We start from the raw sequence: 70,542 nt of genomic DNA on the forward strand, positions 1-70,542 counted from the left end.
TCCCCCCCTCGTACCTCTTGTTTCCCCCCCCCTCGTTCCTCTTGTTTCCCCCCCCTCGGTTCTCTTGTTTCCCCCCCCATACCTCTTGTTCCCCCCCCTCGTACCTCTTGTTTCTCCCCCCTCATACCTCTTCCCCCCCCTCGTACCTCTTGTTTCCCCCCCCCCCTCGTACCTCTTGTTTCCCCCCCCCCCTCATACCTCTGTTACTGTAGGATACCACCTGTGTCTCGGTCAGACATCTTGTATTTCTTAACCCTTTAATAGTATGGGCATTTTTGCACACCCGGATACCTATAATGTGTTTATTTATTTATTTTAGTTTTGGGGGGAGGGGGTGATTTGAATTTTTATGTATTTTTTTTAATTTATAAAACCTTTTTATTTTTACACCTTTTTTTTATAGTTCTCATAGGAAATATTGGCCTGCTTTTCTTCTAACGTCAGTGCATCAGCATTGGAGTCGGAGGAGTTTGCAGTATTTCTGTGGAGCCACAGTCAGGGGGCCGCCCTGAGGACCGGCACTGCTGCTAAACTCCGGCTCCTCCGATCCCTGTCGGGGGAGCCGGAGCACACCCGGAAGCGCAGGCTTCTAGGTTTTTAGCATTCAGATGCCCATGGTCAGGATTGATCACGGCATCTGAAGTGTAAAATGTTTGCGATCGGCGTTGGCCACGGGTGCCTGCTGTATGAAACAGCAGGCACCCCGCAGCTATGGTGCCCACTTCGCTCAGGAGCGGGCGGCATCTTTAAAGTCCCAACCACTGACCTATGGTGGTTGGGAAGGGGTTAAAGTTCAGAAAAGAGTTAAGTGAAGAAGTAGCTCGGTTACTGGTGAATAATTCTGACAGAGGTCCCCGTTTTCTGATTAGGACTTGTCATGACGGGTGGTCCTTCCTTATGACAATGTCACGGCCTCGGTGTTGTGCGCTGTGACACGTTTATATACCGGTTGCCAGGGGCAACGCGTGGTTGTCTGCATGTGTGTGCTTTGCTCCCCTTCTCCTGGTTCCTCCTCTGGTGCTGGAGGGGTTAACTACCTTGCTGGGTGTGGTCACTTATACCCGTGGCTTAGGCCAGGAGTCAGTGGTACTCCAGCCGTGGTGTGTGCTGGAGTTCTGCTCCTTGTCTGGTTGTTCCATCTTCCAGTGTGAGGGCCACCTAGTGGGACATCGATGTCTTCTTCAGGTCTCCGCCATTTTCCCTGCCTTACCTGTTGTTATGTTTGGTGTGGGTCTATGTTCTCGGGTTGTTGGACGTCTCGTTGTTGTTCCGTGTCTGGTCAGTGTTTGGTGTATTCTGTCCGGCATGGATGCTAGATGTTCCCCTGTTTGTCTGTTGTTGCCCCCAGAAGGGGGTCCCATGGTTTCCCAGAGGGGCAAACAAAAGGTCAAGTTTGAGAGCTGGTTCCTTGGTGTGTCAGTACGTACTGAGTCCCCTATGTTGTTTGATTGCAGTACCTTTGCTTGGGTTCGAGTTCTCCTTGGTGTGTCTTCTGTTGTGCCGTCCAGCAGCTGCGGCAGGTAAGTTACCTTGCATTTTGGGTTTCTTGGTTCAGTGGTTTTTCCCGCCACTGGAGACTTAGCTGCTGTTCCACTTGGCTTTTCTCTGCTACTAGGCCGGTTGAGACTCCTGTCCTTTCGTGTCTTGGAAGAACAGGTCGTCTCTCCCCTGCTCCTATGTGAGGGATTATCAGGGCGACTTGGGGTCCTCGGTATCCTGGGTATGAGCCGTCTCACCATCCAGGTCCGCTCATACGGTGAGGGATTAGGGACTCTTTAGGAGGTGACCTGATCCCCGCATCCTGGCCTAGATGCTTCCCCACATAACCATTATCGTACAGAGGGGAGTTTCCTCCACTCACCACCCTGACAGACAAACAATGAGATCAGAGGACGATGGATGAACGGTCAGAATTAACCATCATGAAGTATAACGAGGCAGACGTCTTCCTTTTACATATTGATGGTTGGAGGTCGTCACATAACAAGAACTTTAAACCAATCAGGAAAAGGAGGCGGGATCTCTGTTACGTATGGTAATGTTCTGAGGCGTCATAGAAATTAATATTAAAGGCCATGTGCACCTTTGGGGCAGTCTTATTTATTAGTGCACTGTCCTCACTTTGAGCTAAAAAAATATTTTTTCAATTGGTGTTTATTGAAAAGTTGGAGCCCTTTTCTCTGTACAGGGCTGAGATAGCAGGATCTGTATTTTCACTCTGTTCCATCAGGCAGCTCAGCTGACGGCTCCTCATCTCTGACTTCTAAACCCTTGATATAGCTCAATCCTTACCTTACTGATGAGACTGTGGCTTATATTTAGAGATAAGATTTATTAGATGACACAAAGTGAAAGTACCAGTCACACAGCTAGACAGTTAACCCTTTGTGAAAGAAGTGCTCAATATTTTTAATAGATACCAAATGAAAAAAAAAGTTTTTTAGCCCAAAATAAGTAAAATGCATTCATTTAAAAAAAAATGCCACTGAAGGTGTACATGGCCTTTAAGGTAAGAGTGATGTAAAGGTATGGGACACCTTGGTGTCTATGGGCTGCGGTACACGGCGGCAAACTAGAATTATCCTAGTGATCCTTCCTTTGCTCTCTGTGGTATAAGTTCCATTACCTTACTATACTCCACCTCATTGCCACGTCCTGCCTTCCGCCCAGATCATCTCTGTATCCTGCCCTGCTGCTCTGTCTCGTTTCGTATTGCTGCAAACGGTTTCCAACACTTACCTGTTACACCTTTCTTTATGTCAGTTACCAGCGAGTGTGAACCCACTGTGCCACGTGTCCTACCTCCTCTAAGGGCGTTGTCTAAGTGAACCCCTCGATCTTCACAGTACCCCTGATGGTGGGGATAGACTTTCCTGAGGGGAACACCAGGTCGCTAACTCTTCAGGAGGGTAGGCACACGAGGCAGCTGGTCCAGGAGGTACCTGAGAAAGGTACCAGAGGTGCAGATGTAGTCAGCAGAGTCGTAACCAGGTGCAACAGTGCAGGACCGAAGGATGAGGTGGAGGCGAAGTCAAACAAGCAATAGGTCAGGGCAGACGGCACAGGTACAGGTCAGGCAATCCAGGTCGGCAACAGGAGAGTCAAGGCAAGCAGGCAGGGATCAAACAGGTAGCAGAGTCCAGGAATGCAAGCAGAGATAACAGCAACCTAGCAGGACACAAGGACCTTGATGCTGAGGCATCTGGGAAGGGGGCTGAGCCACTTATATACATGCAGCAGGGCTAGGATTGGTCAGCGAGGTCACGTGATCTAACCCATAAAGCCCAGAAAGTGATGTGCGCCGGGCCTTAAGAAAATGCTGCAATGAACAATCGGCAAGCATGCTGTGGCCAGGGCTGAGAGGAAACTATGGAGCAGATCCCAGAAGAAACAGTACCTGCAAGGACAGAGCCCAGGACTGCAGCGGTGGATGGGGAAGCACTGGCAGCAGATCACCGCTGAACACGGCGCCGGGACCGCAGCGGTAAGCAGAGGAACAGCGGCGGAGAAAGAGACCCTTTTTGATGTTCTCATCTGGTTCCCAAGACTTCTTCGTAGGCCCAGATCCTTTCCAGTCCACAAGATAGTCGGTCTTCTTGCCACCCTTTTTTATTTACATTGTCAGAATCTCCAGCCACAGGAGTCGGAGTAGATGGAACGGTAGAGAAGCAATTTAGAATAGTGGCGTAGCTATAGCAGTTGCTCTGGGCCCCTAAGCCAGGGGGGCCCACGGCCAAGATGCAGTTCGTCTTATAAAGCTAATACTAGTGAGCGCTTCCATGGAGGCAAGGTCCGGGCTTCGTGCTGGTTGCATCACTATTTCCTCTTGGAGGGGCACCAGAGCCAATAAATGCGGGCTGGAGGACTGGATGCCCTGTAAAGGAAGATCAGCTGCAGAAGACATTAGCTACCAAAGAGGATGACTGCGTCCAGTCCTGCTCGCTGCAGTCTTTTCTTCTTCAGCTTGCCCCCTCTGGCCATGAGGCCTGCTTCTCGGCTCCTTCTGCCGCCCACTGAACTAACAGAAGATTCGGCAGTTGCGTCCATCCCCCACTTCCAGGATTACGTTTCAGAGCAGGAGCCCTCAACAGAGGATGGCTGGTGGCTGACTGTCCAGCCGGAGGCTGGTGGCTGACTGTCCAGCCGGAGGCTGTTAGCTGGCGCTGGGCAGGGAGTCTCCATCTGCCTCCTGATAGAAGGGATCAGAACTGCAAGAGAAGTCTGAGGAGCAAGGTGACCCAGGAGAAGGGGAGGCACGTGCGGGTTCTGATATGAGGAGACCTCAGTAGCACTGAACAGTGTTGATGCCCTTACTGCCTCCCTCCCGTATCGCTGGCATATATATGTATTGTGCCCTGGCTGACAGCAGTACACCGCCTGTATCGCTGACCAATTAGCTGTCCAGGAAATGCAGATCCGTGATCTCCCCCTCCTGGGGCTTATTCGGGTGCATTCACACGGCCGTATGTATTTTGCAAAAAATATATGGTAGTGTGATTAGTGAGCAGTGCAGATCACACACTGCCAGCGTGTAAAGCAAAGTGTGTGGTGAAAATAATCACAACCGCCCGACTATTTATTGGGGTTCCTCTTGCTGGTCCGAGGAATCAAACGACAGAAGTGTAACTCAAAATTAAAACAAGAAAAGAAGATAGCCCATCTGGCTTGGTGAGGATTTAGACACTATGCTGTTTAAAGACGTGTAAGATTCTTGTGGTCGGTGAAGATGACCACTGGATGTTTGGTACCTTCTAATAACGCCACTCCTCCAGGGCCAGTTTGACGGCCAGAAGTTCTGTCTCCAATACAGTAGTTCTTTTCAGCTTGGAGAAAAACCCGCAGGAGACCAACTTGCCTTTGGAAGTTTTCTGTAATAAGACTGCACCAGAAATCGTTGATGTGAAGGATGAAAAGTTTGGAAAAAACTGCTTTATGGCACGAAGACGCTGAAGGCAGAGCCAGTTCAACACTGTATTCAACTTCTCTGTATCCATCTGCAAACCAGTATCAGAGATGATGTATCCTATGAATGGTAGAGAAGATTACTAAAGATGCACTTCTCAACCTTGGCATATAAACAATTCCCTCAGGGTATCGGCCTCTTTCTTGCTGAAGACATAAAACTGGCATACTCCGAGGGAACCCTAGGCAGGTCTTCAGGGACTGGAGGCAGGGAAGCAGGTTAGACTTCCGATAAGCAGGTGGACCGACAGGAGGATCCCAAACATAGGATCTGACAAGAGTGCCAGTCCAGGACTGGAGTGTGCTGACGCAGCTAGGGAAGACCAAGGATAGCAGGATTCACGGAAGCTGGCATCACATTGAAGGAGATCATCTCTGAATGCAGAATCCCTATTTGCAACTTAAGGGGTATGGTGACAAGTTGCTCAGGTTCTGGGAAGTGGCAGCCTATTTACTGAAGCCACTGACAGAGGCCTTTCTAGACGAATGGTAGAGAGCTGGTACTGATGGACCAGAGCTTGCTGAATGAAGTTACTGGCTGACCCAGAGTCCAAGAATGCAGGCACACACAGAGTAAGAGAGAGCCACTGGAACTGACATTTTTGGAGAGGACTTCTAGAACCACCTCTCCTACTGGTCCTAAACATTGGCGTTTTGTGGCTTCTGTGGACAGTTACACGAAGTGGGCCTTGCCTCTACAACACAGACACTGGTTCTTGGCTTTGCTGCGTAGACGCTCCTGGTCAGAAAATCGGAGGCACTCTACTTAAATGACCTCTTCAGATGGAGTGGTCACCACGCGGTCTCCACCATTGTCCTGTGAGCTGAACATAGGAAGAAACATGGCAAGTGCTGAAGTGCTAGGGACAGTGTTGCTGAAAATGAATAATAGAATATTGGAGAAGGGAGACCTATGCGGTATCAGTTTTAGTTATTCCAACATCCGCCATAAACTGAGATATGTAATTCAATACCAATAAGATGGAAGCCTCTATTATTCCGGAGCCAGCGTGCCACCAATACCATCCAGTCAGCACCCTTTAGGGGGCCAGGTCTCAATGCTCACCATCCTAAGCTTTTGCTGGCTTTACTTCTTCCAAATCATTCTTCTTGGTCTCCATGTCCTAGAAAAGTCAGCACGATGCAGAGAGGAGGATCTGGATGTTCCTGATGACAAATTCTCATCAATATTAGATGATGAGGAAAAGCAGATGGCAGAAGAAGGGCTCCACCTGTAGGACAGGAGAGTGATGGGGTTGGAGCAGTGGATATGCCAGAGCTGATTAATATTCTGTGTTCAGGAGATTGCAGGCCGGAACCGCCATTATCTACACATTGTGCCCCAACCTGACGAGCCAAACCGCCATTATCTACACATTGTGCCCCAACCTGACGAGCCAAACCGCCAATATCTACATATTGTGCCCCAACCTGACCAGTCGAACCGCCATTATCTACACATTGTGCCCCAACCTGACGAGCCAAACCGCCATTATCTACACATTGTGCCCCGACCTGACCAGCCAAACCGCCATTATCTACACATTGTGCCCCAACCTGACCAGCCAAGCCGCCATTATCTACACATTGTGCCCCAACCTGACGAGCCAAACCGCCAATATCTACATATTGTGCCCCAACCTGACGAGCCAAACCGCCATTATCTACATATTGTGCCCCAACCTGACGAGCCAAACCGCCATTATCTACACATTGTGCCCCAACCTGACGAGCCAAGCCGCCATTATCTACACATTGTGCCCCAACCTGACGAGCCAAACCGCCATTATCTACACATTGTGCCCCAACCTGACGAGCCAAACCGCCATTATCTACACATTGTGCCCCAACCTGACCAGTCGAACTGCCATTATCTACACATTGTGCCCCAACCTGACCAGTCGAACTGCCATTATCTACACATTGTGCCCCGACCTGACGAGCCAAACCGCCATTATCTACATATTGTGCCCCAACCTGACCAGTCGAACTGCCATTATCTACACATTGTGCCCCAACCTGACGAGCCAAACCGCCATTATCTACATATTGTGCCCCAACCTGACCAGTCGAACTGCCATTATCTACACATTGTGCCCCGACCTGACGAGCCAAACCGCCATTATCTACATATTGTGCCCCAACCTGACCAGTCGAACTGCCATTATCTACACATTGTGCCCCGACCTGACGAGCCAAACCGCCATTATCTACATATTGTGCCCCAACCTGACCAGTCGAACTGCCATTATCTACACATTGTGCCCCAACCTGACGAGCCGAACCGCCATTATCTACACATTGTGCCCCAACCTGACCAGCCGAACCGCCATTATCTACACATTGTGCCCCAACCTGACAAGCCAAACCGCCATTATCTACACACAGTGCCCCAACCTGACGAGCCAAACCGCCATTATCTACACACAGTGCCCCAACCTGACGAGCCAAACCGCCATTATCTACACATTGTGCCCCAACCTGACGAGCCAAACCGCCATTATCTACACATTGTGCCCCAACCTGACGAGCCGAACCTCATACCAGCAACAGCCCCTGTAGGTGCCACACAGCCATGAACAATGAAACATCGGCATCATTACATGTAAGCCAGCATGCGGGCTACTTGGCCACACGGTTCTTCACTGCAGCGCGGCCGCTCCTTGTGCCCGTACCCGAAGGCAGAGTGGCCTGGGTATACCTCATTTATAGCATTCGTGGCAAATTAATTCAGAATGAATCTAATTTTTCAAAACTTCACTAACGTCTATTTATTACCTGGTTACTCCACGAGCGAGCTGATAGACGTGCACTGCATGAGCCACATAACGGCCTTCACTGGGTGTGGGGCGCCTATCCCCCAGTGTGCGCTGAGGACCATGGTCACCATCGGACCGCAGACAATTTGTTTCCTCTGATGGTTTTGAGTATAAAGTAGTAATAATCACTTCATTAGTTTTCATCAACTCAAAATGTACACAATTCAACAGAAATCAGCTCGTTACATCCATTAACCCCTTAGGGACACAGCATTATTTCACCTTAAGGTCCCTTTCACACGAGCGTGATTTCCGCGCGGGTGCAATGCGTGACGTGAACGCATAGCACCTGCACTGAATCCGGCACCATTCATTTAAATGGGTCTGTGTACATGAGCGTTGTTTTTCACGCATCAGTTCTGCGTTGCGTGAAAATCGCAGCATGTTCTATATTCTGCGTTTTTCACGCAGCCCTGGCCCCGCAGAAGTGAATGGGGCTGCGTGAAATACGCATTGCATCCGCAAGCAAGTGCGGATGCAATGCGTTTTTCACTGATGGTTGCTAAGAGATGTTGTTTGTAAACATTCAGTTTTTTATCACGCGTGTGAAAAACGCATCAAAACGCATTGCACCCGCGCGGAAAAAACTGAACCACTAAACACAATTGCAGACAAAACTGACTGAACTTGCTTGCAAAATAGTGAGAGTTTCACTGAACGCATCCGGCCCCAATCCGCAACGCCCGTGTGAAACCAGCCTAAGGACCAGGCCATTTTTTGCAAATCTGACCAGTGATAACTTAAACGCTTTGACTTCTCCAGGCCGTTCTGAGATAGTTTTTTCGTCAGATATTGTACTTCATGACACTGGTAAAATGAAGTTAAAAAAACAAATTTTTATTTATAAAAAAATACCAAAATTGGTAAAATATTGCAAATTTCCAAGTTTCAATTTCTCTACTTCTATAATACATAGTAATACCTCCAAAAATATTTATTACTTTACATTCCCCGTATGTCTACTTCATGTTTGGATCATTTTGGGAATGACATTTTATTTTGTGGGGACGTTACAAGGCTTAGAAGTTTAGAAGCAAATCTTGAAATTTTTTATAAATTTTCAAAACCCACATTTTAAGGACCAGTTCAGGTCTAAAGTCACTTTGCGAGGCTTACATAATAGAAACCGCCCAAAAATGACCCCATTCTAGAAACTACACCCTCAAGGTATTCAAAACTGATTTTACAAACGTTGTTAACCCTTTAGGTGTTCCACAAGAATTAATGGAAAATAGAGATACAATTTCAAAATTTCACTTTTTGGGCAGATTTTCCATTTTAATAAAAAAATATTCCAGTAACAAAGCAAGGGTTAACAGCCAAACAAAACTCTATATTTATGGCCCTGATTCTGTAGTTTACAGAAACACCCCATATGTGGTTGTAGACCGCTGTACGGGCACACGGCAGGGCGCAGAAGGAAAGGAGCGCCATACGGTTTTTGGAAGGCAGATTTTGCTGGACTGTTTTTTTTACACCATGTCCCATTTGAAGCCCCCCTGATGCACCCCTAGAGTAGAAACTCCAAAAAAGTGACCCCATTTTAGAAACTACGGGATAGGGTGGCAGTTTTGTTGGTACTAGTTTAGGGTACATATGATTTTTTTTTAGTGTCTCCATAGTCTGAGAGCCATAGTTTTTTTCAGTTTTTGGGCGATTACCTTGGGTAGGGTATGATTTTTGCAGGATGAGATGACGGTTAGATTGGCACTATTTTGGGGTGTGTGTGACGTTTTGATCGCTTGCTATTACACTTTTTGTGATGTAAGGTGACAAAAATGGTTTATTTAGCACAGTTTTTATTTTAATTTTTTTACGGTGTTCATCTGAGGGGTTAGGTCATGTGATATTTTTATATAGCCGGTAACAGCTTTTTTAAAACAAAAAAAATCATGTTTTAGTGTCTCCATATTCTGAGCCATAGGTTTTTCAGTTTTTGGGCGATTGCTTCAGGTAGGGGCTCATTTTTTGCGGGATGAGGTGACGGTTAGATTGGTACTATTTTGGTGGGCAAACGTCTTTTTGATCGCTTGCTGTTGTACTTTTTGTGATGTAAGGTGACAAAAAAAATGTTTATTTAGCACCGTTTTTATTGTTTGCAGTGTTTATCTGAGGAGTTAGGTCATGTGATATGTTTATAGAGCCGGTCGATACGGACGCGGCGATACCTAATATGTATACTTTCCCCCCCCCCCCCCCTATTTTTTACCAATTTTTTTTTGTTTTACTTTATTTGGAGAAAATTACGTTTTTGTTTATTTTTACTTGAAACTTGTAATTTTTAGGGGGGAAAACCTTTTTTTTTAACTTTACTTTTTGTCCCACTTTGGGACTTGAACTTTTGGGGGTCTAATCCTTTACAATGCATTGCAATACTTCTGTATTGGAATGCATTGGCTGTATGAGTAATACTGTCTATGAGTAATACAGCTTCCGGCCTGTGAGATCCAGGGCGCTGCCTTCCATGCCATCGGGTCCCCACCCCCCCCCCCCCCACAGCCCCATGGGGACCTGATGGCACCGTCGCCAGCTGCCGCAAACCGCAGGTCTGAATTGACCTGCGGTTTGCGGCGATCGCCGACACAGGGTTTCACGGGACCCCCCCGCGCATTTAGCCAAGGTGCCTGCTGAATGATTTGAGCAGGCACCGGGTTCCGATCACCGCCCGCCGGGCAGCGGTGATCGGAAATACACTGGGCGTATCGGTACGTCATGAGTCCTTAAAGGACTTCTGTCCCTCCACTAAACTTTTTTTTTGGTCTCCCTACAATCCTTATGCTGCGATTTCTCAATATATATATATGGCTATTACACTGTTTGGTTCAGTAGTTCTATCAAAAAACGGACTTTTATATTATGCAAATTACCTCTCTAGCAGCAGGTAGGGCGGCCGCATCCTCCATTCATAATGACGCCCCCTCCTCATGTTGATTGACAGGGCCAGTGGACGCGCTCGTCCTCTGACTGGCCCTGTCTGCGTTTTAAATCTCGCGCCGGTCTTCAGTTGGCGCAGGCACACTCAGAGGAGGACGCTCGCTCGGCCGTTCCATCCTCAGTGCACCTGCGCCGGGTGTACATGTGACGTCATCGGCGCAGGCGCACTGAGGATGGAACGGCCGAGCGAGCGTCCTCCTCTGAGTAAGTAATTTGCATAATATAAAAGTCTGTTTTTTTATAGAACTACTGAACCAAACAGTGTAATAGCCATATATATATATTGAGAAATCACAGCATAAGGATTGTAGGGAGACCAAAAAAAGAGTTTAGTGGAGGGACAGAAGCCCTTTAAGGGGTTAAGAAAATGAACAAAGAGCTTCTAACACACATTGCTTCTCAGACGCAGACATGTTTGTGTAACTGGGGACCGCAGCCTCCGATACTAATCACTTCCAAACCGGAAGCCAAAATCGCAGGGCAATGTGACATCCTGATAGAACTCTTCTCCGACCGATCTCAATCCCTCTACATGATACTCTTACGTTCTCTCGACATCTAGTAAGAGAGATGTCTGCTCCTTCCATACACGTCAGGAAATCTTCGTATCCTTCAAACATGGAAGATTTTGGACGGTTTTGTTTTGCAATAATTAATACACACCAAAAAGGGGGTTTGGACCAAATCAGCCCCCGAGATGACTGGTTCGTATTCACCGAGAAGGCCGGTATAAGCCAGCGCTCTAGGGTGGCATCCGTGAGTGCTCTCTTCACATCACCATCGATGATCCAAGAAAGAACAGATTTCCTTAATTGTAGATTGCAGCTGAAGCGCCTGTAGTTTTCTATACTTTCTCATCGGACGCAAGAACTACACTGAACAGGAGGAAGGGATCATACAGCCGCAGCTCACTCATGGCGTATAGATACCGTACGTCTCCTACTACATCATGGGAAATGAGTAATGTTAATAAGGCACAACGGGTAACAATGGTATAATGGGTAACAGAGGTATATTAGATACGTTTGTAATATATTCTTAGAATGATAATGGATCTTCAGACCCCACTCTGGATTTTCTCCAGCTCCCTCAGTACCTTTGGTGATGGATCTTCAGACCCCGCTCTAGATTATTTCCAGCTCCCTCAGTATCTGTGGTGATGGATCTTCAGACCCCGCTCTGGATTGTCTCCAGCTCCCTCAGTACCTTTGGTGATGGCTCTTCAGACCCCGCTCTGGATTTTCTCCAGCTCCCTCAGTACCTTTGGTGATGGCTCTTCAGACCTAGGGTTGGACGATATCAAAAATATTCAGACGATAACGATATTAAAAAAGTTATCGCGATAACGATATATATCGCGATAAATGCCCATTTAAAAGAAAAAAAAACACAAGGCGTTATACTGTATGGGGGCAGCCACAGGGAGACGTTACACTGTATGGGGGCAGCCACAGGGAGACGTTACACTGTATGGGGGCAGCCACAGGGAGACGTTACACTGTATGGGGGCAGCCACAGGGAGACGTTACACTGTATGGGGGCAGCCACAGGGAGACGTTACACTGTATGGGGGCAGCCACAGGGAGACGTTACACTGTATGGGGCAGCCACAGGGAGACGTTACACTGTATGGGGGCAGCCACAAGGAGACGTTACACTGTATGGGGGCAGCCACAAGGAGACGTTACACTGTATGGGGGCAGCCACAGGGAGACGTTACACTGTATGGGGGCAGCCACAGGGAGACGTTACACTGTATGGGGGCAGCCACAGGGAGACGTTACACTGTATGGGGCAGCCACAGGGAGACGTTACACTGTATGGGGGCAGCCACAGGGAGACGTTACACTGTATGGGGGCAGCCACAGGGAGACGTCGTTACACTGTATGGGGCAGCCACAGGGAGACGTCGTTACACTGTATGGGGGCAGCCACAGGGAGACGTCGTTACACTGTATGGGGGCAGCCACAGGGAGACGTCGTTACACTGTATGGGGGCAGCCACAGGGAGGCGTCGTTACACTGTATGGGGGCAGCCACAGGGAGGCGTCGTTACACTGTATGGGGGCAGCCACAGGGAGGCGTTACACTGTATGGGGGCAGCCACAGGGAGGCGTTACACTGTATGGGGGGCCACAAGGAGGCGTTACACTGTATGGGGGGCCACAAGGAGGCGTTACACTGTATGGGGGGCCACAAGGAGGCGTTACACTGTATGGGGGGCCACAAGGAGGCGTTACACTGTATGGGGGGCCACAAGGAGGCGTTACACTGTATGGGGGGCCACAAGGAGGCGTTACACTGTATGGGGGGCCACAAGGAGGCGTTACACTGTATGGGGGGCCACAAGGAGGCGTTACACTGTATGGGGGGCCACAAGGAGGCGTTACACTGTATGGGGGGCCACAAGGAGGCGTTACACTGTATGGGGGGCCACAAGGAGGCGTTACACTGTATGGGGGGCCACAAGGAGGCGTTACACTGTATGGGGGGCCACAAGGAGGCGTTACACTGTATGGGGGGCCACAAGGAGGCGTTACACTGTATGGGGGGCCACAAGGAGCGTTATAATAAGGTCTTATGGGAGCGAGGAGGAGGGAGAGTCAGGGCGGCCGCTGCAGGAAGTAGTAGGTTTATAATTTCGTCATCAGACAGAGCACACACTAGTGAGACAGCCGCAGAAAAAGTCTCTCCAGAGACACCAGTACTCACACAGGGGATCGCCAGTTCGCCACACACAGAGCCGGCACTGGTGGATGACGACGTCAGATGGTGGGTGGAGACTTGACTAAGGGAGGCGGAGCAAGAAGGAGGCAGGCCAGGAGCGAGAGGAAGTAATTACCCAGCGCTATGCAAGGTGCAGGGGCGGGCGGACGCACGTTTAGAAGAGGTCAGCGCACAATGTGCGCTGACCGCTTTGATGTCAGAAAATACCGCGGTATTTAGGAAACGGCGATATCGCCATATCGCCGTTTTTTTAATACCGCGGTATATCGTGATACCGGTATATCGCCCAACCCTATTCAGACCCCGCTCTGGATTTTCTCCAGCTCCCTCAGTACCTTTGGTGATGGATCTTCAGACCCCGCTCTAGATTATTTCCAGCTCCCTCAGTATCTTTGGTGATGGATCTTCAGACCCCGCTCTGGATTGTTTCCAGCTCCCTCAGTATCTTTGGTGATGGATCTTCAGACCCCGCTCTGGATTGTCTCCAGCTCCCTCAGTACCTGTGGTGATGGCTCTTCAGACCCCGCTCTGGATTTTCTCCAGCTCCCTCAGTATCTTTGGTGATGGATCTTCAGACCCCGCTCTAGATTATTTCCAGCTCCCTCAGTACCTTTGGTGATGGATCTTCAGACCCCGCTCTAGATTATTTCCAGCTCCCTCAGTATCTTTGGTGATGGATCTTCAGACCCCGCTCTGGATTGTCTCCAGCTCCCTCAGTACCTGTGGTGATGGCTCTTCAGACCCCGCTCTGGATTTTCTCCAGCTCCCTCAGTATCTTTGGTGATGGATCTTCAGACCCCGCTCTCCTGGATTACGTTTTCAGGTGTTCCCTCAGCACTGGAGATGATGTCATACTGAAGGTTCTTTGCCGAGAAGATCTGATTTGTCGGGTTTGGAAGAAGACTGGGTTGTGTTCTTCCCTGATATCTGATTATTGTGAATGTGGTGATGTCATCTGAGTGAACCTGCACAGGATGATGGTTTCAAAATGGCTATCCCCTCTTATAATTACATATTGAGAGGCTGTAACCAGCGGGTGCCTTCATTAAGATGCTACAACTACTAAGCATGTGACATCAGTGACAGACAGTAACCAAGAGGCCAAAGTACCAAGAGAGCCAAGAAAATCCCTCCATGGCTCTCAGTGCAACCAAATCTTACCCAATATTCTTCCAATAGTCATCGGCTTGGGGGGCTTAACCTCCTCTGCCCCTTCCTGCCTACAGAAGGATGCACACCCTGAGAATATGCCATGTCAGTTGTGGGCATACCCCTATGCCACCGTGCACAGGGGCGAAGCGAATGCAATCGATCAATATGTTATCAAGTAAACCTCCTAAACAAAATTACATCACTATCCTGAGCATGAGTGATGTCATCAAAATGTTTCCCGATGGGTAAAAAGCCGCAGTTCATCAGATGACATAGAAATGCCAGTGTCTTTATGGCATACCACATGTCCCGTCCCCTGTGCCATGGGAGTACACCCCCTATACACTATGGCATGGGAGTACGCCCCGGGGCGTCCCCTGTACACTGTGCCATGGGAGTACGCCCCGGGGCGTCTCCTGTACACTGTGCCATGGGAGTACGCCCCGGGCACCATCTTAACCAATGACGATTGCGGTGTTCAGGTGAACGTTAGGGTTGAATACAAACTGTACATTACTCTTCAGTGCTCGTCTCACTGCGATTGCTCCTCCCCAACCCCACGTCCATCTTCCTCCCACTCACAAGACTGGTTGGAGTAGAAATTCTATACCCCTTTGGGGGTCACTTGTCCCCCCTCTTTTTCCCATTAGTCTTTCTCAGTAGACGGATATTTTGCTTTCTCTGCTGCCTGATGGTATACAGGGCTGTAAGCATTTGGGGGGCACACACATATCAGACGCAGACCTCCAATCACCCAAGTTCTGTTTATTTACAGAGACGTACAACGAATAAATAGATAATTGTCTTCTCTGCGGAGACTGCCTAAAAACATCAGCTAAAAACGTACAGATGACACCACGAATACGTCCTGGGCAGGACTCGTCAGCCTCACAATGCTCGATGCCAAGGACTGAATATGGTCTCCAATGCATGGTATCAATCACTGCATCCACCTGTGACTGAGAGGACAGGGTTAACCTTAGTCCTGGCCCTTTTCTGAGGACATGATGCCTCCTTCTGACATCACCAACCCCTTACAATTTATAGCAGCACAGGACTGGTTTGAGAATGGGGCACAGTCCCACAGCAAGAAACCAACGACCATGACATCAAGAATCCAGAACATCTGAAGAGTAGCAGAACTACATGGAGAGATGACAAGACTGGAGAGGATGCCACTGGTGTCACCAGAAGACCATTGGGAAGGACTAGAGGGTTCTGGGTCATCTAGAGGACACATCTGAATGATGGTTCCTCTCCCACCAGATGACGAGGAGACATTGGAGGTCCGTCGTCTTCTCCTAGGACACCATGAAGGATTATGGTTCCATCACATTCTCGCCATTTCCACTATACTTCCTAAGTCAGATCTCTGAACCCTCACGTCAGTCTCTTGATAAAGAGTTTGCTCTGTTGACTGACGATGAGCGACTCCCCGCACCAGGCCTGCAATAACATCTCTCTGTCCTTTTTGGAAAGGCTGCGGGAGCAAAGTCTGAGCTCATGGAGGAGGGAGGACAGTGCATCCAGGGAGCAGCTATTAAAGGGCCCTTGGATACTGCAACCTGAAAAACATAAGAAATGGTGAAGTCAGTAACCAACCACCCCCACCTGCAGAAAGAGGCTCTGCCGGTACCTACATGAACGGCAGATACCTCCTCTCCAGGATGGAAGCTCCTAAATGCCTCCCTCTTTTCATCATAGCCACAAGTCCGTTCCCGGCCCTCCATGAGCCCCTAGAATTGAGAGAAGCTCTACCCAACCCTTGAGCAGTGTAGGCAGATGTTTTGTCTGTGGACGTTGTGTCATGGACATTGGGGGATGGAAACCTTGAAGAAGCACCTAAAAGGCATGGATTCTCTATTTCTGGTAATCATCAGAGATAATCATGACTCATCCGTATAATCATCTACTAGAAAAGCCCCACAATATGACAGTCTGGAGCATGACCTCAGGTCCTAGGAAGATCAAGATCTCAAGGACTGGTGATCACACTCCTAAACCTCCCCACCCGACATAAGTCACACCATGGCTATAGCTCCAGCACATGGGTCTCCTGATTACAAGAGAATGAGGTCCCAATGATCAATGCAGGGACACAAGTCCAAGGCTCTAGGTCTGTCTTTTTAGGACCAAGGCTGAGGGTCCAGGAGGACACTCATAGTCGTGCCTCAGGGACAGGTGTTGGTGTCTGTGTAGATTAGATTATCCCTGTGTGGCTGACCTTCATGTGATCACAAGATCCAGAGATCGATCCCCCCCCCCCCCCCCCCAGTACTTTATCAGAACCTGACGAAATAATGACTTTGAATTGTGACCGGACATTTCACCTGTGAGGTTAAGTTCCTGCATTTCAATATTTCGCTCCTGAATTGCATTCAGCAGGTGCTGGAATCCATTTCCTCCAATTTTGGGATTTCCAGACAGGTCGAGAGAGGTCAGAGAGGAGCAGACAGGAAGACATCTGAAGAGAGAGCGCTACTGTCACTACCACAGGTCCGCCATCACTCAGCAGCATAGGACACAAGTGACTGACAACTTACCTGGCCAGTTCTCGCACAGACTCGTCGCTCAGGTGATTAGAGGAGAGCGTCAGGTGGGATAATATGCAGCCATCCTGCCGATATAGAAGACAGCAGGGTGAGGGGCACGGGGATAGGTCAGAAGAAGAGCACGGGGGGGGGCAGATAACGACATAGCCATAAACTCGAGGGTGAGAGGGAGCAACAGTATTGGGGAGGGGAAGGGGGTGTCAGAGGAAAAGGACCCGGTAGAAGGGGTGTCAGAGGAAAAGGACCCGGTAGAAGGGGTGTCAGAGGAAAAGGACCCGGTAGAAGGGTGTCAGAGGAAAAGGACCCGGCAGAAGGGGTGTCAGAGGAAAAGGACCCGGTAGAAGGGGTGTCAGAGGAAAAGGACCCGGTAGAAGGGGTGTCAGAGGAAAAGGACCCGGTAGAAGGGGTGTCAGAGGAAAAGGACCCGGTAGAAGGGGTGTCAGAGGAAAAGGACCCGGTAGAAGGGTGTCAGAGGAAAAAGGACCCGGTAGAAGGGGTGTCAGAGGAAAAGGACCCGGTAGAAGGGGTGTCAGAGGAAAAGGACCCGGTAGAAGGGGTGTCAGAGGAAAAGGACCCGGTAGAAGGGGTGTCAGAGGAAAAGGACCCGTAGAAGGGGTGTCAGAGGAAAAGGACCCGGTAGAAGGGGTGTCAGAGGAAAAGGACCTGGTAGAAGGGGTGTCAGAGGAAAAGGACCTGGTAGAAGGGGTGTCAGAAGACCTGATCACAGCCGAGTAAGTGCTCACCTGAGTAAGGTATCTTATTAGGGGCTCTGTGATCAGAGCGTCACCTGCCGTCACAGCTCGAAGCTCCAGACAGGAGATCGTCTCATGGGGTATGGTCTTCAGCACAAGCTCCACTCCAGTAGAACCCAGAGGATTGTGAGAAAGAGAGAGATTCTTCAAGTGAACAGCACCTGACAAAAGGACAACACAATGTATAATCTGACAACCAGAAGGCACAGGAAAAGTGACCTCTCATTATAACCAGCAGCACACGGCCGACACTAGTCTCCTTCCAGCAGCCGGCTCCTCTGTTAGTAAGAGAAAACACAGAGGAGGGGGATGAGGCTGCAGTCTGTGTGTGTGAGGACAGAGGAGAGGAGGGGGATGAGGCTGCAGTCTGTGTGGGAGGACAGAGGAGAGGAGGGGGATGGAGGCTGCAGTCTGTGTGTGTGAGGACAGAGGAGAGGAGGGGGATGAGGCTGCAGTCTGTGTGTGTGAGGACAGAGGAGAGGAGGGGGATGAGGCTGCAGTCTGTGTGTGTGAGGACAGAGGAGAGGAGGGGGATGAGGCTGCAGTCTGTGTGTGTGAGGACAGAGGAGAGGAGGGGGATGAGGCTGCAGTCTGTGTGTGTGAGGACAGAGGAGAGGAGGGGGATGAGGCTGCAGTCTGTGTGTGAGGACAGAGGAGAGGAGGGGGATGAGGCTGCAGTCGTGTGTGAGGACAGAGGAGAGGAGGGGGATGAGGCTGCAGTACGTGTGTGAGGACAGAGGAGAGGAGGGGGATGAGGCTGCAGTACGTGTGTGGGACAGGGAGAGGAGGGGGATGAGGCTGCAGTCTGTGTGGTGAGGACAGAGGAGAGGAGGGGATGAGGCTGCAGTCTGTGTGTGTGAGGACAGAGGAGAGGAGGGGATGAGGCTGCAGTCTGTGTGTGTGAGGACAGAGGAGAGGAGGGGGATGAGGCTGCAGTCTGTGTGTGTGAGGACAGAGGAGAGGAGGGGGATGAGGCTGCAGTCTGTGTGTGAGGACAGAGGAGAGGAGGGGGATGAGGCTGCAGTCTGTGTGTGTGTGTGTGGGTTGTGGGGTGTGTGTGTGTGTGGTGTGTGTGTGTGGACAGAGAGGAGGGGGGATGAGGCTGCAGTCTGTGTGGTGAGGACAGAGGAGAGGAGGGGGATGAGGCTGCAGTCTGTGTGTGTGAGGACAGAGGAGAGGAGGGGGATGAGGCTGCAGTCTGTGTGTGTGAGGACAGAGGAGAGGAGGGGGATGAGGCTGCAGTTGTGTGTGTGTGTGTGTGTGTGTGTGTGTGTGTGTGTGTGTGTGTGTGTGTGTGTGTGTGTGAGGACAGAGGAGAGGAGGGGGATGAGGCTGCAGTCTGTGTGTGTGAGGACAGAGGAGAGGAGGGGGATGAGGCTGCAGTCTGTGTGTGTGAGGACAGAGGAGAGGAGGGGGATGAGGCTGCAGTCTGTGTGTGTGAGGACAGAGGAGAGGAGGGGATGAGGCTGCAGTCTGTGTGTGAGGACAGAGGAGAGGAGGGGATGAGGCTGCAGTCTGTGTGTGTGAGGACAGAGGAGAGGAGGGGGATGAGGCTGCAGTGTGTGTGTGAGGACAGAGGAGAGGAGGGGGGTGAGGCTGCAGTCTGTGTGTGAGGACAGAGGAGGGGGGTGAGGCTGCAGTCTGTGTGGTGAGGACAGAGGAGAGGCGGGGGATGAGGCTGCAGTCTGTGTGTGAGGACAGAGGAGAGGAGGGGGATGAGGCTGCAGTCTGTGTGTGTGAGGACAGGAGGGGGATGAGGCTGCAGTCCCTGTGTTGTGAGGACAGAGGAGAGGAGGGGATGAGGCTGCAGTCTGTGTGTGAGGACAGAGGAGAGGAGGGGTGAGGCTGCAGTCTGTGTGTGAGGACAGAGGAGAGGAGGGTGATGAGGCTGCAGTCTGTGTGTGTGAGGACAGAGGAGAGGCGGGGGATGAGGCTGCAGTCTGTGTGTGTGAGGACAGAGGAGAGGAGGGGGATGAGGCCTGCAGTCTGTGTGGAGGACAGAGGAGAGGAGGGGGATGAGGCTGCAGTGGTGTGTGTGTGTGGTGTGTGTGTGGTGTGTGTGTGGTGTGTGTGAGGAACAGAGGAGAGGGAGGTGGGATGAGATGCAGTCTGTGTGTGAGGACAGGAGAGGACGGGGATGAGGCTGCAGGTCTGTGTGTGGAGGACAGAGGAGAGGGGGATGAGGCTGCAGTCTGTGTGTGTGAGGACAGAGGAGAGGAGGGGGATGAGGCTGCAGTCTGTGTGTGTGAGGACAGAGGAGAGGAGGGGGTGAGGCTGCAGTCTGTGTGTGTGAGGACAGAGGAGAGGAGGGGGGGGAGGCTGCAGTCTGTGTGTTGAGGACAGAGGAGAGGAGGGGGATGAGGCTGCAGTCCTGTGTGTGTGAGGACAGAGGAGAGGAGGGGGATGAGGCTGCAGTCTGTGTGTGAGGACAGAGGAGAGGAGGGGGATGAGGCTGCAGTCTGTGTGTGAGGACAGAGGAGAGGAGGGGGATGAGGCTGCAGTCTGTGGTGTGAGGACAGAGGAGAGGAGGGGGATGAGGCTGCAGTCTGTTGTGTGAGGACAGAGGAGAGGAGGGGGATGAGGCTGCAGTCTGTGTGTGAGGACAGAGGAGAGGAGGGGGATGAGGCTGCAGTCTGTGTGTGAGGACAGAGGAGGGAGGGGGATGAGGCTGCAGTCTGTGTGTGTGAGGATCAGAGGAGAGGAGGGGGATGAGGCTGCAGTCTGTGTGTGAGGACAGAGAGAGGGAGGGGATGAGGCTGAAGTATGTGTGTGAGGACAGAGGAGAGGAGGGGGATGAGGCTGCAGTACGTGTGTGAGGACAGAGGAGAGGAGGGGGATGAGGCTGCAGTAGTGTGTGAGGACAGAGGAGAGGAGGGGGATGAGGCTCAGTCTGTGTGTGTGAGGACAGAGGAGAGGAGGGGGATGAGGCTGCAGTCTGTGTGTGTGAGGACAGAGGAGAGGAGGGGGATGAGGCTGCAGTCTGTGTGTGTGAGGACAGAGGAGAGGAGGGGGATGAGGCTGCAGTCTGTGTGTGTGAGGACAGAGGAGAGGAGGGGATGAGGCTGCAGTCTGTGTGTGTGAGGACAGAGGAGAGGAGGGGGATGAGGCTGCAGTCTGGTGTGTGAGGACAGAGGAGAGGAGGGGGATGAGGCTGCACGTCTTGTGTGAGGACAGAGGAGAGGAGGGGATGAGGCTGCAGTCTGTGTGTGTGAGGACAGAGGGAGAGGAGGGGGATGAGGCTGTGTGTGAGGACAGAGGAGAGGAGGGGGATGAGGCTGCAGTCTGTGTGTGAGGACAGAGGAGAGGAGGGGGATGAGGCTGCAGTCTGTGTGTGAGGACAGAGGAGAGGAGGGGGATGAGGCTGCAGTCTGTGTGTGAGGACAGAGGAGAGGAGGGGGATGAGGCTGCAGTCTGTGTGTGTGAGGACAGAGGAGAGGAGGGGGATGAGGGCTGCAGTCTGTGTGTGAGGACAGAGGAGAGGAGGGGGATGAGGCTGCAGTGTGTGTGTGTGTGTGTGTGTGGTGTGTGTGTGTGTGTGTGTGGTGTGTGTGTGTGTGAGGACAGAGGAGAGGAGGGGGATGAGGCTGCAGTCTGTGTGTGAGGACAGGGAGGAGGGGGATGAGGCTGCAGTCTGTGTGTGAGGACAGAGGAGAGGAGGGGGATGAGCTGCAGTCTGTGTGGAGGACAGAGGAGAGAGGAGGGGGATTGAGGCTGCAGTGTGGTGTGTGAGGACAGAGAGAGAGGGGGATGAGCTGCAGTCTGTGTGTGTGAGGACAGGGAGAGGAGGGGATGAGGCTGCAGTCTGTGTGTGAGGACAGAGAGAGGAGGGGGATGAGGCTGCAGTCTGTGTGTGAGGACAGAGGAGAGGAGGGGATGAGCTGCAGTCTGTGTGGAGGACAGAGGAGAGGGGGGATGAGGCTGTGTGTGAGGACAGAGGAGAGGAGGGGGATGAGCTGTGTGTGAGGACAGAGGAGAGGGAGGGGGATGAGGCTGCAGTCTGTGTGTGAGGACAGAGGGAGGAGGGGATGAGGCGCAGTCTGTGTGTGAAGACAGAGGAGAGGAGGGGGATGAGGCTGCAGTCCTGTGTGTGAAGACAGAGGAGAGAGGGGGATGATGCTGCAGTGTGTGTGTGAGGACACGAGAGAGGAGGGGATGGGCTGAGTCGTGTGTGAGGACAGAGGAGAGGAGGGGGATGAGGCTGCAGTATGTGTGTGAGGACAGAGGAGAGGAGGGGATGAGGCTGCAGTCTGTGTGTGTCTGGTGTCTGTGTGTGTGTGTGTGTGGACAGAGGAGAGGAGGGGATGGCTGCAGTCTGTGTGTGTGAGGACAGAGGAGAGGAGGGGTTGAGGCTGGCAGTCTGTGTGTGAGGACAGAGGAGAGGAGGGGATGAGGCTGCAGTCTGTGTGTGTGAGGACAGGAAGGGGATGAGCTGCAGTCTGTGTGTGTGAGGACAGAGGAGGGAGGGGGGGTGAGCTGCAGTCTGTGTGTGAGGACAGAGGAGAGGAGGGGATAGGCTGCAGTCTGTGTGTGAGGACAGAGGAGAGGAGGGGGATGAGGCTGCAGTCTGTGTGTGTGAGACAGAGGAGAGGAGGGGATGAGGCTGCAGTCTGTGTGTGAAGACAGAGGAGAGAGGGGGATGAGGCTGCAGTCTGTTGGTGAGGACAGAGGAGAGGAGGGGGATGAGGCTGCAGTCTGTGTGGAGGACAGAGGAGAGGAGGGGGATGAGGCTGCAGTCTGTGTGTGAGGACAGAGGAGAGGGGGGATGAGGCTGCAGTCTGTGTGTGGAGGATAGAGGAGGGGGATGAGGCTGCAGTCTGTGTGTGTGAGGACAGGAGGGGATGAGGCTGCAGTCTGTGTTGTGAGGACAGAGGAGAGGAGGGGGATGAGGCTGCAGTCTGTGTGTGAGGATAGAGGAGGGGGATGAGGCTGCAGTCTGTGTGTGTGAGGACAGAGGAGAGGAGGGGATGAGGCTGCAGTCTGTGTGTGAGGATAGAGGAGGGGGATGAGGCTGCATCTGTGTGTGTGAGGACAGAGGAGAGGAGGGGGATGAGGCTGCAGTCTGTGTGTGTGAGGACAGAGGAGAGGAGGGGGATGAGGCTGCAGTCTGTGTGTGAAGACAGAGGGAGGAGGGGATGAGGCTGCAGTCTGTGTGAGACAGAGAGAGGAGGGGGATGAGGCTGCAGTCTGTGTGTGAGAACAGAGGAGAGGAGGGGGATGAGGCTGCAGTCTGTGTGTGAAGACAGAGGAGGGAGGGGGGATGAGCTGCAGTCCTGTGTGAGGAAGAGGATAGGAGGGGTAGTGAGGCTGACAAGTCTGTGTGTGTGAGGACAGAGGAGAGGAGGGGGATGAGGCTGCAGTCTGTGTGAGGACAGAGGAGAGGAGGGGGATGAGGCTGCAGTCTGTGTGTGTGAGGACAGAGGAGAGGAGGGGGGGTGAGGCTGCAGTCTGTGTGTGAGGACAGAGGAAAGGAGGGGGATGAGGCTGCAGTCTGTGTGTGAGGACAGAGGAGAGGAGGGGGATGAGGCTGCAGTCTGTGTGACTCTGGCTGTGAGGCATGCGATTGGCTGAGCACAGACAGCACTGCTCTGACATCACTCCGGTGGGCACTGCTACACAGGACAGTGTACATGTAGAGCACAGTGTGGACTCTGCTACGTGTACAGATGCAGAGGAGTAGATCGTCACCAGTGTCCCCCATGACCACCTGCTCCCTCTGTGATCCTGAACGGGACGCAGGCGTCACTAGACCCCAATATACAACCTCAACATCGGGGGGGGGAGATCATCCTGTAAGTGAAGAGCGGGCTATGATCGAACCTCTGAAGGCATCGGCCAGTACAAGGCGGTATTGCTGCAAGAACTTGGCGGAGAGTTGGCAGGCCCGCAGGTGCAGGGTGCTCAGAAGTGGGCAGTGGAGCAGAAGTGCTGCCAGCGGCTGTGACAGCCCATCCCCCAGCGGGTTCATGCTCAGGTCCAGCTCCTCGAGGTTCTAGAATAGAAAAGCAGCCATTAACGAAGGATCACATCACAGTGGCTCAGTGGTCAGCAGTGGTTCAGGGGCCATTAGTGGCTCGGCCCTTATCAGTGGCTCAGTGGTTATTAGTGGCTCGGTCCTTATCAGTGGCTCAGTGGTCAGCAGTGGTTCAGGGGTTATCAGTGGCTCGGCCCTTATCAGTGGCTCAGTGGTTAGCACTGGTTCAGGGGTTATTAGTGGCTCAGTCCTTAGCAGTGGCTCAGTCCTTAGCAGTGGCTCAGTCCTTAGCAGTGGCTCAGTCCTTAGCAGTGGCTCAGTCCTTAGCAGTGGCTCAGTCCTTAGCAGTGGCTCAGTCCTTAGCAGTGGCTCAGTCCTTAGCAGTGGCTCAGTCCTTAGCAGTGGCTCAGGGGCTATTAGTGGCTCGGTCCTTAGCAGTGGCTCAGTGGTAAGCAGTGGTTCAGGGGCTATTAGTGGCTCGGTCCATAGCAGTGGCTCAGTGGTAAGCAGTGGTTCAGGGGCTATTAGTGGCTCGGTCCATAGCAGTGGCTCAGGGGTTATTAGTGGCTTGGTCCTTAGCAGTGGCTCAGTGGTAAGCAGTGGCTCAGTGGTTAGCAGTGGCTCAGTGGTTAGCAGTGGCTCAGTGGTTAGCAGTGGCTCAGTGGTTCAGGGGCTATTAGTGGCTCGGTCCATAGCAGTGGCTCAGGGGTTATTAGTGGCTCGGTCCTTAGCAGGGGCTCAGGGGTTATTAGTGGCTCGTCCATAGCATTGGCTCAGGGGTTATTAGTGGCTCGTCCTTAGCAGTGGCTCAGTCCTTAGCAGTGGCTCAGTCCTTAGCAGTGGCTCAGGGGCTATTAGTGGCTCGGTCCTTAGCAGTGGCTCAGTGGTAAGCAGTGGTTCAGGGGCTATTAGTGGCTCGGTCCATAGCAGTGGCTCAGTGGTAAGCAGTGGTTCAGGGGCTATTAGTGGCTCGGTCCATAGCAGTGGCTCAGGGGTTATTAGTGGCTTGGTCCTTAGCAGTGGCTCAGTGGTAAGCAGTGGCTCAGTGGTTAGCAGTGGCTCAGGGGTTATTAGTGGCTCAGTCCTTAGCAGTGGCTCAGGGGCTATTAGTGGCTCGGTCCATAGCAGTGGCTCAGGGGTTATTAGTGGCTCGGTCCTTAGCAGGGGCTCAGGGGTTATTAGTGGCTCGTCCATAGCATTGGCTCAGGGGTTATTAGTGGCTCGTCCTTAGCAGTGGCTCAGGGGCTATTAGTGGATCGGTCCTTAGCAGTGGCTCAGGGGTTATTAGTAGCTCGGTCCTTAGCAGGGGCTCAGTGGTTAGCAGTGGGGCTTTGCAGCGCTAGAGTCCTAGATTTGAATCCGACCAAGGATGACCTCTTCATGGAGTTTGTATGTATTTTGTGGATTTCCTCTCAAACTCCAGAGACATACTGATGGAGACCTTAGATGGTGAGCTCCTGGGGACAGCGTGACACTCCTGTCCGTAAAGCACTGCGGAATATGGCAGTGCACACAGTGGTAGTCTCACCTCCAGGGCTTTGTAGTCGGAGGTGGCCGCGGCTGGAACCAGCTTCCTGAGGCCCTCGTGGGTCAGACGGTTACAGGACAGGTTGAGATGGGTTAGGTTGGGCAGCGTTCCCAGCATGGACAGCAGCTCCTCCACTTCCGCATCCCCCAGGAGGTTTCCACTGAGGTGCAGTTGGCGTAGAGAGCTCTGAAGCTTCAAGGCACGGATTACAGGACAGAGGTGGCGTCCGCTCAGGGACAGGCCGCACAGCGACACCGACGAGGTCTCCTGCTGTTCCAGAGCTTTCCGCACCAGACGATTCTCCTCTAGAAGAAAGACGGAAAGCTAGGGGCGGCGGCGCCAGGGGCGGCGGCGCCAGGGGGCGGCAGGCCAGGGGCGGAGGCAGGCCAGGGGAGGAGGCAGGCCAGGGGAGGAGGCAGGCCAGGGGAGGAGGCAGGCCAGGGGAGGAGGCAGGCCAGGGGAGGAGGCAGGCCAGGGGAGGAGGCAGGCCAGGGGAGGAGGCAGGCCAGGGGAGGAGGCAGGCCAGGGGGAGGAGGCAGGCCAGGGGAGGAGGCAGGCCAGGGGAGGAGGCAGGCCAGGGGAGGAGGCAGGCCAGGGGAGGAGGCGCCAGCGCACGGAGTCTTACCCACTGCCAGGCTCTGACAGGCCTTCTTGTAGCGGTCAGTGAGGGGCGGCAGGTCCCACGAGTGCACCTCAGCCACAACCTGCAGGAAACGACACCAGAATGAGAATCCCCCCCATAGGAAAGAGCCGCAGCGCACGGTGCACAACCCACCTCCTCATTGCTCTGCAGGACATGAAGGATCGGGTCCTCGGGGGCCAGCAGGGCCCCTTCCTTCTTGAGAGTCAGACGAGGAAGGAGTCCACAGCTCTGGTAGTAGCGCTGGGAGGCCTGCTCAGCCAACCAGGAGACCTTATGCGTCTCTCCACCACTGAGGGGACAACAGAGACCCATGAGCAGGACCAAGACAAGCTGCCTAGATATAGTCACCATATACAAGAGCTCTGCTTGCTGTCCAGACCTAGGTTTTCTGATGGATGTTTCCATTCACTGACAGCAGAGATCTTGTATGACGTACCTGTGAGGGATCGGGATGAGGAAGACATTATCCTGAACTCTGACCCGCACTCTGATTGGTGGAGGCAAAGAGACGTTCACCGTCACAGCCGGGGGCTGGAGAAAGAAAACCAGAAGTATGATCCGGGCTCGGGGGCCACAGCCCTCAGTAACTCCTCTGGTCAATCATTCTGGGTGTAAAAGATGCATCTGAGGAGTCACCGCATACGCCCTAAAACCAAGGCCCGAACCTATGTGGGCGACTTCCCCATCAGCTTCAGGGGCCACTCAGAAGAGGCGGAATATACCGGTATAAAGTACAGGGGTATTAGATTCACTATAATCTACAGGATTGCCAGGAGAGCCGCGTCTGTCTATGGAGACCCCTGCAGAGTGACCATGGGTAGGAACCTCATACACTGACCCCATTGACCCACCTGAGCTGCGGCTGGAGGAGCTGAGCTGCACTATAAAGTACAGGGGTGTTGGCTGCACTGTAATCTATGGAGACCCCTGCAGAGTGACCATGGGTAGGAACCTCATACACTGACCCCATTGACCCACCTGAGCTGCGGCTGGAGGAGCTGAGCTGCACTATAAAGTACAGGGGTGTTGGCTGCACTATAATCTGAGACCCCTGCAGAGTGACCATGGGTAGGAACCTCATACACTGACCCCATTGACCCACCTGAGCCTCGGCTGGAGGAGCTGTGATGCACTATAAAGTACAGGGGTATTAGATTCACTATAATCTATAGAATTCCCAGGAGAGCTGCGTCTGTCTGTGGAGCCCCCTGCAGAGTGGCCATGGGTAGGAACCTCATACACTGACCCCATTGACCCACCTGAGCCTCGGCTGGAGGAGCCGAGCTGCACTATAAAGTACAGGGGTGTTGGCTGCACTGTAATCTATGGAGACCCCTGCAGAGTGGCCATGGGTAGGAACCTCATACATTGACCCACCTGAGCCGCGGCTGGAGGAGCGCTGCCCCCACGGTCCGTGTTGTGTGCTCCAGTGCCGTCCACTATGCGGGGGATGGAGATGCTCTGCCCGCTGCTCTTCGTCCGCCCTACTACAGCCCTGTCTACAATCTGCGTCAGCTTCGTCTGGCGGGAGCGCTTCCGGGACACGTTTCGAGGGGCCGGCTTCTCCCTCTGGCGTGGCGCTTCCTCCTCCTCTTCACTATACTCTATCTCTTCCATCTCCAGGCGGCCAGGAGACCAGCGGCTTCTCTTTCTGGAGCGAGCTTCCACCATGAAGTCATCCTCCAGCCAATCATCTCCGATGTAATGGTCTGAGGGCACCAGAGCATCTGTAGGTGCAGGCTCCTCGGGGGCGGGCTCAGTCTGGGCCATGCTCTGGCTCAGCAGGCGTGATTTGGCGCTGCCCAGGCCCTGCATGGCTTTCTGGTAAGCTTCTTTCCCACCCTCAGAAAGCCTGGGAGGATCGGATCCCGAGGTCCTCTCCACGGCGATATCCGAATCTGAGGACGGCCTTGGAGCTCCAAGTCGTGGCCGTTTCTTGACCGGCTTCAGAGGGGTCAGCAGCTGCTCAGGCTCCTCCTCCATCAGGGGATCCTCCTCGCTCACTTGGGTGCTGCACTGCAGCGGGAAATCCTCATCCTCCTGGGTGGACAGCCGCAGGTTCCTGGGCGTTCCATGCTCCGTACCTGTCCGACTTATTCGAGGAACAGAGTTCTCCCGCTGCTTCCTGGAGGGGAATGAGGGGCTGGCAAGGAGCGGCTCGGAGCCTTCAGCATCGAACAGCTCACTGTCCTGGAGCTCCGGAGCCGGCTGCGGGGTGGAGGAGACCGCTGCAAAGAGCAGAAGGGCAGAGGTCACATGGGGCGGAGCTCCCAATAATCTACCTGCCCCTCCCCCCGTATCGTGTCTATAGACAAGTGAAACGCCAGCGGCGTCCTTTGTGCACGATGGACAGCCCCCGAGGACTGCGCGGTCAGACCATATCACTTTACAGCCTGCCACACTGACAGCAGGGAGGGGCAAGTTACCAGGTCTACATACCCCCCCGCGCTTACCACTCCCCTCCAGAGCGTCGCGCAGCATCTTCTCCGTCTCCTTACAGTCCCTCCGCGTCACTGCATCCAGGTGCTTCCCGTACATGTGAATCCACTCCTGCAGACTGCCGAGCGGGGGCTTCCCCTGCAGGTGCACAATGGAGGCCGGTGACCACATGGACGGCAGGGCACGCCCACTAGGGATGCAGGAGGGGGACACTCACCTTGGTGGTCTTCTGAGTCACAGACGCCCCTCTCCTGATCAGCAGCTGAGCAACATGAAAGTTACCACTGGACAGAGCGTCATGGAGGGGGGTGATCCCCTCACATAATGGGCCCCCAGGATCATTGATGTGCGCCCCGCGGTCTAACAGCAGCTGTACAATATCTGGAGACAAAACCGTAATGAGACCGGAGGCAGAACTGGCAGCGGACGCCAGAGGGCGGGGGAGCAGGCAGCGGACGACTAAGGGCGGGGAAGCAGGCAGAGCGCGACTAAGGGCGGGGAAGCAGGCAGAGCGCGACTAAGGGCGGGGAAGCAGGCAGAGCGCGACTAAGGGCGGGGAAGCAGGCAGAGCGCGACTAAGGGCGGGGAAGCAGGCAGAGCGCGACTAAGGGCGGGGAAGCAGGCAGAGCGCGACTAAGGGCGGGGAAGCAGGCAGAGCGCGACTAAGGGCGGGGAAGCAGGCAGAGCGACTAAGGGCGGGGAAGCAGGCAGAGCCGACTAAGGGCGGGGAAGCAGGCAGAGCGCGACTAAGGGCGGGGGAGCAGGCAGAGCGCGACTAAGGGCGGGGGAAGCAGGCAGAGCGCGACTAAGGGGCGGGGAGCAGGCAGAGCGCGACTAAGGGCGGGGAGCAGGCAGAGAGCGACTAAGGGCGGGGGAGCAGGCAGAGCGCGACTAAGGGCGGGGGAGCAGGGCAAGAGCGACTAAGGGCGGTGCGCGCGATAGCGGCGGTGGAGCACGCAAGAGCCTAAGGGCGGGGAGCGCAGAGAGCGCTAAGGGGCGGGGGAGCAGGCAGAGGAGCGACTAAGGGCGGGGGAGCAGGCAGAGAGCGACTAAGGGCGGGGAGCAGGCAGAGAGCGACTAAGGGCGGGGGAGCAGCAGAGAGCGACTAAGGGCGGGGAGCAGGCAGAGAGCGACTACGGCGGGGGAGCAGGCAGAGAGCGACTAAGGGCGGGGGAGCAGGCAGAGAGCGACTAAGGGCGGGGGAGCAGGCAGAGAGCGACTAAGGGCGGGGGAGCAGGCAGAGAGCGACTAAGGGCGGGGGAGCAGGCAGAGAGCGACTAAGGGCGGGGGAGCAGGCAGAGAGCGACTAAGGGCGGGGAGCAGGCAGAGAGCGACTAAGGGCGGGGGAGCAGGCAGAGAGCGACTAAGGGCGGGGAGCAGGCAGAGAGCGACTAAGGGCGGGGGAGCAGGCAGAGAGCGACTAAGGGCGGGGGAGCAGGCAGAGAGCGACTAAGGGCGGGGGAGCAGGCAGAGAGCGACTAAGGGCGGGGGAGCAGGCAGAGAGCGACTAAGGGCGGGGGAGCAGCAGAGAGCGACTAAGGGCGGGGGAGCAGGCAGAGAGCGCTAAGGGCGGGGAGCAGGCAGAGAGCGACTAAGGGCGGGGGAGCAGGCGAGAGCGACTAAGGGCGGGGGAGCAGGCAAGAGCGACTAAGGGCGGGGAGCAGGCAGAGAGCGCTAAGGGCGGGGAGCAGGCAGAGAGCGACTAAGGGCGGGGGAGCAGGCAGAGAGCGACTAGGCGGGAGAAGGCATGCAGAGAGCGACTAGGGTCGGGAAGCAGGCAGAGAGTCGACTCAAGGTCGGGGAAGCAGGCAGAGAGCGTGACCTAAGGGCGGGGAAGCAGGCAGGAGAGCGACTAAGGGGGGGAAGGGCAGGCAGAGAGCGACTAAGGGGGCGGGGAAGCAGAGCCCGACTAAGGGCAGGGAAGCAGAGAGCGACTAAGGGCGGGGAAGCAGGCAGAGAGCGACTAAGGGCGGGGAAGCAGGCAGAGCGCGACTAAGGGCGGGGAAGCAGAGCGCGACTAAGGGCGGGGAAGCAGAGCGCGACTAAGGGCGGGGAAGCAGGCAGAGCGGCGACTAAGGGCGGGGAAGCAGGCAGAGCGCGACTAAGGGCGGGGAAGCAGAGCGCGACTAAGGGCGGGGAAGCAGAGCGCGACTAAGGGCGGGGAAGCAGGCAGAGCGCGACTAAGGGCGGGGAAGCAGGCAGAGCGCGACTAAGGGCGGGGAAGCAGGCAGAGAGCGACTAAGGGCGGGGAAGCAGGCAGAGGCCGACTAAGGGCGGGGTAGCAGAGCCCGACTAAGGGCGGGGAAGCAGAGCCACTGGCGGTGGCCTTACCGTGATGTCCATGGTTGCAGGCTTCATGGAGGGGTGTCCAGCCACAGTAGTCTCGGGGGTTCACTGGGTGGCCCTAGGATAAACGGGGTAACATGAGGACTCCTCACATATAACGCTCTCCCCACTTTTGGGGTACAGCACCGCCCACTCACCTTCTCCAGCAGACACTGCACCACCTTGGCGTTCCCCTCGATGCAGGCGCGGTGCAGAGGCGTCTCCCCCTTTTCATTACGGCGATTCCACTAATGTGGAGCAGCAAGGGTTAATTAATGGGCACGGAGCTCCCTACAAACCTGGTCCCAGGAGCTCGCACTCCACTCACCCGGATGGTCGCCCTCCTGCTCGGCACAGACTTCTCGTATCCCTCTAGGTCTTCATCTCCTGTAATTAACCAGAGGGATCCTGTCAGATTAACCCTGCGTATGCCGGGAGCAAGGCGGAGGGCGGGTACCTACCGCTGGAGGACAGCTCCACCTCGCTCTCCTGCAGGGGCTCGCTGCTCTCCGCCTCCTCCTCCTCGCTGCTGTCACCACCGTCACTGCCGCACACATCACGGAGCTCCGCCTCCGTGTCCCCAGCCTCCGGGGCCCCCCACTTCTGCTGCACCGCGAGGAGCTGCCGGAGGACCTTCCTCTGAAGACAAAGAGACCAGGAAGTAGTACAGAGCGCAGGCAAGACAGACGCCGGGAAGTAGTACAGAGCGCAGGCAAGACAGACGCCGGGAAGTAGTACAGAGCGCAGGCAAGACAGACGCCGGGAAGTAGTACAGAGCGCAGGCAAGACAGACGCCGGGAAGTAGTACAGAGCGCAGGCAAGACAGACGCCGGGAAGTAGTACAGAGCGCAGGCAAGACAGACGCCGGGAAGTAGTACTGAGCGCAGGCAAGACAGACGCCGGGAAGTAGTACTGAGCGCAGGCAAGACAGACGCCGGGAAGTAGTACTGAGCGCAGGCAAGACAGACGCCGGGAAGTAGTACAGAGCTCAGGCAAGACAGACGCCGGGAAGTAGTACAGAGCACAGACAAGACAGACGCCGGGAAGTAGTACTGAGCGCAGGCAAGACAGACGCCGGGAAGTAGTACAGAGCGCAGGCAAGACAGACGCCGGGAAGTAGTACAGAGCGCAGGCAAGACAGACGCCGGGAAGTAGTACAGAGCACAGACAAGACAGACACCGGGAAGTAGTACTGAGCGCAGGCAAGACAGACGCCGGGAAGCAGTACTGAGCGCAGGCAAGACAGACGCCGGGAAGCAGTACTGAGCGCAGGCAAGACAGACGCCGGGAAGCAGTACTGAGCGCAGGCAAGACAGACGCCGGGAAGCAATACAGAGCGCAGGCAAGACAGACGCCGGGAAGTAGTACTGAGCGCAGGCAAGACAGACGCCGGGAAGTAGTACTGAGCACAGACAAGACAGACACCGGGAAGTAGTACTGAGCACAGACAATACAGGGACCGGGAAGTAGTACTGAGCACAGACAATACAGGGACCGGGAAGTAGTACTGTGCAGACCCTCGCGCTCCCTCACCTGCAGCCGGGGGTCTCCAGCCTCCTGGGCGCACTTCATCGCACTGGTCAGGCACTGCTGCACCTGGCTGTACCCCTGCCCGTCCTCCTCCACCGCCAGCGCCATGTTCAGCCACGTCTTGCACTCCTGGAAGGCAGAAAAGCAAGTCTTAGGCTCGGACTACCCGCCACATTTGTCAGTGGTGTCACGGTGCGATGTGCTGCAACTTTTCAGCCGCAAGAAGTGACACAATAGATGCATGACACACGTGGCCCTAGCCTTAAAGGGGCGCTCTGCACATGCTCGGTCTCCAGGCCGCTCCACGTCCTCTCTTCCGGTCACTTTCGCCCAGCAGACTGGCTCTGAACTCTCTCAGCCAGACCACCGCCCTGACCGGAGTGCCCCCCTACAGTGACTCCATTATAGCGTCACACTGATAGGGGCAGGGCTCTTCTCTGGACATCTTTATACAGACCAAGAGAGCGTCATCCTGTTATCCCAATTCTACACCTACTATTACCACGCGGATCCCCCAGCAGGTAGCGCCTCCCCTCACAGCAGCAGTGACCTGACAATGGATTACCCATCTATATAGGCGCGTTATAGGCGCCCAGACCGCCGGAGGACGCAGCGAAAACGCCAGGCTTTGGTAAGTGACCCCCAATGTGTTTTCTACACCCCTCCCCCGGGTAACGGTGACTGCGGGGTTCTGGGGCGCATCGCCAATTACTGTACTGAGGCCGCACACCCCATGACCCCCGAGCTCCTCACCTCGCAGGGATTCCCTTTCCGCAGGCCCAGCTCGACTCGATAGTGCTCCAGGGCCTGCGGATAGTCCTTAAGGTCACTGAAGGTCGCAGCCAGGGACACATGGATGACGGCGAGCTCCCGGTCCGGGCGGCTCAAGGACTCGGCGCAGCGGAGCTACAAGAAGAAAGCGTGGAAACCGTCAGCAGACCTGAGCTCTAGGACACCAACATGAAGACCACTGCCCGCACCGCACCACATGGAAGGACGGGGAAACTGAGGGTATACTGCCCCCTCTATGGCAGGGTCGGCACAGTGGGTGGAGCTACAGGCCACCAGGAAAGTGCAGGGGTAACGAAAGGGTCATGTGACACGTCGGGACTAGAGCTTCTCCCATCACCCAAGAGAATGTGAACCGATCCCCCCCTTCCCACGCAGCGCATGTACTGGCTCCTCCCCTCCCCACACAGCATGGGAATCAGCTTAGTTCCTCGCCTGTGTTCTGGCTCCTCCCCACACAGCGCACGTACCAGTTCCTCCCCTGCACACTGGCTCCTCCCCACACAGCGCATGTACCAGTGCAGAGTGTGTAGCACCTGTTTTAAGCTCCTCCCCTGCACAGCACAAGCCCCGCCCTCGCACAGGGTTGTCACCCTTTACTCCCCTCACCTGCAGCTTATAATACTCCACGGCTTTCCTGTAGCATCCAACCTTACAGTACAGATCTCCCAGCTGCTCGTACAAGGACAGTGCCCCCTGCTGGTCGCCATCTGTCAGCTCTGACAACACCTCCTCCAGCTGACAACCTTTAATGGCTGGAAGAAAACGGTGCATTTTAGGGATAACGAAGGGGCTGGTGAAGGAATGAGGGGCCCAGCAAACCAGGGGTGCTCACCGTGCTTCAGGCTGCGGCGCACAGCGTCACGGTCGGACTCCTGCAGGCTGCCCAGAAGAAACGCCTTCTTGAGGGAACGTTTTCCCGCTGAGAAGTCTCCCAGAGACAGCAGGGTCTGAAAGAGGAGAGGAGAGGAGAGGTGAGTGATGGCGGCTCTGACTGCGGATGTGACCGCCGCTCCCTGGCGCCCTCACCTGCCCAATGCTGCAGTAACATTCACTCTCCATGCATTTGTCGCGCATGCGCCGGGCGCACTCCCGGGCCGCCTCCCAGCAGCGGATGGCTTTGGAGTGCTCGCCGTTGCGGAGGTGGATGCTGGCGAGGTTGGAGTTGGCTCTGTACAGGTCCTCATGGAGCTGGGTCTGCCTGCGGGAGAGAGAAGGCGGAGTCAGAGACGAGGGGGCGGGGCCGGAGAGTGGGGGCGGACATAGCGGCCGCCATTACTCTGCGATGAAGATGCTCTTCCTGATGTAGAAGCTGCACTTGTCCGCCTGCGCCATGATGTCGTACAGGAAGCCGAGGTTCAAGAAGAGGCGCGCCCGCATCTCGCTCAGGTCCCGCGAGGAAACCTTCCCTGGAAGACACCGACAATCACCGTGACCGCCCAACCAGATATACACAAAATAGTTGTCACAGCCCCGCCCCCAGATCCATCAGCCGCAGTCCGGGCGCCACTCACCCTCCAGCTTCTCGTCCACGATCTCCAGACTTTTCAGGAAGGATTCCTCCGCCGGCCGCCGAGCGTCCACGTCGCCCACCTCACACATGTACAGGTAAGTGCGCCCAATGGTGGCCAGAGCCCGCTGCTCCTCAATGTCCGAAGAGACCGACCGCGCCAAATCCAGGTGAATGCGCTGGTGCTGGAGGAGAAGACAAAACCACCGCTGTAAGTCATACCGCGCCGCCGAGGTCTCCGCCGTAAGGGCCGCCGCGCCGCCGAGGTCTCCGCCGTAAGGGCCGCCGCGCCGCCGAGGTCTCCGCCGTAAGGGCCGCCGAGGTCTCCGCCGTAAGGGCCGCCGAGGTCTCCGCCGTAAGGGCCGCCGAGGTCTCCGCCGTAAGGGCCGCCGCGCCGCCGAGGTCTCCGCCGTAAGGGCCGCCGCGCTGCCGAGGTCTCCGCCGTAAGGGCCGTCGCGCTGACGAGGTCTCTACAAGCGGCGGTCTAACGCTAACGCATGTCTCGCACCCCGGGGTCATCACCTTTAAGGCCGCCTGATAATTCCCCGTTTCAGCGAAGCACTCTCCGATCCTGCGGTTGGCGACGGCGCAGCCGATTATGTCCCCCAGAGCCTCGCAGAGGCCGAGTTCCTGGCGATGCTCCTCGATGGCCTCCCGGAACCTGCCTGCAGAAGAAACGGGGCGGACGTCAGTGACCCCCACACTGCCCCCCGGGGAGGATCATGGGTAGGACGCAGAGGTCGGCACTCACCCCCCCGGGCCAGCAGCTCCCCCAGCTGGTTGCAGGTGGCGGCCTCCTCCCGAAGGTTGTCCGCGCGCCGAGCTCTGCATTTCACCTTCTCCAACTCTGCAAAGAGAAGAACCACAAGTCACAGCAAGAGGGACGATGGGGGTTCTCCTCTGTCACCACTACCGCAGAGATGATGGGGGTTCTCCTCTGTCACCACTACCGCAGAGATGATGGGGGTTCTCCTCTGTCACCACTACCGCAGATGATGGGGGTTCTCCTGTCACCACTACCGCAGAGATGATGGGGGTTCTCCTGTCACCACTACCGCAGAGATGATGGGGGTTCTCCTCTGTCACCACTACCGCAGAGATGATGGGGGGTTCTCCTCTGTCACCACTACCGCAGAGATGATGGGGGTTCTCCTCTGTCACCACTACCGCAGAGATGATGGGGGTTCTCCTCTGTCACCACTACCGCAGAGATGATGGGGGTTCTCCTCTGTCACCACTACCGCAGAGATGATGGGGGTTCTCCTCTGTCACCACTACCGCAGAGATGATGGGGGTTCTCCTCTGTCACCACTACCGCAGAGATGATGGGGGTTCTCCTCTGTCACCACTACCGCAGAGATGATGGGGGTTCTCCTCTGTCACCACTACCGCAGAGATGATGGGGGTTCTCCTCTGTCACCACTACCGCAGAGATGATGGGGGTTCTCCTCTGTCACCACTACCGCAGAGATGATGGGGGTTCTCCTCTGTAACCACTACCGCAGAGATGATGGGGGTTCTCCTCTGTAACCACTACCGCAGAGATGATGGGGGTTCTCCTCTGTAACCACTACCGCAGAGATGATGGGGGTTCTCCTCTGTAACCACTACCGCAGAGATGATGGGGGTTCTCCTCTGTAACCACTACCGCAGAGATGATGGGGGTTCTCCTCTGTAACCACTACCGCAGATGATGGGGGTTCTCCTGTCACCACTAACGCAGATGATGGGGGTTCTCCTGTCACCACTAACGCAGATGATGGGGGTTCTCCTGTCACCACTAACGCAGATGATGGGGGTTCTCCTGTCACCACTAACGCAGATGATGGGGGTTCTCCTGTCACCACTAACGCAGATGATGGGGGTTCTCCTGTCACCACTAACGCAGATGATGGGGGTTCTCCTGTCACCACTAACGCAGATGATGGGGGTTCTCCTGTCACCACTAACGCAGATGATGGGGGTTCTCCTGTCACCACTAACGCAGATGATGGGGGTTCTCCTGTCACCACTAATGCAGATGATGGGGGTTCTCCTGTCACCACTACCGCAGATGATGGGGGTTCTCCTGTCACCACTACCGCAGATGATGGGGGTTCTCCTGTCACCACTAATGCAGATGATGGGGGTTCTCCTGTCACCACTACCGCAGATGATGGGGGTTCTCCTGTCACCACTACCGCAGATGATGGGGGTTCTCCTGTCACCACTACCGCAGATGATGGGGGTTCTCCTGTCACCACTAACGCAGATGATGGGGGTTCTCCTGTCACCACTACCGCAGATGATGGGGGTTCTCCTGTCACCACTAACGCAGATGATGGGGGTTCTCCTGTCACCACTAACGCAGATGATGGGGGTTCTCCTGTCACCACTAACGCAGATGATGGGGGTTCTCCTGTCACCACTAACGCAGATGATGGGGGTTCTCCTCTGTCACCACTACCGCAGAGATGATGGGGGTTCTCCTCTGTAACCACTACCGCAGAGATGATGGGGGTTCTCCTCTGTAACCACTACCGCAGAGATGATGGGGGTTCTCCTCTGTCACCACTACCGCAGAGATGATGGGGGTTCTCCTCTGTCACCACTACCGCAGAGATGATGGGGGTTCTCCTCTGTAACCACTACCGCAGAGATGATGGGGGTTCTCCTCTGTAACCACTACCGCAGAGATGATGGGGGTTCTCCTCTGTAACCACTACCGCAGAGATGATGGGGGTTCTCCTCTGTAACCACTACCGCAGAGATGATGGGGGTTCTCCTCTGTAACCACTACCGCAGATGATGGGGGTTCTCCTCTGTAACCACTACCGCAGATGATGGGGGTTCTCCTCTGTAACCACTACCGCAGATGATGGGGGTTCTCCTCTGTAACCACTACCGCAGATGATGGGGGTTCTCCTCTGTCACCACTAACGCAGATGATGGGGGTTCTCCTGTCACCACTAACGCAGATGATGGGGGTTCTCCTGTCACCACTAACGCAGATGATGGGGGTTCTCCTGTCACCACTAACGCAGATGATGGGGGTTCTCCTGTCACCACTAACGCAGATGATGGGGGTTCTCCTGTCACCACTAACGCAGATGATGGGGGTTCTCCTGTCACCACTAACGCAGATGATGGGGGTTCTCCTGTCACCACTAACGCAGATGATGGGGGTTCTCCTGTCACCACTAACGCAGATGATGGGGGTTCTCCTGTCACCACTAACGCAGATGATGGGGGTTCTCCTGTCACCACTAACGCAGATGATGGGGGTTCTCCTGTCACCACTAATGCAGATGATGGGGGTTCTCCTGTCACCACTACCGCAGATGATGGGGGTTCTCCTGTCACCACTACCGCAGATGATGGGGGTTCTCCTGTCACCACTAATGCAGATGATGGGGGTTCTCCTGTCACCACTACCGCAGATGATGGGGGTTCTCCTGTCACCACTACCGCAGATGATGGGGGTTCTCCTGTCACCACTAACGCAGATGATGGGGGTTCTCCTGTCACCACTACCGCAGATGATGGGGGTTCTCCTGTCACCACTAACGCAGATGATGGGGGTTCTCCTGTCACCACTAACGCAGATGATGGGGGTTCTCCTGTCACCACTAACGCAGATGATGGGGGTTCTCCTGTCACCACTAACGCAGATGATGGGGGTTCTCCTGTCACCACTACCGCAGATGATGGGGGTTCTCCTGTCACCACTACCGCAGATGATGGGGGTTCTCCTGTCACCACTACCGCAGATGATGGGGGTTCTCCTGTCACCACTAACGCAGATGATGGGGGTTCTCCTGTCACCACTACAACAGATGATGGGGGTTCTCCTGTCACCACTAACGCAGATGATGGGGGTTCTCCTCTGTAACTACTACGCAGATGATGGGGGTTCTCCGCCGCTACAGATCGGAGGACAGGGCCCGGAACTCACGTTTGATCTCCCGATCAGCCATTCTCCGGTGCCGGGCGGTGTTCTCCCGCGCTGACTTGAACAGAGCCCCGCCCCGCACAACTCTCTGTCTGATTGGAGGCTGAATATAAATTCAGAACGTCTATTTGTCGCTGCAGCTGTCAATCACATCCGAGCGTCCGCCCCTTCAATGCGCAGCGGCCTAAAGGGCTCACAGTACGCATGCGCCGCTCTAAACTCCTCCCACCAGCTGAGACTTAGTACGTGCTTCAGACCAGAGCAACTGTTACCGAGACGCTGCAAACTCTCGCATCACGTGATGAGGACGGCCCGCCCCTTGTATTACCTGTCATGTGCTCAGTCACGTGGTCTGTTCATCTGCTAATGAGAGCCATTGTATCCATGGCAACGAAGACGCCGAGAGCGCGCGTGTCGCCCGTAACAACCAGTCATGTGAGCTGTGGCAGTATAGAGAGATGTTCAGGGCCACACCTGAGCATGGAGGTCTCTGTGGGGGGAGGTCTCTGCGGGGGGTGTAGTGTGGAGGTCTCTGTGGGGAGAGGTCTCTGCGGGGGGTGTAGTGTGGAGGTCTCTGTGGGGGGGAGGTCTCTGCGGGGGGTGTAGTGTGGAGGTCTCTGTGGGGAGAGGTCTCTGCGGGGGGTGTAGTGTGGAGGTCTCTGCGGGGGGTGTAGTGTGGAGGTATCTGTGGGGGTTGTAGTGTGGAGGTCTCTGTGGGGGGAGGTCTCTGCGGGGGGAGGTCTCTGCGGGGGGAGGTCTCTGCGGGGGGAGGTCTCTGCGGGGGGAGGTCTCTGCGGGGGGGGATGGTCTCTGCGGGGGGTGTAGTGAGGAGGTCTCTGCGGGGGGTGTAGTGAGGAGGTCTCTGCGGGGGGTGTAGTGAGGAGGTCTCTGCGGGGGGTGTAGTGAGGAGGTCTCTGCGGGGGGTGTAGTGAGGAGGTCTCTGCGGGGGGTGTAGTGAGGAGGTCTCTGCGGGGGGTGTAGTGAGGAGGTCTCTGCGGGGGGTGTAGTGAGGAGGTCTCTGCGGGGGGTTGTAGTGAGGAGGTCTCTGCGGGGGTGTAGTGAGGAGGTCTCTGCGGGGGGTGTAGTGAGGAGGTCTCTGCGGGGGGGTAGTGTGGAGGTCTCTGCGGGGGGTGTAGTGTGGAGGTCTCTGCGGGGGGTGTAGTGAGGAGGTCTCTGCGGGGGGTGTAGTGTGGAGGTCTCTGCGGGGGGTGTAGTGTGGAGGTCTCTGCGGGGGGTGTAGTGAGGAGGTCTCTGCGGGGGGTGTAGTGTGGAGGTCTCTGAGGGGGGTGTAGTGAGGAGGTCTCTGCGGGGGGTGTAGTGTGGAGGTCTCTGCGGGGGGTGTAGTGTGGAGGTCCTCTGCGGGGGGTGTAGTGGAGGTCTCTGCGGGGGGTGTAGTGTGGAGGTCTCTGCGGGGGTGTAGTGAGGAGGTCTCTGCGGGGGGTGTAGTGAGGAGGTCTCTGCGGGGGGTGTAGTGAGGAGGTCTCTGCGGGGGGTGTAGTGGGGGTCTGGGGGGTGTAGTGAGGAGGTCTCTGCGGGGGGGTGTAGTGAGGAGGTCTCTGCGGGGGGTGTAGTGTGGAGGTCTCTGTGGGGGGAGGTCTCTGCGGGGGGTGTAGTGTGGAGGTCTCTGTGGGGAGTGTAGTGAGGAGGTCTCTGTGGGGAGTGTAGCGAGGAGGTCTCTGCGGGGAGTGTAGCGCGGAGGTCTCTGCGGGGGTGTAGCGCGGAGGTCTCTGCGGGGGGTTGTAGCGCGGAGGTCTCTGCGGGGGGTTGTAGCGCGGAGGTCTCTGCGGGGGTGTAGCGAGGAGGTCTCTGCGGGGGTGTAGCGAGGAGGTCTCTGCGGGGGGTGTAGCGAGGAGGTCTCTGCGGGGGGTTGTAGCGAGGAGGTCTCTGCGGGGGGTGTAGCGTGGAGGTCTCTGCGGGGGGTGTAGCGTGGAGGTCTCTGCGGGGGGTGTAGCGGTGGAGGTCTCTGCGGGGGGTGTAGTGTGGAGGTCTCTGCGGGGAGTGTAGTGAGGAGGTCTCTGTGTGGGGGGGGTGTAGTGTGGAGGTCTCTGCGGGGGGGTGTAGTGCGGAGGTCTCTGTGGGGAGTGTAGTGTGGAGGTCTCTGTGGGGGGTGTAGTGAGGAGGTCTCTGTGGAGACGGGTGTAGTGTGGAGGTCTCTGTGGAGGGAGGTCTCTGCGGGAAGTGCAGTGAGGAGGTCTCTGTGGGGGGTGGAGTGTGGGGGTCTCTGTGGGGGGTGTAGTGAGGGGGTCTCTGTGGGGGGTGGTCTCTGCGGGGGGTGGAGTGTGGGGGTCTCTGCGGGGGGTGTAGTGAGGGGGTCTCTGTGGGGACTGGAGTGTGGGGGTCTCTGCGGGGGGTGTAGTGAGGAGGTCTCTGTGGGGGGTGTAGTGAGGACGTCTCTGCGGGGGGTGTAGTGTGGAGGTCTCTGTGGGGGGTGTAGTGAGGAGGTCTCTGTGGGGGGTGTAGTGAGGACGTCTCTATGGGGGATGTAGTGTGGAGGTCTCTATGGGGGAGTGTAGTGTGGAGGTCTCTATGGGGGAGTGTAGTGTGGAGGTCTCTGTGGGGGGTGGAGTGTGGGGGTCTCTGTGGGGGGTGGAGTGTGGGGGTCTCTGCGGGGGGTGTAGTGAGGAGGTCTCTGTGGACACGGGTGTAGTGTGGAGGTCTCTGTGGAGGGAGGTCTCTGCGGGGGTGTAGTGAGGAGGTCTCTGTGGACACGGGTGTAGTGTGGAGGTCTCTGTGGAGGGAGGTCTCTGCGGGGGGTGTAGTGAGGAGGTCTCTGTGGACACGGGTGTAGTGTGGAGGTCTCTGTGGAGGGAGGTCTCTGCGGGGGGTGTAGTGAGGAGGTCTCTGTGGACACGGGTGTAGTGTGGAGGTCTCTGTGGAGGGAGGTCTCTGTGGGGAGTGTAGTGAGGAGGTCTCTGTGGGGAGTGTAGTGAGGAGGTCTCTGTGGGGAGTGTAGTGAGGAGGTCTCTGCGGGGGGAGGTCTCTGCGGGGGGTGTAGTGAGGAGGTCTCTGTGGGGGGAGGTCTCTGTGGAGGGGGTAGTGAGGAGGTCTCTGCGGGGGGTGTAGCGAGGAGGTCTCTGCGGGGGGTGTAGTGAGGAGGTCTCTGCGGGGGGTGTAGTGAGGAGGGTCTCTGCGGGGGGGTGTAGTGAGGAGGTCTCTGCGGGGGGTGTAGTGAGGAGGTCTCTGCGGGGGGTGTAGTGTGGAGGTCTCTGCGGGGGGTGTAGTGTGGAGGTCTCTGCGGGGGGTGTAGTGTGGAGGTCTCTGCGGGGGGTGTAGTGTGGAGGTCTCTGCGGAGGGTGTAGTGAGGAGGTCTCTGTGGGGAGTGTAGTGTGGAGGTCTCTGTGGAGGGAGGTCTCTGCGGGGGGTGTAGTGAGGAGGTCTCTGTGGAGACGGGTTGTAGTGAGGAGGTCTCTGTGGAGGGAGGTCTCTGCGGTTGGTGTAGTGAGGAGGTCTCTGCGTGGGGTGTAGTGTGGAGGTCTCTGTGGGGGGGTGTAGTGTGGAGGTCTCTGTGGGGGGGTGTAGTGAGGACGTCTCTGTGGGGGGTGTAGTGAGGACGTCTCTGTGGGGGGTGTAGTGAGGACGTCTCTGTGGGGGGTGTAGTGAGGACGTCTCTGTGGGGGGTGTAGTGAGGACGTCTCTGTGGGGGGTGTAGTGAGGACGTCTCTGTGGGGGGTGTAGTGAGGACGTCTCTGTGGGGGGTGTAGTGAGGACGTCTCTGTGGGGGGTGTAGTGAGGACGTCTCTGTGGGGGGTGTAGTGAGGACGTCTCTGTGGGGGGTGTAGTGAGGACGTCTCTGTGGGGGGTGTAGTGAGGACGTCTCTGTGGGGGGTGTAGTGAGGACGTCTCTGTGGGGGGTGTAGTGAGGACGTCTCTGTGGGGAGTGTAGTGTGGAGGTCTCTGTGGGGAGTGTAGTGTGGAGGTCTCTGCAGGGGGTGGAGGTCTCTGTGGACGGTGTAGTGTGGAGGTCTCTGTGGACGGTGTAGTGTGGAGGTCTCTGTGGACGGTGTAGTGTGGAGGTCTCTGTGGACGGTGTAGTGTGGAGGTCTCTGCAGGGGGTGGAGGTCTCTGTGGGGGTGTAGTGTGGAGGTCTCTGTGGGGGGTGTAGTGTGGAGGGTGTAGTGTGGAGGTCTCTGCAGGGGGTGGAGGTCTCTGCGGGTGGTGTAGCGGGGAGGTCTCTGTGGGGGGTGTAGCGAGGAGGTCTCTGTGGGGGGTGTAGTGAGGACGTCTCTGTGGGGGGTGTAGTGTGGAGGTCTCTATGGGGGATGTAGTGTGGAGGTCTCTATGGGGGAGTGTAGTGTGGAGGTCTCTATGGGGGAGTGTAGTGTGGAGGTCTCTATGGGGGAGTGTAGTGTGGAGGTCTCTGTGGGGAGTGTAGTGTGGAGGTCTCTGCAGGGGGTGGAGGTCTCTGCGGGGGGTGTAGCGCGGAGGTCTCTGCGGGGGGTGTAGCGGGGAGGTCTCTGCGGGGGGTGTAGTGTGGAGGTTCTCTGTGGGGGTGTAGTGTGGAGGTCTCTGTGGGGGGTGTAGTGTGGAGGTCTCTGTGGGGGGTGTAGTGTGGAGGTCTCTGCGGGGGGTGGAGGTCTCTGTGGGGGTGTGTAGTTGTGGAGGTCTCTGTGGGGGGTGTAGTGTGGAGGGTTGTAGTGTGGAGGTCTCTGCAGGGGGTGGAGGTCTCTGCGGGTGGTAGCGGGGAGGTCTCTGCGGGGGGGTGTAGCGGGGAGGTCTCTGCGGGGGGGTGTAGCGGGGAGGTCTCTGCGGGGGGTGTAGCGGGGAGGTCTCTGCGGGGGGGTGTAGCGGGGAGGTCTCTGCGGGGGGTTGTAGCGGGGAGGTCTCTGCGGGGGGGTGTAGCGGGGAGGTCTCTGCGGGGGGGTGTAGCGGGGAGGTCTCTGCGGGGGGTGTAGCGGGGAGTCTCTGCGGGGGGGTGTAGCGGGGAGGTCTCTGCGGGGGGGTGTAGCTGGGAGGTCTCTGCGGGTTGGGTGTAGCGGGGAGGTCTCTGCGGGGGGGGTGTAGCGGGGAGGTCTCTGCGGGGGGGTGTAGCGGGAGGTCTCTGCGGGGGGGTTTAGCGGGGAGGTCTCTGCGGGGGGGTGTAGCGGGGAGGTCTCTGCGGGGGGGTGTAGCGGGAGGTCTCTGCGGGGGGGTGTAGCGGGGAGGTCTCTGCGGGGGGGTGTAGCGGGGAGGTCTCTGCGGGGGGGTGTAGCGGGGAGGTCTCTGCGGGGGGGTGTGTAGCGGGGAGGTCTCTGCGGGGGGTGTAGCGGGGAGGTCTCTGCGGGGGGGTGTAGCGGGGAGGTCTCTGCGGGGGGGTGTAGCGGGGAGGTCTCTGCGGGGGGGTGTAGCGGGGAGGTCTCTGCGGGGGGGTGTAGCGGGGAGGTATCTGCGGGGGGGGTGTAGCGGGGAGGTCTCTGCGGGGGGGGTGTAGCGGGAGGTCTCTGCGGGGGGGGTGTAGCGGGGAGGTCTCTGCGGGGGGGTGTAGCGAGGAGGTCTCTGCGGGGGGTGTAGCGAGGAGGTCTCTGCGGGGGGGTGTAGCGGGGAGGTCTCTGCGGGGGGTGTAGCGGGGAGGTCCTCTGTGGGGTAGTGATGATCGAGCATGCTTGGCCACCTGCTCGGCTCGAGCAGCACGATGCTCGGCACATGGCGGTATTCGGCCTAGTACCACATGTGCTCGAGTCTCCTCCCTGCTAGGCAGCCAATAAACGTGCAGGTAAGTGCTGCCCTCACTGTAAGGCCGTAGCCATCTTGGTTACTGGCATTACAGTGATTGGCCGGAACGCGTCCTCGGGTGCGATATAGGGGGTGAGTCGGGAGAGCCGCGCTCCGGAAGGGACACACAGTGCAGGGAGTGAAATGGGAAGATTTTTATTTGACAAAATTTGCAGAGACCAAAAAGTACTTGTAAGGGCTATTGTGTGTGACCGCAGCCATGTATATTCCTGCGCTAAATACCGTGTAATTGTCCGCTGCGGACAGTTACATTATCTGCGCCACATCTCCTGTGTAAAGTGTGCGCATCCCTAAAGTATCAGTGACATCCAGGGCAGTTTTTCCGTAGACGCTGCGGACGGTGACATTACCTGCGGGATCTCTCCTGTGTGACGTTTCCTCATCACAAATACCTTTGTAACGTTATTTGCGCAGTGGCCGTGCTGCTGATGGAGCACGCAGAGGCCGTGGCCCTGGGCGCGGTGAGACTGTGCCCGCTGCCAGAGCACAAGAAACTCATCCATGATACCGAGCTTCATGTCCCAGTTTGCAGGGTGGCGCAGGACACCGCTCTCGACGTCACACCAGTGCGACCAGGTGGTCGGTGGGATTGCAGCAGATAATGCTTCCAGTCGGTTAAGCTCCACCCTCTCTTCCACCAAGTCCAGGTTCAGTAGCCAAGAGTCTGGTCCACACAATCCTCTCCCTGATCCTCCTTCCTCCCACCATGGAGAGTCTGGCCAAACAAGTGATCCCACGCTCGGATATTCCGAGGAGCTCTTTTCATCGCAATTACTTGATTTGGCCCTCTCGCCAAGCCCGCTTGAAGAGGGACATGAGATCTTGCGGAACCGCACATCGCAAGGTATTTCTCTCAGACTCCGGCTCAAGCCCACCTGCCCAACTCGGCCAAGATGGTGTCACGGCTGTTTGAGGGTAACAAGAGCAAACACAGTGAAAAGAGCTACTGACCGGACCCAAACTAGGGAAGATAAGGGGTGACCCCTGTCAGACCCTCAAAGCTCTCCCTATGCTGCTAAAGCACATGCCTGGATCCAAATGGTGGAAGGAGGCATGCCCGCGTACCTCAGACTGATGGCCACTGTAACCCCTACAATAGTGGAAGGGGCACGGCCACCGGTGCCCTACTCAGTATATGGAGGGAACCGTGGCCACCTCAGATCCAGTCAGAAAATAACCAGGTAAACAACAATATCTGCACACTTAGCTGAAGGAGATGCAGCCGCAGAGAAGACGGATCCAAGGACAGCTGGCAATATCCGGAGTGCTTGCTGCAGCAGAAACCAGGTCCAGTGAACTGATAGCTTACAAGTGAAGTTACTCAAGCCAGAGCTACAACTGAAATGAGAAATATAATCCACGCCCTGCAACAGGAGGAGGGGTGATTTAAAGGCAGGAAAATCAACCGCAGGAGAAACAGCTGAGAGTAAAGACCTCATCACAGGGGCGGAGAAACAGAACAGTGAGAACACCTCCAAGCTCTAAGTGACATCATCGCAGGGGTGGAGACACAGAGCTGTGAGAACTTCTCAAAGCTCTGGTAGTGACAGATGGTGCCTGCAAAGGAACAAGTGGCAGCGGCACCCGCTCCCCTAAGCCACGCTCCTTAGCTTACCGGCTCTAACGCAGTCAGCCTCCTCGTTGAGGATGACTCCTGCTGATGGTCTAGCTGCATTGGACAGACCCTTGAGGCACACCACTTGTGACTCGTCTCTTCTCAGAATGTACTCCATTAGCAACAACACTCTGCTATCTATCCAACTGTGGATCTACTTAAGATTACGTCCAATCCTCATTTATCTATAAGTTCATTATGTGGCACAGCATCAAAGGCTTTGCTGAATCCAGGTGGGCACTATCCATGGCATCTCCTTCATCCAACACTTTTGTGACATAGTCAAAAAAATCAATAAGATTAGTGTGACAGGATCGGCCCTGAGTAAAGCTCTGCTGTTCTGGGTCCAATAAGTTGTTGTTTTTAGGTGGTCAGTTTTCTTCTTTTTATAGGAGGGTTTCCATTATTTTTACTACTACAGATGTTCAGCTCACTGGTCTGTAGTTTCCTGCTTCCTCTCAGCTACCCTTCTTGTGGATGGGCACAACACTGACCATTCTCCAATCTTCAGGAACAGCAATCACTAGCAGAGCAGAGAGTTCTTTAAGGACTCTGGGATGGAGGCCATCTGGACCCATGGCCTTGTTTGACTTGAAGCATGCCAATTCACCTATGACATCAGCTTCCAAAAACACCAGAGCTCCTCTCTTACACCTACTGGGACTACCACACCCATCCAAGTCATGATTCTGAGAGCTGCCCGCAGAAGACATTGAACAAAAGTAACTACTCCAAGGGCGCACCACCTTGTGTGATCAGTGCCCAAGCACCGCTAGCAGTTTATACTGTCAATCGCCTGACGTTCTCCAGGTGCTCTTATCCAATCTTTGCTAGTGTAGAAGGGGACTCTTTACTGTAAGAGCAGTGAGACTATGGACTCTATACTGTAAGAGCAGTGAGACTATGGACTCTGTACTGTAAGAGCAGTGAGACTATGGACTCTGTACTGTAAGAGCACTGAGACTATGGACTCTATACTGTAAGAGCGGTGAGACTGTGGACTCTGTACTGTAAGAGCAGTGAGACTATGGACTCTTTACTGTAAGAGCAGTGAGACTATGGACTCTTTACTGTAAGAGCAGTGAGACTATGGACTCTTTACTGTAAGAGCGGTGAGACTATGGACTCTATACTGTAAGAGCAGTGAGACTATGGACTCTGTACTGTAAGAGCAGTGAGACTATGGACCCTATACTGTAAGAGCAGTGAGACTATGGACTCTTTACTGTAAGAGCAGTGAGACTATGGACTCTTTACTGTAAGAGCAGTGAGACTATGGACTCTGTACTGTAAGAGCAGTGAGACTATGGACTCTTTACTGTAAGAGCAGTGAGACTGTGGACTCTGTACTGTAAGAGCAGTGAGACTATGGACTCTATACTGTAAGAGCAGTGAGACTATGGACTCTATACTGTAAGAGCAGTGAGACTATGGACTCTATACTGTAAGAGCAGTGAGACTATGGACTCTTTACTGTAAGAGCAGTGAGACTATGGACTCTGTACTGTAAGAGCAGTGAGACTATGGACTCTATACTGTAAGAGCAGTGAGACTATGGACTCTTTACTGTAAGAGCGGTGAGACTATGGACTCTTTACTGTAAGAGCGGTGAGACTATGGACTCTGTACTGTAAGAGCAGTGAGACTATGGACTCTTTACTGTAAGAGCAGTGAGACTATGGACTCTATACTGTAAGAGCAGTGAGACTATGGACTCTGTACTGTAAGAGCAGTGAGACTATGGACTCTATACTGTAAGAGCAGTGAGACTATGGACTCTTTAGTGTAAGAGCAGTGAGACTATGGACTCTATACTGTAAGAGCAGTGAGACTATGGACTCTATACTGTAAGAGCAGTGAGACTATGGACTCTTTACTGTAAGAGCAGTGAGACTATGGACTCTATACTGTAAGAGCAGTGAGACTATGGACTCTGTACTGTAAGAGCAGTGAGACTGTGGACTCTGTACTGTAAGAGCAGTGAGACTATGGACTCTGTACTGTAAGAGCAGTGAGACTATGGACCCTATACTGTAAGAGCAGTGAGACTATGGACTCTATACTGTAAGAGCAGTGAGACTATGGACTCTATACTGTAAGAGCGGTGAGACTATGGACTCTTTACTGTAAGAGCGGTGAGACTATGGACTCTATACTGTAAGAGCGGTGAGACTATGGACTCTTTACTGTAAGATCGGTGAGACTATGGACTCTATACTGTAAGAGCGGTGAGACTATGGACTCTATACTGTAAGAGCGGTGAGACTATGGACTCTTTACTGTAAGAGCGGTGAGACTATGGACTCTATACTGTAAGAGCGGTGAGACTATGGACTCTTTACTGTAAGATCGGTGAGACTATGGACTCTTTACTGTAAGAGCGGTGAGACTATGGACTCTGTACTGTAAGAGCAGTGAGACTATAGACTCTGTACTGTAAGAGCAGTGAGACTATGGACTCTGTACTGTAAGAGCAGTGAGACTGTGGACTCTTTACTGTAAGAGCAGTGAGACTATGGACTCTATACTGTAAGAGCAGTGAGACTATGGACTCTTTACTGTAAGAGCAGTGAGACTGTGGACTCTATACTGTAAGAGCAGTGAGACTGTGGACTCTTTACTGTAAGAGCAGTGAGACTATGGACTCTTTACTGTAAGAGCAGTGAGACTATGGACTCTTTACTGTAAGAGCAGTGAGACTATGGACTCTGTACTGTAAGAGCAGTGAGACTATGGACTCTTTACTGTAAGAGCAGTGAGACTATGGACTCTTTACTGTAAGAGCAGTGAGACTATGGACTCTGTACTGTAAGAGCAGTGAGACTATGGACTCTGTACTGTAAGAGCAGTGAGACTGTGGACTCTTTACTGTAAGAGCTGTTGTGCCTTTTCATAGGTAAATACATTGCTATCCAATTCATTCTAGTCCAGATGAATGTTCATTGCCTTTTAAGAGTCATGCTCGACTATAATTACAATTTTGTAGGTCTTGAGAAGGCCGCAGTAAGGTCGCACAAAGGTTTCTGCTCTTCAGTGTTATTCTTCTCATAAATGTACCGGTCTGAGAAGAATCCTCCTTGTCTACTTTTAAATTTATGACGGGAGATAAAGATAAGCTCTATGCAGCTGGTGATAATTACGTATACAATTAGGTATTTATTAACCCCCTCAGCCCCGCTAGCTGAAACCCCCTTAATGACCAGACCACTTTTTACACTTCTGCACTGCACTACTTTCACCGTTTATCGCTCGGTCATACAACTTGCCACCCAAATGAATTTTACCTCCTTTTCTTCTCACTAATAGAGCTTTCATTTGGTGGTATTTCATTGCTGCTGACATTTTTACTTTTTTTGTTAATAATCGAAATTTAACGATTTTTTTGCAAAAAAATGACATTTTTTACTTTCAGTTGTAAAATGTTGCAAAAAAAACGACATCCATATATAAATTTGTCGCTAAATTTATTGTTCTACATGTCTTTGATAAAAAAAAATGTTTGGGTAAAAGTTATAGCGTTTACAAACTATGGTACAAAAATGTGAATTTCCGCTTTTTGAAGCAGCTCTGACTTTCTGAGCACCTGTCATGTTTCCTGAGGTTCTACAATGCCCAGACAGTAGAAACACCCCACAAATGACCCCATTTCGGAAAGTAGACACCCTAAGGTATTTGCTGATGACAAAAAATAAAAACTTCCATGAACTCACTATGCCCATCATGAAATACCTTGGGGTGTCTTCTTTCCAAAATGGGGTCACTTGTGGGGTAGTTATACTGCCCTGGCATTTTAGGGGCCCAGGTGTGTGCGAAGTAGTTTGAAATCAAAATCTGTAAAAAATGGCCGGTGAAATCCGAAAGGTGCTCTTTGGAATGTGGGCCCCTTTGCCCACTTAGGCGGCAAAAAAGTGTCACACATGTGGTATCGCCGTACTCAGAAGAAGTAGGGCAATGTGTTTTGGGGTGTCTTTTTACATATGCCCATGCTGGGTGAGAGAAATATTTCGGCAAAAGACAACTTTTTCCATTTTTTTTATACAAAGTTGGCACTTGACCAAGATATTTCTTTCACCCAGCATGGGTATATGTAAAATGACACCCCAAAACACATTCCCCAACTTCTCCTGAGTACGGCGATACCACATGTGTGACACTTTTTTGCAGCCTAGGTGGGCAAAGGGGCCCACATTCCAAAGAGCACCTTTCGGATTTCACCGGCCATTTTTTACAGATTTTGATTTCAAACTACTTTGCATGCATTTGGGCCCCTAAATTGCCAGGGCAGTATAACCACCCCACAAGTGACCCCATTTTAGAAAGAAGACACCCCAAGGTATTTCATGATGGGCATAGTGAGTTCATGGAAGTTTTTATTTTTTGTCACAAGTTAGTGGAATATGAGAGTTTGTAAGAAAAAAATAAATAAAATCATCCTTTTTTCCGCTCATCCATTTTCCGCTAACTTGTGACAAAAAATAAAAAATTCTAGGAACTTGCCATGCCCCTCACAGAATACCTTGGGGTGTCTTCTTTCCAAAATGGGGTCACTTGTGGGGTAGTGATACTGCCCTGGCATTTTAGGGGCCCAAATGCATGCAAAGTAGTTTGAAATCAAAATCTGTAAAAAATGGCCGGCGAAATCCGAAAGGTGCTCTTTGGAATGTGGGCCCCTTTGCCCACCTAGTGACACGAGGGTGTCAAGACCCACGCCTGACTCTGTTATACCCAGGGTCAGGAAGTCGCAGCGGTTGGCTGCGCGCTCTATGTAAGATAGGGCTGTTTCCTTATGGTAGCTTTCTGGGTTTGCTTTGCAACCCTTTTTGGCTCACTCAGGGATCCGTAGCTCCTTCTCCTCAGCTGTTCCTTGTCCAGCACTCCCAACCTCCTTATATTCCCCTCTCCCACTTCTCTGGTTGCCAGATATAGAGCTTCCTGCCTGGACTTCTATACTGACCCACTGGAGCTGTGTTGCTGCGTTCTCTGGTTGTTGGTCCAGAACGTTTCGCTCCGGATCCCTGTTAGGCCTTTGGGGTCTGCTGTGGTCGCCCACCTGGGTTTATGTGTTTGTCTGTATTGTCTGTCCTCTCTCTGGTGTTTCACTCTTAGTGTTAGTGGTGCGGACTAGCGATCCCACGGCCCGTTCACTATCTAGGGCTCATTTTAGGGAAAGCCAGGGTTTAGGCACGTGATCTGCGTACAGGTGAGGAACCCGTCTAGGGACGTCAGGGCAGTCAGGTGCCAGCCGCAAGGTGAGTCAGGGGTCACAACCTTTCCCTCTCCCTTGGGCAGGGCCTTCCCTTTTCCCTCCCTGTGCGTGACGCCGGTCATTACATTATATCTGGCCCTTATTTTGTGTAGGTAAAAAAAAATATATATTTTTTTTTACCTACTTAGAATCCAGTATGGATCCAATTGCTGCTCTGTCGAAGCAACTTCAAGGCCTGTCTTTGGAGGTGGCAGGATTGAAGGCGTCGGTCCTCCAGCAACAGCAGCAATTACAACTGACCGCAAGCCCTGCGGATGCTACTGGTAACCAGGTTGTTGCGGAACCCAAGGTCCCTCTCCCTGACAGATTTTCTGGGGGAAGGGACAAGTTTTTGACATTCCGTGAGGCCTGTAAATTATATTTTAAGCTGCACCCTTACTCCTCTGGTAATGAAGAACAGCGGGTGGGGGTTGTTATTTCCCTGCTGCAGGGGGACCCGCAGTCCTGGGCGTTCTCTTTACCCACTGATTCCCAGGCTCTTCGGTCAGTGGATGAGTTTTTCGGGGCCTTGGGTCTCATATATGACGACCCTGACCGAGTCGCACTGGCTGAATCAAGATTACGGAGACTCCTACAAGGAGAGCGGCCGGTAGAGGAGTATTGCTCTGACTTCCGTAGGTGGGCTACGGATACCCAATGAAACGACCCGGCTCTCAGGAGTCAGTTCTGCTCTGGGTTATCCGAAAGGGTTAAGGATGCGCTTGCATTATATGAGACCCCCTTTTCCCTTGATATGGTTATGTTCCTTTCTATCCGAATAGATAGACGTCTTAGGGACAGATTGAAAAAACCGGAGCAATTGGTAACCCCTCCCAAGCAGCAGTTAGTCTGTACGGACTTAGACGAGCCTATGCAGCTAGGAGGAACCACTCGTCAGGTCCGTCCTCCTGAGGTACGCCGTAGGCGTGGGGCTTGTTTTTCTGTGGGGAGAGGGGTCATTTCATTAATGTCTGTCCTTCTTTCCTCAGAAACAAAAGACCGTCGGAAAACTACTAACCCCAGGCTGTGTGGAGGATGTCAGCCGGGGGGTATACGTTTCCTCCATACGAACATCTCAATTTGTGTTGCCAGCGGTTATTGTTTTTGGCGTTAAGACGGAGACTATTTCTTTCTTTCTAGACAGTGGAGCAGGGGTAAATTTGATAGATGCCCATTTTGCCCGCACTATGGGTTTGTCTCTCTGTACACTACAGAGACCTATTCCCATATTTGCTATTGACTCTGCTCCTCTGTCTCAGAGAAACCTCACTCACATTTTCCATAACTTACACCTTCGGGTAGGGGACCACCATAACGAGATGCTCTCATGTTATATTCTGGAGGGGCTTCCCGTTCTGGAGGGGCTTCCCGCTCCGGTGGTGCTGGGTCTTCCCTGGTTGGTAGCGCACAATCCAGTGGTGGATTGGCAGGCCAGGGAGATATCGGAGTGGAGTGAGCATTGCAGAGAAAATTGCTTAAATAGCAATTGCTTATTCGCCTCCATAGCTACCCTACCTACATTTATTTCGGATTTTGAGGACGTTTTTTCTGAAAAGGGTTGTCAGAAGTTACCACCTCACCGTCCTTATGATTGCCCGGTTAACCTTATTCCCGGCGCAAAATTACCCAAGACCAGGTTATATAATCTTTCGGGTCCAGAGAGACAAGCCATGAAAGATTATATCTCCGAGAGCTTGGCTAAGGGACACATCAGACCCTCTTCTTCACCCGTGGCTGCAAGGTTTTTCTTCGTTAAAAAGAAAGATGGGTGCCCGGTCCATTTTCTCGGGGGTTACCGTCTCCCTCCCGACTGCCTTTGAACGCCTTTGTAGGGAAGGGGTACACGCGAAGGGTTTGATTTCTGGAATCTATTCCATGTTACTGTGCCCCTTTCCTGATCGGGTCCAACGGCACTCCTACATGGTTCGGTGGGAGGAATACCTGGGGATGACTCTGCCGGACACACTGTGGCGCCTTGTATGGAGGAGGGCAGCGAAATCCTCACTGGCGGTTCTACACCAGGAAAACCAGTATAAAATTTTGATGCATTGGTACCACACTCCTGACCTCCTTCATAGAATGAATCCGGTAGTTCCGAGTGTATGCTGGAGGTGTGGGTTACATAGGGGTACACTGCCTCATATCTATTGGGACTGTCCCAAGATACGCCCCTACTGGACTGGAGTGGGCACCCTTCTAAGTGATATTTTCGCGGTGGAGATCCAGCCTGACCCTATGTCCTTCCTGCTCAATGTGGTACCTCGTCAAATTAAAAAACACACACTTAAGTTGCTACTAATGATACTTACAGCAGCCCGTTGTCTAATCTCTCGATGTTGGAAAAGCTCCGAACCGCCCAGGGTTTCTGATTTGTACGCTAGGGTGACGGAAGTCCGAACCCTGGAATACTCTACGGCTCTGTTTCAGGACAAAATTGCTCTCTTCAATGCCATATGGGATCCCTGGGACGTTTACTGGGCTACTAGGCATCCTTAGAGAGTTACTGAGATTAGGGTATCTTCCCCCACCCCCCCTTTTGTGTCTTTGTTCTTGTCGTTACCCTTGTCCTGTTATTATTCAGTGGTCCTATAATGGACTACTTAAAGATAGACGCAGTATTTTTTTTTTTTTCATCTGTGCGCTTTATTGTTATATTAATGATTGACATTCCTCTTTATCTTGTGGAATATTACTGAATGTTATTACTGCCTAGGTTACTGTGAATTTGGTGCTTCGTATGTTGTGCCTTATGTCTTGTACTAATGTGCATAGATCTGTTGTGAATATGCTTTGTCATTTCTTCATTCTTTAATAAATATACAATTATAAAAAAAAAAAAAAAAGAAAGATGGGGGCCTGCGCCCTTGCCTAGATTTCCACGAACTAAACCGGATAACCATCCGAGACCCATACCCTCTTCCTCTCATTCCGGACCTGTTTAACCAGATTGCGGGTGCTAGGTGGTTCTCCAAACTTGATCTTAGGGGGGCCTACAATCTGATTCGTATTAAAGAGGGGGATGAGTGGAAGACAGCTTTTAACACCCCTGAGGGGCATTATGAAGATCTAGTTATGCCTTTCGGTCTGACCAATGCTCCTGCCGTCTTCCAACATTTCGTTAATGACATTTTTAGTCATCTTATCGGCAGGTTTGTGGTAATATACCTAGATGATATTTTAATTTATTCGTCTGATCTGAGAACACATGAGGAGCATGTCAGACAAGTACTGCAGGTCCTACGGACGAATGAATTATATGCTAAAATTGAAAAATGTGTCTTCGCCGTTCAGGAGATACAATTCCTGGGATATCTATTATCTGCTTCAGGTTTCCGTATGGATCCTAGGAAGGTCCAGGCAATTTTAGATTGGGATCTTCCTGAGAACCTCAAAGCACTGCAACGGTTCTTGGGCTTCGCAAATTTCTATAGGAAATTCATTAAGAATTGTTCAGTTATTGTCAAACCCCTTACTGACATGACTAGGAAGGGGACTGATTTTTCTAAATGGTCTGACGCCGCTAAAGTTGCTTTTTCCTCTCTAAAAGAGAGGTTTACCTCGGCACCTGTACTAGTCCAACCTGATGTCTCCCAGCCTTTTATTGTTGAAGTCGATGCGTCAGAGGTGGGAGTGGGGGCCGGTGCTGTCTCAGGGTCCGTCTCCTGGCAAATGGCGTCCTTGTGCTTTCTTTTCTAAAAAACTATCTGCAGCAGAAAAGAACTACGATATTGGCAATAGGGAACTGTTAGCTATTAAACTAGCGTTTGAAGAATGGCGTCACTTTTTAGAGGGGGCAGTCCACCCCTCTCGTTGTTTCCCTGGAGGGGGTAATGTTAGTGATCCGGTACCCATTCTACCAAGAGGAGTGGTTGTCTCTGCTGTACACTCTGCTCTGGAGGGGAAGGTGTTAGAGGCCCAGGGGGACGCCCCGGTCTCTTGCCCCTCAGAGAAATTGTTTGTACCGTTGAACCTACGTTTCGAATTATTAAAGGAACATCATAATTCGGCACTTGCTGGGCACCCGGGTAGTAAAGCAACCTTGGAGCTATTGTCTCGTTGTTTTTGGTGGCCAAGGTTGCGTCAGGATGTATTGGATTTTGTGTCTTCTTGTTCTACGTGTGCGCGCGCAAAAGTTTCGCATACACGTCCTGCAGGGTCTCTACTACCACTCGTCATTCCCAATAGACCATGGACACATCTGTCAATGGATTTTATCACTGACTTACCTTTGTCTGCGGGTAAAACAGTTATCTTGGTAGTAGTGGACAGGTTTAGCAAAATGGTACACTTCATTGCGTTACCCGCACTTCCTAATGCTAAGACTCTTGCTCAGGTGTTCATCAGTGAAATCGTGAAGCTTCACGGGGTCCCTTCCGATGTTGTTTCGGATCGGGGTACCCAGTTTATTTCTAAATTTTGGAAAGCTTTTTGTTCCCGTTTGGGGGTACACTTGTCGTTTTCCTCAGCTTTCCATCCTCAGTCGAATGGACAGACTGAGCGTACCAACCAAAACCTGGAGACATATCTAAGATGTTTTGTGTCTGAAATCCAAGAGGTGTGGTCATCATATTTACCGTTAGCCGAGTTTGCCATAAATAATCGTCGTCAGGAATCCACTGGCAAGTCACCATTTCTTGGTGCATATGGTTTTCATCCCCAATTCTGTACTTTCAAAGGGGGGGGTCTTCTGGGGTTCCCGAAGAGGAACGGTTTTCGTCATCTCTTTCATCGGTATGGCAGAAGGTGCACGCTAACTTGAAAAATATGGGAGGTAAATACAAATGCATGGCTGATAAGAGACGGTCGCCAGGTCCGGACCTAGGAGTGAATGACTATGTGTGGTTGTCTACTAGGAATATTAAATTAAAGGTTCCCTCTTGGAAACTGGTTCCTAGGTTCATTGGCCCTTACAAAATTGTAGCCATCATCAACCCCCGTGGCTTTTCGCCTGGAGCTACCTCAGACTTTTAAAATCCATAACGTCTTTCATAAGTCGTTACTCAAAAAATATGTTCCACCTCTAGAACCGTCACCGCTGCCACCCCCTCCTGTTGTTGTGGATGGTAATCTAGAATTTCAGATATCCAAAATTGTTAATTCTCGTCGGGTCAGCCGCTCTCTTCAATATCTGGTGCATTGGAGAGGTTACGGTCCCGAGGAAAGAATGTGGGTTCCTGCGTCTGAGGTAAACGCCGACAGGCTAGTTCGGGCTTTTCATGCCTCTCATCCTGAGAGACCTGGTCCTGAGTGTCCAGAGGCCCCTCGTAGAGAGGGGGGTACTGTCACGAGGGTGTCAAGAGCCACGCCTGACTCGTTATACCCGGGGTCAGGAAGTCACAGCGGTTGGCTGCGCGCTCTATGTAAGATAGGGCTGTTTCCTTATGGTAGCTTTCTGGGTTTGCTTTGCAACCCTTTTTGGCTCACTCAGGGATCTGTAGCTCCTCCTCCTCAGCTGTTCCTTGTCCAGCACTCCCAACCTCCTTATATTCCCCTCTCACGCTTCTCTGGTTGCCAGATATAGAGCTTCCTGCCTGGACTTCTATACTGACCCACTGGAGCTGTGTTGCTGCGTTCCCTGGTTGTTGGTCCAGAACGTTTCCCTCCGGATCCCTGTTAGGCCTTTGTGGTCTGCTGTGGTCGCCCACCTGGGTCTATGTGTTTGTCTGTATTGTCTGTCCTCTCCCTGGTGTTTCCCTCTTAGTGTCAGTGGTGCGGACTAGCGATCCCACCGCCCCGTTCACTACCTAGGGCTCATCTTAGGGGAAGCCAGGGTTTAGGCACGTGATCGCCGCACGGGTGAGGAACCCGTCTAGGGACGTCAGGGCAGTCAGGTGCCAGCCGCAAGGTGAGTCAGGGGTCACAACCTCTCCCTTGGGCAGGGCCTTCCCTTTTCCCTCCCTGTGCGTGACGCCGGTCATTACACCTAGGCGGCAAAAAAGTGTCACACATGTGGTATCGCCGTACTCAGGAGAAGTTGGGCAATGTGTTTTGGGGTGTCATTTTACATATACCCATGCTGAGTGAGATAAATATCTCAGCAAAAGTCAACTTTTCCCATTTTTTTATTTTTTTTATACAAAGTTGGCATTTGACTAAGATATTTCTCTCACCCAGCATGGGTATATGTAAAATGACACCCCAAAACACATTCCCCAACTTCTCCTGAGTACGGCGATACCACATGTGTGACACTTTTTTGCAGCCTAGATGCGCAAAGGGGCCCAAATTCCTTTTAGGAGGGCATTTTTAGACATTTGGATCCCAGACTTCTTCTCACGCTTTAGGGCCCCTAAAAAGCCAGGGCAGTATAAATACCCCACATGTGACCCCATTTTGGAAAGAAGACACCCCAAGGTATTCAATGAGGGGCATGCCGAGTTCATCGAAAAAAAAAACTTGGGGGCACAAGTTAGCGGAAATTGATTATTTTTTGGGTTTTCTCACAAAATCTCCCTTTCCGCTAACTTGAGACAAAAATTTCAATCTTTCATGGACTCAATATGCCCCTCAGCGATTACCTTGGGGTGTCTTCTTTCCAAAATGGGGTCATTTGTGGGGTGTTTGTACTGCCCTGGCATTTGAGGGTCTCCGCAATCATTACATGTATGGCCAGCATTAGGAGTTTCTGCTATTCTCCTTATATTGAGCATACGGGTAATGAGATTTTTTTTTCCGTTCAGCCTCTGGGCTGAAAGAACAAATGAACGGCACAGATTTCTTCATTCGCATCGATCAATGTGGATGAAAAAATCTCTGCCAAAAAAAAAAAAGGAGGGGAAAGGCGTCTGCCAGGACATAGGAGCTCCGCCCTACATCCATACCCACTTAGCTCGTATGCCCTGGCAAACCCGATTTCTTCATTCACATCAATCGATGTGGATAAATAAATCATTGCCGGGATTTTTTTTATATTTTTTTATATACAAAGTGTTTGCCAAAGCATATGAACACCACCGCCTCCTCAGCTCATATGCCTCGGCAAACGTATCTTTTACTGCAGAGGAGAAATCTCGTCTTGCAGCGCCGCATACACTGACTTTTGTGTAATCTGACAGCAGCGCAATGCTTCTGTCAGAATGCACATCAGTGCTGCAGCTGGTCGATCGGTTGGTCCACCTGGAAGGTAAAAAAAAAAAAAAAACAGGCCGCAACGCAATAAATTTTATTAGCTTTATAATAACTTTTGAACAGAACATATAAACTTTAACTTTTTGAACTGAACGTTAACTTTTTTGCTTACTGGTGTTTTTTTTTTTTTTTTACCTTTATAGGACAAACCTCTCCTTCCCCATGGGACAATGTGCAAAGCGCAAATCGCCCAAAGATGTGGCGAAGTACATTATGCACTTTGTCCCAGGTGAAAGGAGAGGTTTGCAGCAGCTGTGAGTGAATGGGCCCTAATAGCCCTGTGTGCCTGTCCTGTGAGATGTGATCCCTATGCTAGGTGTACCTGTGTGTGGTACTTCCGGAAACACTCTCCAAAGCATAGGGCAGGGTGGTCAGGACAGTCAGGACAGAAATAGCGGGTGTCACGCCTTATTCCACTCCTGCTACAGACACGACATCTTTTTCGGGGTGGCGGTCGGTTTGAGGTACCAGGAACGACACTGGGGAAATGTCGCTTGTGTAGACGGCTCACTACACTGGTGGATGGGGCCACGGAACCTCCTGCATACAGGAGGTTCTCGATGATCTCTTCCTGAAATTTGAGGAAGGATCCAGTTCTCCCAGCCTTACTGTAGAGAACAAAACTATTATACAGAGCCAATTGAATTAATTATACAGACACCTTCTTATACCAGCGTCTGGTCCTGCGGGAAAGGAGATAAGGAGCCAACATCTGGTCATTGAAGTCCACCCCTCCCATGTGAAGGTTATAGTCGTGGACTGAGAGGGGCTTTTCAATGACACGGGTTGCTCGTTCAATTTGTATTGTCGTGTCTGTGTGAATGGAGGAGAGCATGTAAACGTCACACTTGTCTCTCCATTTCACCGCAAGCAGTTCTTCATTACACAAGGCAGCCCTCTCCCCCCTTGCAAGACGGGTGGTAACGAGCCGTTGGGGGGGAAGCCTCGGCGACTAGGTCGCGCGGTGCCACAGCAGCCAATCTGTTCTAGGAACAAATGCCTGAAGAGGGGCACACTTGTGTAGAAATTGTACACATCAAGATGGTACCCCTTGCCAAATAAGGGTGACACCAAGTCCCAGACTGTCTTCCCACTGCTCCCCAGGTAGTCAGGGCAACCGACCGGCTCCAGGGTCTGATCTTTACCCTCATAGATCTGAAATGTGTGGGTATAGCCTGTGGCCCTTTCACAGAGCTTATACAATTTGACCCCATACCGGGCGCGCTTGCTTGGGATGTATTGTTTGAAGCCAAGGCGCCCGGTAAAATGTACTAGGGACTCGTCTACACAGATGTTTTGCTCTGGGGTATACAAATCTGCAAATTTCTGGTTGAAGTGGTCTGAGGGGCCGAATTTTGTGGAGCCGGTCAAAAGCTGGGTGGCCTCTGAGACGGGAGGCGGTGTTGTCGCTAAAGTGCAGGAAACGCAGGATGGCCTCAAATCGTGCCCTGGACATGGCAGCAGAGAACATGGGCATGTGATGAATTGGGTTTGTGGACCAATATGACCGCAATTCATGCTTTTTGGTTAGACCCATGTTGAGGAGAAGGCCCAGAAAAATTTTAAATTCGGAAACTTGGACTGGTTTCCACCAGAAAGACTGGGCATAAAAGCTTCCCGGGTTGGCGGCTATAAATTCAGTGGCATACCGATTTGTTTCTGCCACGACTATGTCCAAGAGCTCCGCAGTCAAGAACAGCTCAAAAAATCCCAGGGCCGAACCGATCTGAGCTGTCTCAACCCGAACTCCAGACTGGGCGGTGAAAGGGGGAACTACTGGTGCGGCTGAAGTTGGGGACTGCCAATCAGGGTTTGCCAGCACCTCTGGGATTCTAGGGGCTCTACGGGCCTGTCTGTGCGGTGGCTGCGACGGGGTCACTACTGCTCGTGCCACCTTCAACTGCCCTTCTGGTGCTCGCCACTTCACCAGGTTGTACGGCAGTGCTGGTACTAGGTCCAGGGAGGGCTGCGCTGCTGGTGTATGCCTCACCACGTAATCCGACAGCGCCAGCCCCACTCTGCTGCCCTTGAAGCGGATCCTGCACAACCTGCGGTCTAGCGACACGCAGCCTCCTCGTCCGAACTTTGGGTCAGACTGCTACTGCTTTCTACAGGTTCGTATTCTGACCCGCTGGATTCATCAGATGAGGGTTCCCATTCCTCATCCGACTGGGTCAGAAGCCTGTAGGCCTCTTCAGAAGAATACCCCCTGTTAGACATTTGGACTACTAGATTTAGGGGTATTCCCTGAGACTACCCAAGAAAGAAAGCAAGCCTGTCTTACAAATGGGAGGCTAGCGAAGTACCGGAGGCCGCTGCGATTGATAAAAAATATCAAAACTGATATTGTGCAGTGAATGTGCAGTGATCAAAAAATATATATATTTTTTGTCACTGCGGCGGGGCGGGCGTGGGTGAACGCACGTGTGGGCGACCGATCAGGGTTTTGGGTGGAGGGCGAGCTAAGGTGACACTAATACTATTATAGATCTGACTGGGATCAGTTCTGATCACTTACAGATACTATAAAAGTACAAATGCTGATTAGCGAAACGCTAATCAGCGAATCAGTGACTGCGGTGGGCTGGGCGCTAACCGATCGCTAAACTACCTAACCAAGGGACCTAAACTATCCTAAAACCTATCAGTCAATATCAGTGAAAAAAAAAAGTGACACTTTACACTGATCACTTTTCCGTTTCACTAGTGATTGACAGGGGCAAGAAGGGGTTAATTGGGGTGCAGGGGGTGATCTGGGGCTAAGTGTAGTGTTTGGTGCTACTCACTGTGATGTGTGCTCCTCTGCTGAGACCAACCGACGAAAAGGACCAGCAGAGGAGCAGGGCAGCCATATAACACATCATATTTACAAATATAATGTTAGGGCTCTTTCACACCTGCGTTCTTGTCTTCCGGCATAGAGTTCCGTCGTCGGGGCTCTATCCCGGAAGAATCCTGATCAGTTTTATCCTAATGCATTCTGAATGGAGTGAAATCCGTTCAGGATGCATCAGGATGTCTTCAGTTCCGGACCGGAACGTTTTTTGGCCGGAGAAAATACCACAGCATGCTGCGCTTTTTGCTCCGGCCAAAAATCCTGAAGACTTGTCGCAAGGCCGGATCCGGAATTAATGCCCATTGAAAGGTATTAATCCGGATCTGGCCTTAAGCTAAACGTTGTTTCGGCGCTTTGCCGGATCCGACGTTTAGCTTTTTCTTAATGGTTACCATGGCTGCCGGGACGCTAAAGTCCTGGCAGCCATGGTAAAGTGTAGCGGGGAGCGGGGGAGCAGTATACTTACCGTCCGTGCGGCTCCCAGGGTGCTCCAGAGTGACGTCAGAGCGCCCCACGCGCATGGATGACGTGATCGCATGGCATGTCATCCATGCGCATGGGGCTCTCTGACGTCATTCTGGAGCACCCTGGGAGCCGCACGGACTGTAAGTATACCGCTCCCCCGCTCCTACTATGGCAACCAGGACTTTAATAGCGTCCTGGCTGCCATAGTAACACTGAACGCATTTTGAAGACGGATCCGTCTTCAAATGCTTTCAGTACACTTGCGTTTTTCCGGATCCGGCGTGTAATTCCGGCAAGTGGAGTACACGCCGGATCCGGACAACGCAAGTGTGAAAGAGGTCTTAAATGGCTTCTGATTTAAGATTTTAAAAATCGCCAGCCTGCCAGCAACGATCATTGGCTGGCAGGCTGGTGACGAAATTGTGCTTGAACTTTTCCCGACCCGCGATGCGCATGCGCGGGCCGGCTTTGACCGAAATCTTGCGTCTCGCGAGAGGACGCGCCGGCGCATCCAGGAGGAACAGGGCCGCCGCCAGGACGCGATCCTGCGTACGGCGGTCCTGTAGCGGTTAATGAAGCAAAATAGATAATATGTATGTATTCATTTAATGAGCCTTAGTCCTTAGCATAAGACAATCAGTAGAACATATAATATATATTATATTATACTGTTATATGTTATGAAGACAACATGTATCCAGTATATTATATATATTTCTCATTAGGAGAATCTTTGTCTCTAAAAGAGTGTCTGTGAAGATGTGTGTTTTGTAACAATTATTCACCTCTTTGGTATGACAGAGGATGTACTGATATCTCTGTGAGAAAGCAAGGCCATTGAAGTTATTTATGATCCATAAATCAACAGTGTTAGAAACATTCAGAGAGACGCCTAGAGGTCTGTCTCTAATTGCTACAAGTGTCAGAATTAATCCCTATAGCTTTGAATTAAAGCTTTTAAGGTCAAATGTATCAAAATACGTTTTATGTAGACTTACATAAGTTAACCCTTTTATACTATGATGCAAATAGCTTACACAGCAGTGCCACCTAGCTATGAGTAGGTGACATTACAACAGTAGCAAAAGTGCATTCTGGGTAAGGTTATGATGTCATATTTCTTATCAATGGTCACGCCCATCCGACAATGATTGGAAAGTTCCAAACTAGGAAGGGGTGTCTAACTGATAAGTTTGTGATCATAAACCACACACAGAAGAAAGAGGACACACACAAAAAAGAAGAGAGAGAAGAGAAGTTGAGCTCTCTAGAGGGGTCTATCAGGATGAAAGCCATGGTGAGATGTGCTATGATGGACCACCCAGCTTTCCTAGGAGCAGAAGTGAGATTCCTACTAGGACTTGGTAAGAGACACAGAAAATGATATTTCATTTTATTAAGACTAATTTGATAATGTGGGGAAATTATACCATCTAGATTGGCGAATAAATAAATATATTAATTAATCATCTATCTCCATATTGAGATGTGGTCTTAGGATATTGTGAGACTTCATTCTACCTGCAGAAGAATCAAGACTCATAATCTAGCAAAGCATTAAATAATTGCTTAGATATATATATTCTTCGCCAAGCTAAGTGGTGGATTCCCACAGGAAAGAGTCCTTCCCATTTAAGATATGATCTAGCAATGATCCTAGATCCCTGTTATTTAATGGTCTTACCAAAGTTATATGTGTGAAAATAGTCCAGGATGGGGCGGAAGGACACAGTTATCTCTTCTAAGTTATATCCTTGGATGGATTTGCCTATGACTGAAGTCATGTGACGTGTAGTTGGTTAGAGGGGGCAGAATGTATTCAGCGTTCCATATTGAGGTCTAGGATTAGACATGCCCGTCCTGATATCATGAGGTTTTCCCCGAACAGAGGTGATATTTATAACTTACGTTCATACTTTGATATCCTAACCTGATAATAGCTTGGTTATAATGTGACAGGTTATTTCCACTCACATGTATTGTTAGGCTTGTAATGCTTTATATTAAGGGCTCTTTCACACCTGCGTTCTTGTCTTCCGGCATAGAGTTCCGTCGTCGGGGCTCTATGCCGGAAGAATCCTGATCAGTTTTATCCTAATGCATTCTGAATGGAGTGAAATCCGTTCAGGATGTCTTCAGTTCCGGACCGGAGCGTTTTTTGGCCGGAGAAAATACCGCAGCATGCTGCGCTTTTTGCTCCGGCCAAAAATCCTGAACACTTGCCGCAAGGCCGGATCCGGAATGAATGCCCATTGAAAGGCATTGATCCGGATCCGGCCTTAAGCTAAACGTCGTTTCGGCGCATTGCCGGATCCGACGTTTAGCTTTTTCTGAATGGTTACCATGGCTGCCGGGACGCTAAAGTCCTGGCAGCCATGGTAAAGTGTAGTGGGGAGCGGGGGAGCAGTATACTTACCATCCGTGCGGCTCCCGGGGCGCTCCAGAGTGACGTCAGGGCGCACCACGCGCATGGATCACGTGATCGCATGGCACGTGATCCATGCGCATGGGGCGCTCTGACGTCACTCTGGAGCGCCCCGGGAGCCGCACGGACTGTAAGTATACCGCTCCCCACTACTACTATGGCAACCAGGACTTTAATAGCGTCCTGGCTGCCATAGTAACACTGAACTGATCCGTCTTCAAATGCTTTCAGTTCACTTGCGTTTTTCCAGATCCGGCGTGTAATTCCGGCAAGTGGCGTACACGCCGGATCCGGACAACGCAAGTGTGAAAGAGGCCTAAGTCTATAAATATTCGTTTGCTTATATATGTTTATAACCAATAAATCTGCATATTTTATAAACCTGTGTATTATTGTAAAATGCAGAACTTCTTTATCTGAGGAAATAGTCGGACTCAGATGTGAATTGTATTAATTAGGTTGTCTACAATTCACCAGGTCATAATTTTACGAATTTATGACAAATTTTATAAAAAAATTTTTATGGTTAATTATTTTATGACCATAATTAATAATTCTTAATTTAATTATTACCCCCCGACAGAGCCGTGAGACTATCGGCTCTATACTGTAAGAGCAGTGATACTATGGACTCTATACTGTAAGAGCAGTGATACTATGGACTCTATACTGTAAGAGCAGTGAGACTATGGACTCTGTACTGTAAGAGCAGTGAGACTATGGACTCTTTACTGTAAGAGCGGTGAGACTATGGACTCTATACTGTAAGAGCAGTGAGACTATGGACTCTTTACTGTAAGAGCAGTGAGACTATGGACTCTATACTGTAAGAGCGGTGAGACTATGGACTCTGTACTGTAAGAGCAGTGAGACTATGGACTCTGTACGGTAAGAGCAGTGAGACTATGGACTCTATACTGTAAGAGCAGTGATACTATGGACTCTATACTGTAAGAGCAGTGAGACTATGGACTCTTTACTGTAAGAGCAGTGAGACTATGGACTCTTTACGGTAAGAGCGGTGAGACTGTGGACTCTGTACTGTAAGAGCAGTGAGACTATGGACTCTATACTGTAAGAGCAGTGAGACTATGGACTCTATACTGTAAGAGCAGTGAGACTATGGACTCTATACTGTAAGAGCAGTGAGACTATGGACTCTGTACTGTAAGAGCAGTGAGACTATGGACTCTTTACTGTAAGAGCAGTGAGACTATGGACTCTATACTGTAAGAGCAGTGAGACTATGGACTCTTTACTGTAAGAGCAGTGAGACTATGGACTCTATACTGTAAGAGCAGTGAGACTATGGACTCTTTACTGTAAGAGCGGTGAGACTATGGACTCTTTACTGTAAGAGCGGTGAGACTATGGACTCTTTACTGTAAGAGCGGTGAGACTATGGACTCTGTACTGTAAGAGCGGTGAGACTATGGACTCTTTACTGTAAGAGCAGTGAGACTATGGACTCTTTACTGTAAGAGCAGTGAGACTATGGACTCTTTACTGTAAGAGCAGTGAGACTATGGACTCTGTACTGTAAGAGCAGTGAGACTATGCACTCTATACGGTAAGAGCAGTGAGACTATGAACTCTTTAGTGTAAGAGCGGTGAGACCATGGACTCTTTACTGTAAGAGCGGTGAGACTATGGACTCTATACTGTAAGAGCAGTGAGACTATGGACTCTTTACTGTAAGAGCGGTGAGACTATGGACTCTTTACTGTAAGAGCGGTGAGACTATGGACTCTTTACTGTAAGAGCGGTGAGACTATGGACTCTGTACTGTAAGAGCAGTGAGACTATGGACTCTTTACTGTAAGAGCAGTGAGACTATGGACTCTTTACTGTAAGAGCAGTGAGACTATGGACTCTTTACTGTAAGAGCAGTGAGACCATGGACTCTATACTGTAAGAGCAGTGAGACTATGGACTCTATACTGTAAGAGCAGTGAGACTATGGACTCTGTACTGTAAGAGCAGTGAGACTATGGACTCTATACGGTAAGAGCAGTGAGACTATGGACTCTATACTGTAAGAGCAGTGAGACTATGGACTCTATACTGTAAGAGCAGGGAGACTATGGACTCTATACTGGACAAGTAGTGACACTATGGCTCTAATGTAAGCAGTAAGAGTATAGGACTCTTTACCTAAATAGTCATGAGACTATAGGTATGTTTACTGTATGGAACTCTTCACTGTAAGACTGATCTCCAAAAAAGTCTGGTCACCCCATACTGGTGAAAGAGAAGCCTCATCATCCACTATATCACATATGAAGGCCCGGTGCCAGTAGTGTGAGAAGATACACAAAGAAGCCTAGTCACCCTCAGAGGTGGAAGACCATCTTACTCCTCTATATCACATTTGATGACCCCGTGTTAGCAGCGTCCCACCAGACCCCGTGTTAGAGCGGTCTGGTCACCCTCATATAGGAAAAAACAACCCTCATCATCCTCTGCATCACGTCTTGGCCGGACACAGAGGAGCCCCGTCACCTTCATGGAGGTGGAAGGTAACCCTCATTGTCTATTCAGCCCCCTTGTCGGGAGGATCAGGCTGGACACAGAGGACAGCACAGCAGCCAGTGGTTTGAGGAACCATTTTTATTATTTATCAGCCAAAAATAAAATAAAACATACAGAGGCCGAGACCCTGAGGCCAGACCTTCTGCCCACCATCTGGGGCACGATCCAGCCCTGGGACATTTATACTCACAACTAATTAAAACTAACAGAATGAGGCTCCAGGAGCAAGGCAGCGTGATGACAGACTGATAGACAGAGATAACATGGCGGCGCACAACAGCCTGGGCAGGAAGTGCAGACACGTGGACGTCTAGAAGGCTATGTCCCTGCAGGGGTTAAATCACCATCATTAGATCTACTAAACTGCTGTCCAGCCACCTCCATCTCAAGCTGTAACATTCTCTCCGCCATCTTGAACCCGTGTTACCTACAGTAACGCTCATCTCCACCCACTGCAGACTGCGCTCTATACGCATCCCCTTAAAGGAGCCCGCCGGTCACCAGATAGTCTGGCACGAGGACACCTCCCCCACCTCGAGTTAAGACAGCAGAGAGGGATCCGGCTGGGAATGTATAGGTCGATTCTTACGAGCTAGTCCCATGAAGCATCATTTCCAGCCGACATCTGATAAATGCTCCCTACCATGGGCGGGGCTTAGCTGTAACAGCCTGTGGAGTGAGATAATGGGCGGAGCTTAGCTGTAACATAGCCTGTGGAGTAAGATCATGGGCGGAGCTTAGCTGTAACATAGCCTGTGGAGTGAGATAAGGGGGCGGAGACTGGGAAAATCAGTGTCATGCAGAATCCCCTAGACTACACTGTGTTGGGGAGGAGTCCTGGATGACTGGCGTGTGTGACATGACTGGCGTCCTCCACCCTTCAGTGGTGGCCTTTCATCCAGGCCTATTCGCCCATTACCCATGACGGCCATGATGAAGTCAGCATTACAAGATCCGGGTCATCAAACAAGAACCGAAGAGACCGCCACCTTTGGAGACGGCTCACGGCAGACCTTCCCTCTCCACCACCCGGCACGGGCAGAACAGAGAGCTAACACTTCAAACCGAAAAATACTGATAGAAACCGTGACAAACAGAAAAGCTGGAGGGAAGAAAGAAAGATTAGGGGACCGGAACTGATGCAGGAGACGTCTCTAGCAGACACATGCAAACTACAAAGTAATTAAAAGCAAACTGATTAAAAAGTAACACAAACTCCTCGCCGACTCTCCAGCTGCGGACACGTGTGACCCGGAGGGTCTGGACAGGGGCAAGGCTGAGGTAAGTACGGTGGTTCACTTCTGGATCTGGAATATAAAGAGCCGCAAGTTGATGTTCTTGGCGGCCAGCAATTTGTTACACTCCACAGAGTCTATGATGGGCAGCGGCACGTACTCCGTCTCATTATTCTCATTGGTGAACACAAAGTGGTAGATCACCGGGTGGATCTTCACGTCATCGTAGGGGCCCTTCAGCAGCAGGAATGAGCACTCCATTGGGGAGTTGATCTTGCTTTTTAGGATGAGCTGGAAGGAGAGGGTTCGCTTGCAAGACAAATTGGGGTTCCTCTCGGAGTCGTTGACACGGGCCTTCAGCACCCAGGTCTGGTTGAGCACGGTGAAGCGCGGCGTCTCGTAGTACAGGCGGGTGATGAAGTCATCTGTTCTGTAAGGTCGGAACTGGACTTCTGTAACAGGAGGAGAGACAAGAGGAAAAGGGAGAGAGAAAGGAGCAGCAATTATCGGGTGCAGGGATTTACGGCACATTCCCCCGACTACACCATGTTACCTGTTACTGGTGAACACTTGGCGGTGGCTTCTGCAATGCCCTGCCTCATAAAAGGGGAAAGGGAGATGAATGCACTAACTAAACAGGCAATGACAAGCAGAACAGACAGGGTAATGAAACATGAGTGCACCGGGTGTGCACCAAACAGACTGCGCAATATTCACTAACAGGACTCCAGCATCTGGTGGAGGGAACGGGCTCCCTGTGCTCTTCCTCCGGTGACGTACAGCTGGTGTTAGGCAGGAGAACATCTCGCAGAACACATGGACAGGTCCATTTTAGATAATAAAGCAAGTTTATTCCAAGCAGATGGAGGTACAGAACTAGAGAAGAAGGTCAGAATACTGGTAAAGACAGTCCCAGCGTCGTCACGGTCAAGCCAGGAATTTACAGACCTCCACCAACATACAAGTCCATTCCACTGGAGAAGGAGGCAACGGTACAAGGTCAAGAGCAAACGTAGTAGAAGGTCGCACTGACACTTACCTGGTGACCCCCATCATTAGCACTATGAATGCCGAGAGACCCACGAGAACCAAATCTCATTAGCGAGAGAAGGAACAAGAGAGACCCTGGAGAGCACAGCAGGGAGAAGACATGTAGCCTCTAATGGATACAACCTGCCCCTACACAGATGTACCTACCTAGAGAACACAGCAGCACCACCCTACCAATCCCAGTGCACCCTGCAAATTTATTCCGGGGAGCCCTTTTACTGTCGGTTCTCCTGGGTGGTGGCAGCAGTCACTTCTGTAGGGTCTCCGGCTGTAGGGTTGATCCACACCATAGAACAGAGCAGCCTTACCTCCCACCAGACAAAACATCCTCAATCCGACCGGCCTGACTCGTTGAAGGGGGTAGGGTAACCAGGGGGAGCACTGCCTGCAAATGTGGGGCCCAGTGCTGCTTATACATAGGGGCTTCTCCATCATCTTCTGATCCTGGTTGTCAACATCAAAGAAAGACAAGACAGAGCGCTCAGCCGCCCCATGAAAACTACACTGCGCACGGAGGAGGTACACAGTGCCAGCAAGGAGACGTCATAAAGATCAGCAGCTGATTCGCAGTGACAGCTGCCCCTCTTCATGTCCTTGGTGACACTTACCCTACAACAAAAAAGGCGGCTGGACTACCACATGGTACCCAGGCTCTTCACAGGTTCTGCTGCACAGCGACACCTACAAAGCAGAAGAGTGACATGCACAGAGAACACGTGTGTGTCATCCGCTGGCGGGCAACCCACGTGTGACTGAGAACATCCATGCAGCGCCAAGTACCAGCCTACCTGTGTATCCGATCTTCTCAAAGCTAAGCAGGCCAAAGATGCTGTTGTACAACTGCATCTCCTTCTTGTGGCTTTGGTCCATCTCATCCAGGATCTCCATGAGCTCGTTCCCGGTCTTGGTGGGATGACAGCACTCGGACTCATGCACGGTCAACTCGTGGTATGGACCCTGCCACGGACAGCCAATCCTCTTGTATTTACACTGCGTTACTCTGAGAAGGGACAAAGAGAGGTTCCCATATTAACTGTAAGATGTAGGACGCCGCATCGAACTATATATTCAGCCATTGGGATCCCACAGCCACCCAGACTAGGGTTCCGGGCATGCTACAGCGGAGCTGGAAAGTTTGTGAACCAGAAGTTTCTATATTTCTGCCTAAATTTGACCTAAAACTACATCAGATATTCACAAGTACTAAAAGGAGATAAAGAACCAAATAAAAAAATTAGTCACAAATATGAGACTTTTCTATATTGCTGAAAAAGATGCGACATGACTGCGAGCAGTAAAAGTATGTGACCCCTCAGGCTTCCTGCACATGGGCGCTGGTATCAAATCACAAAGTCTGCATGGTTTTTGTGCGGATTTCTGTGCGTTTCCATACTAAATCTGCACCAGAAACTGCAGGTGTTACTTTCAGTTTTTGGAGTGGATTTGGTGCAGATTTTCTGAAGATCTCACCTTTGCATTGAAAAGGGTGAAATCAGCACAATTATAGGTATAGGAAAGACATGCTGAGGGCAGAGCTGTGTTCTAGCATCTCCATATCATATACCCTATGTACTATAGCCTTACCACACTGAAATATGCTCAGAAAGCTCATCTCCATATCATATACACTATGTACTATAGCTCCACCACACTGAGATCTGCTCAGAAAGCTCATCTACATATCACTGCTTTATTCACAGACACAATATATGATCATATAGACACCAGTGATATGTGT

The 70,542-nt window shown here is 52.7% G+C and overlaps 2 protein-coding genes across 2 annotated transcripts; both read right to left on the reverse strand.

Annotated features, from left to right (window-relative positions):
• Nucleotides 1–15,339: 15,339 nt before the first annotated feature.
• Nucleotides 15,340–38,612, reverse strand: TONSL (tonsoku like, DNA repair protein). The gene is made up of 26 exons (XM_044293789.1): nt 38,568–38,612; nt 35,385–35,480; nt 35,156–35,298; nt 34,638–34,818; nt 34,403–34,532; nt 34,153–34,324; nt 33,959–34,073; nt 33,733–33,878; nt 33,088–33,240; nt 32,338–32,463; nt 31,266–31,443; nt 31,133–31,191; nt 30,963–31,052; nt 30,811–30,883; nt 28,697–28,860; nt 28,494–28,617; nt 27,418–28,268; nt 26,477–26,571; nt 26,173–26,329; nt 26,023–26,101; nt 25,398–25,702; nt 23,716–23,887; nt 17,890–18,059; nt 17,138–17,211; nt 16,925–17,058; nt 15,340–16,159 (listed from the first exon to the last, which is right to left on the reverse strand). The coding sequence occupies exons 1-26, from the start codon at nt 38,587–38,589 to the stop codon at nt 15,975–15,977; spliced, it is 4,194 nt and encodes a 1,397-aa protein (XP_044149724.1). The 5' UTR covers nt 38,590–38,612; the 3' UTR covers nt 15,340–15,974.
• Nucleotides 38,613–66,578: 27,966 nt separating this feature from the next.
• On the reverse strand, nt 66,579–69,831 carry CYHR1 (cysteine and histidine rich 1). The gene is made up of 2 exons (XM_044293804.1): nt 69,593–69,831; nt 66,579–68,206 (listed from the first exon to the last, which is right to left on the reverse strand). The coding sequence occupies exons 1-2, from the start codon at nt 69,690–69,692 to the stop codon at nt 67,815–67,817; spliced, it is 492 nt and encodes a 163-aa protein (XP_044149739.1). The 5' UTR covers nt 69,693–69,831; the 3' UTR covers nt 66,579–67,814.
• Between the last annotated feature and the right edge of the window lie 711 nt (nt 69,832–70,542).

This window comes from Bufo gargarizans, chromosome 5 (assembly GCF_014858855.1).
Source record: "Bufo gargarizans isolate SCDJY-AF-19 chromosome 5, ASM1485885v1, whole genome shotgun sequence".
NCBI lineage: Eukaryota > Metazoa > Chordata > Amphibia > Anura > Bufonidae > Bufo > Bufo gargarizans.

Coding starts and splice junctions, on each gene's coding strand:
- TONSL (XM_044293789.1), bottom strand. CDS start 38,589: ATGGCTGATCGGGAGATCAAAC. Junction 17,212..17,889: donor TAATAAGATACCTTACTCAG/GTGAGCACTTAC, acceptor CTATATCGGCAG/GATGGCTGCATATTATCCCA. Junction 16,160..16,924: donor GCAGGAACTTAACCTCACAG/GTGAAATGTCCG, acceptor TATGTTTTTCAG/GTTGCAGTATCCAAGGGCCC.
- CYHR1 (XM_044293804.1), bottom strand. CDS start 69,692: ATGGAGATCCTGGATGAGATGGACCAAAGCCACAAGAAGGAGATGCAG. Junction 68,207..69,592: donor TGAGAAGATCGGATACACAG/GTAGGCTGGTAC, acceptor CTCCTGTTACAG/AAGTCCAGTTCCGACCTTAC.